General features: G+C 47.3%; 1 protein-coding gene and 1 long non-coding RNA gene across 3 annotated transcripts; one reads left to right on the top strand and one right to left on the bottom strand.

Annotated features, from left to right (window-relative positions):
• Positions 1-13614: 13614 nt before the first annotated feature.
• LOC134732067 (uncharacterized) lies at positions 13615-23606 on the bottom strand. The gene is made up of 3 exons (XR_010114993.1): positions 22356-23606; positions 21156-22191; positions 13615-14375 (listed from the first exon to the last, which is right to left on the bottom strand). It is a non-coding gene; the product is annotated as an uncharacterized lncRNA (long non-coding RNA).
• Positions 22433-54635, top strand: VPS37B (VPS37B subunit of ESCRT-I). 2 transcript variants are annotated; one of them, XM_055238029.2, is made up of 4 exons: positions 22433-22621; positions 48582-48753; positions 51387-51469; positions 52347-54635. In XM_055238029.2, the coding sequence occupies exons 1-4, from the start codon at positions 22511-22513 to the stop codon at positions 52836-52838; spliced, it is 858 nt and encodes a 285-aa protein (XP_055094004.1). In that variant the 5' UTR covers positions 22433-22510; the 3' UTR covers positions 52839-54635. The 2 variants fall into 2 exon arrangements, with proteins under 2 accessions (XP_055094004.1, XP_063470795.1); XM_063614725.1 differs by lacking the exon at positions 22433-22621 and adding an exon at positions 26847-26997.
• Positions 54636-56861: the final 2226 nt, after the last annotated feature.

The raw sequence follows: 56861 nt of genomic DNA, 5'->3' as shown, positions 1-56861 counted from the left end.
GCACTCCAGCCTGGATGACAGAGTGAGACCTCGTCTCTAAAAATAATAAAATAAAGCCAAAAAGTACAAACAATCCAATGTATGAATGGATAAACAAACTGCAAACCGTGGCATGCGCATACTGTGGGGTATGATTCAGCTGTAGAAAGGAATGAAGTACTGGTACATGCTATAACATAGATGGTCCTTGGAAGCATTATGCAAATGAAAGATGCCAGGCAGGGAAGGTCACCTATGGTATGATTCTTTTTATATGATATATTCAGAAGAAGCAAATCTATAGGGATAGAAAGCAGATTAGAGGTTACCAGGGCATGGGGAGGGAGGAATGGAGAGTGACTGCTTGCTGGATACAAGATGTTTTTTACGGGGTGATGAGAAAGTTTGGAGGCCAAGGTGGGCAGATCACGAGGTCAGGAGATCGAGACCATCCTGGCTAACACGGTGAAACCCTGTCTCTACTAAAAAAAAACAAAAAATTAGCCGGGCGTGGTGGTGGGCGCCTGTAGTCCCAGCTACTCAGGAGGCTGAGGCAGGAGAATGGCGTGAACCCGGGTGGAGCTTGCAGTGAGCCAAGATTGCGCCACTGCACTCCAGCCTGGGCGACAGAGTAAGACTCCATCTCAAAAAAAAAAAAAAATCTGACATAGCTGATTCCATCTTGCCTCTAACCTCCAAGCTGTCCTTGTTCATTCCTGAGCATAGGCCAAGCTAACTTTGGGAGGAATTTAGTTTATAGTTTAATCTTAAAACAAGGATGAAAATAGCCCTTCCCAAAACAATCCTTTCCTTGCTTGGAGATCAAAACTGCCCTTGTAAAACTAGCAAATTAGCCACAAGGGTAGAAATCACGACTCAGAGCCAGGCACCGTGGCTCATGCCTGTAATCCCAGCACTTTGGGAGGCTGAGGCAGGTGGATCACTTGAGGTTGGGAGTTTGAGACCAGCCTGGCCAATATGGTGAAACTGCGTCTCTACTAAAAATACAAAAATTAGCCAGGTGAGGTGGTGTGCACCTGTAATCCCAGTTACTCGGGAGGCTGAGACACAAGAATCACTTGAACCCAGGAGGTGGAAGTTGCAGTGAGCAGAGATCGCATCAGTGCACTCCGGCCTGGGCGATAGAGCAAGACCCTATATATATAAAAAAAGAAATTATGGTTCAGGAATTGTGTAGCCAGAAGTCACAAGATTCCTAACCTCCCGAGTTGCTCCTAGAGATGACATCACTATCATCAAGCCTAAGATTGTTGTTCGAGATGTTTCTTTTTAATCAATGTTGACCAGGTTGGCCTCGAACATGTAGCCTCGCCTCCCCGAGTGCCGGGGCAACCGGCCTGAGCCACAGCGGCTCCCTCGAGGTGTTTCTTAGACCCTACATTCTCATGGACCAATTGGCACCACCCAGACTGGTAAATTGGCTCAACTGGTCTTGTGATCCCACCCAGGAGCTGAGGATGACAAGAAGACAGCTTCAACCTCCTGTGATTTCATTCCTGACCCAACCAATCAGCATTCCCGTTTCCTTAGCCCTCTACCCACCATATTATACTTAAAAAACCTAGTCTCCAAATTTTGGGGGAGACCGATTTGAATAGTAAACTCCCATCTTCCACTTGATTGGCAGTGTGTTTAGTAAACATTTTCTCTACGGCAATACCACTGTCTTGGTAAATCAGCTCTGTCTGAGCAAGGGGCAAGAAAACCCCGTCGCGTAATTGCAATCCCACATTACATTACATTTATTTATTTATTTTTGAGACAGGGTCCCATTCTGTCACCCAGGCTGAAGTGCGGTGGCACCATCTCAGCTCACTGCAACCTCCACCTCCCAGGTTCAAGCGATTCTCCTGCTTCAGCCTTCCGAGTAGCCAAGATTACAGGTGCACGCCACCATGCCTGGCTAATTTTTGTATTTTTGGTAGAGATAGGGTTTCACTGTGTTGGCCAGGCTGGTCTTGAACTCCTGGCCTCAGGTGATCTGCCCGCCTCGGCCTCCCAGAGTGCTGGGCTGACAGGCACCCGGCCCCACATTACATTTAGTGGTCATGTCTCCTTAGTTTCCTCCTGGCTGTGACAGTTTCTCTGACAGTTTTTGTTTTGATGACCTTGACTGTTTTGAGCAGCACTGGTCAGGGATTTTGTAGGTTGTCCTCTGCTGGGATTTGTTTGATATTTTTCTCATGATTAGACATGGTGATGGGTTTTGGGGAGGATGCCATTTTCATCAAATCCTATCAAACGCACACACAATTATTATGACCTGTCACTGTTGATGTTGACCTTGATCACCGCTGAGGTCATTCATGTTGATCAGGTTTCTCTACTGTGAAGTCACTCTTCCCCCTTTCCAGACTGTGTCCCTTGCATTTTTTTTTTTTTTTTTTTTTTTTTTTTTTTTTTTTTTTTTTTTTTTGAGGCAGAGTCTCATTCTGTTGCCAAGGCTGAAGTGCAATGGCTGATGCTGGCTCGCTGCAACCTCTGCCTCCTGGGTTCAAACCATTCTCCTGCCTCAGCCTTCCAAGTAGCTGGGACTACAGGCATGCACCACCAGACCTAGCTATTTTTGTATTTTTAGTAGAGACAGGTTTTCACCACGTTGGCCAGGCTGGTCTCAAACTCCTGACTTCAGGTGATCCGCCCGGCTTGGCCTCCCAAAGTGCTGGGATTACAGGCATGAGCCACTGCGCCTGGCCCCGACTGTGTCCTTTGGAAGAAAGTAGCTATGTACCATCCATACCTGAAGCATGAGGAGTCATGGAGACCTTTAAAATGATAGATCAGTTCCTCTCACTTCTCTGATTCAAACCCTCTGACAACTTTTCCCTGCCCTAAGAGTAAAGCTGACCTCCCAGGTCCTGGTGGCCTGGCCCTACTCCCACCCCTAGCCTGGTCTCCTGCCACTTCCTCCTCATCACCCACCACACTCCAGCCACAATGGCTTGCTTGCCTGCCTGCCCTCCCTCCCTCTTGTTTTCTTTTCTTTTACTTTCTTTTCCCTCCCCCCTCCCTCTCTCTCTCTCTCTCTCTTTTTGACGGAGTTTCGCTCTTGTCGCCCAGGCACGATCTTGGCTCACTGCAACCTCCACCTCCTGGGTTCAAGTGATTCTCCTGCCTCAGCTTCCCGAGTAGCTGGGATTATAGGCATGTGCCACCACACCCAGCCAATTTTTGTATTTTCGGTAGAGACGGAGTTTTACCATGTTGGCCAGGCTGGTCTCAAACTCCTGACCTCAGGCAATCTGCCCGCCTCAGCCTCCCAAAGCTGAGATTACAGGCATGAGCCACTGCGCCTGGCCACACTGACCTTCTTTCCTTATGTCAAACATGCCAACCTTGTCCCCACCTCTGGGCCTGTGCATAGCTCTTCCCTCTGCCTGGAACCCCCTTCCCTAATATTCTCATGGCCAGCTCCCTGTCATCATCCAGGTCTCTCTCTACCCAAATGTCTCCGCTCCTGGGGGAAATCCTGAACCCCTTAGGAGTGTTCACCATTTTGGTTTTTTTTGAGACAGAGTCTTGCTCTGTCCCCTAGTCTGGACTGCAGTGGTCCATCTCGGCTCACTGCAACTTCTGCCTCCCGGCTTCAAGGGATTCTCCTGCCTCAGCCTCTGGCGTAGCTGGGACTACAGACACCCACCACCATGCCTGGATAATTTTTATATTTTCAGTAGAGATGGGGTTTTACCATGTTGGCCAGGCTGATCTCAAACTACTGGGCTCACATGATCCTCCTGCCTCGGCCTCCCAAAGTGCTGTGATTACAGGCATGAGCCACCATGCCCAGTCCACTCTTGTCTTCTAAACTCCACCTTTGTGACTGCTCCTTGGTAATTTGGCATCAACCATGGTAGGAGTTTTTACACCACGGGAAGTGGTGAGTACTACAAATTAATACTCTTTCCCAGGTACTCTTTTGTACTTTTTAATTTATTTTAATTTTTTAAATCTTATAATAGAGACAGGGTCTTGCTATGTTGGGCAGGCTGGTCTCAAACTTCTGACCTCAAGTGATCCACCCGCCTCACCCTCCCAAAGTGCTGGGATTACAGGCATGAGCCACCACACCCGGCCCAGATTCTTTTTCTTCCCCCAGGAAAAAAAAGGCCTTCTTCGGCCAGGCACGGTGGCTCATGCCTGTTATCCCAGCACTTTGGGAGGCTGAGGCGGGCGGATTACCTGAGGTCAGGAGTTTGAGACCAGCCTGGCCAACATGGTGAAACCCCGTCTCTACTAAAAATACAAAAACTAGCTGTGCGTGGTGGCACACACCTGTAATCCCAGCTACTCGGGAGGCGGAGGCAGGAGAATTGCTTGAACCTGGGAGTCGGAGGTTGCAGAGAGCCGAGATCATGCCACTGCACTCCAGCCTGGCTGACAGAGCAAGATTCTGTCTCAAAAAAAAAAAAAAAAAAAAAAAAAAAAGGCCTTCTTCTGATTACTTCATTTTCTGAATCCCCCTGGAATAAGCCATTCTCATTCACGGTGTTGGCGAACTTCCTATGACCCCTCTCAAGTTGGTTGCTGGACTAGGTGCTTTTTGAGCCTTGGTTCTGCCTCTGCTTTACATAGAACATACACAAGTCACTCAGCCTTGTTATGTACAAAATATCTATATCATGAATATACTGAGAGAAATAAAGGTGAAAGCATTCATGAAAATAAATACCTGGGAAGTACCTTTTCCCAAGTATTTCCAGGTAGCTATTTGCTAAACATTTATTTGGATAACCACTGAGGGATATTGCTGACCCCAAACTCAGGGGACAGTAAAGAAGTTTTCCTTGAGGCTGGGCGTGGTGGCTCATGCCTGTAATCCCAGCACTTTGGGAGGCCGAGGTGGGTGGATCACCTGAGGTTGAGAGTTTGAGAACAGCCTGACCAACATGGAGAAACCCCATCTCTACCAAAAATACAAAATTAGCTGGGCGTGGTGCCACATGCCTGTAATCCCAGCTATTTGGGAGGCTGAGGCAGGCGAATCGCTTGAACCCAAGAGGCGGAGGTTGCGGTGAGCCGAGATCGCGCCATTGCACTCCAGCCTGGGCAACAAGAGCGAAACTCCATCTCAAAAAAAAAAAGTTTTCCTTGACGCTGCACAAACCAGAAAAAGGAAAAGGAAGAGGGAGAATAAATAATTCCTGAAAGATTGTTGCCACCGGCCTGCCTGCCCATGGATACAAATCAGCTGGAGGCACAGGGAACTGAAGCTGGGAACTCGATCTGAGGTCACCCTGACTGGCGGTGCCCAGGAGTGCGGCAGAAGCAGGTGCATGTCTTCTCCAGAGGAGAGCTCCTTCCTTCTAGGCCTCAGAGAATTCCCCACAAATAACTTTTCCAGGGCAATAACCAACACACATGGCCCATAGGGAAACAAGGCCATGTGAACAGGAACCAGAAGAAACAGGCAGCAGAAGCAGACTCACACAGACCTCAGACGCTGAAATTATCCAACACAGATTCTAAAACAGTTATGCTCAATGGTTTAAAAAAGTAATCATCAGGGCTGGTGCAGAGGTTCATGCCTGTAATCCCAATCCTTTAGGAGGCCAAGGCAGAAGGATTGCTTGAGGCCCAGGAGTTCAAGAACAGCCGGGGGGTGGCCGGGCGCGGTGGCTCACACCTGTAATCCCAGCACTTTGGGAGGCCGAGGTGGGCAGATCACGAGGTCAGGGGATCGAGACCATCCTGGCTAACACAGTGAAACCCCGTCTCTACCAAAAATACAAAAAATTAGCCGGGCGAGGTGGCAGGCACCTGTAGTCCCAGCTACTCGGGAGGCTGAGGCAGGAGAATGGCGTGAACCCCGGGGGGCGGAGCCTGCAGTGAGCCGAGATTGCGCCACTGCACTCCAGCCTGGGCGACAGCGAGACTCTGTCTCAAAAAAAAAAAAAAAAAAAAGAACAACTGGGGCAACATGGCAAGACTCTTATACTACAAAAGATTTTTTTAAAAAATTAACTGGGCATGGTGGCATGTACCTGCAGTCCCAGTTAGGAGGCTGTGGCAGGAGGATCCCTTGAGCCCAAGATTTCCAGGGTAAGTGGCTATGATTGTACCACTGTCCTGTAGCCTGGTGACAGAGAGGCCCTGTCTCTAGAAAACAACAACAACAAAATCATCAACCTTGAAAGCATTTACAGGGAATATAAGGCTATAAAAAATAACATAACAGATTTCTTTTTTTTTTCTTTTTCTCTCTTTTTTTTTTTTTTTTTTTGAGAGGGAGTCTCATTCTGTTCCCCAGGCTGGAGTGCAGTGGCTCGATCTCAGCTCACTGCAACCTCCGCCTCCTGGGTTCAAGTGATTCTCCTGCCTCAGCCTCCCGAGTAGCTGGGATTACGGGCATGCACCACCATGGCTGGTTAATTTTTTTTGTATTTTAGTAGAGACAGGGTTTCACCATGTTGGCCAGGCTTGTCTCGAACTCCTGGGCTCAAGCGATCAGCCCTCCTTGGCCTCCGAAAGTGCTGGGATTACAGGTGTGAGCCACTGTGCCCAGACATAACATATTTCAAAAAGAACAAAGTAGAACTTTTAGAAACTTAAAAAATAAATAAAGAATGAACTCAATTATTGTATGTGACAGAAGATTGTTCATGGTGGAAGAATTAGTGAGATATCAGAAGTTATGGCTGGGCAGTGGCTCACGCCTGTAATCCCACCACTTTGGGAGGCTAAGGAGGGCTGATCACTTGAGCCCAGGAGTTCGAGACAAGCCTGGCCAACATGGTGAAACCCCATCTCTACTAACTAAAATACAACAACAAGAAAAAAAATTAGCCAGGCGTGGTGGTGTATGCCTGTGGCTCCAGCTACTCGGAAGCTGAAGCAGGAGAATCGCTTGAACCTAGGAGGTAAAGGTTGCAGTGAGCCAAGATGGCGCCACTGCACTCCAGCCTGGGTGACAGAACGAGACCCTGTCTCAGAAAAAAAACAGAAGTTATCCAGAATGTAACATAGTGAGACAAAAAGAAAATACCAAAGGGAGAAGAGGAGAGTTGGAAGGTTCTTTGAGAAATGTTGTCATACATTTGTTTGGAGTTGCAGACAGAGAGAAGAGAGCGTGGCATGAGAACTCTCTGATCGCTAACGGCTGAGAATGGTCCAGAACCGACGAAAGACAACCTGCAGGTTTGAGGAGGCCAATATTTGCTGAATGAATGAATGAATGAATAAGTGGGGGCAGATGCCTGGATCAGCATGCCTGCCACCTCCCTTCCCCTCACATGGGGGCTGCCATGGCCCGAGAGCCCCTTCCTCGCCCTCCCAGGCTCTACACAGTGGAAGCCCATCCATGCCATTGAAAGCCCGTCTGCCTGCTGCCAGCCCTTCCTGCCAGATGTCCTTCACCCACTGTTCAGCCTTTGTTGTCTTGCCCCCGCCTCCCTAGTTATCTGCGTGGTTTAAAATAGACAGGCCAGGGGAGGAATGTTGCCCAGCTACTCAGTGGCAACAAGCTTGCGACCTCAGACAGCTTCCAAAACGTGCCCCTCAGGGAAGAGGAATATGTCAACCTGGTTAGCGGTCTTCTCTCCTGGAACAAAAGGAAACATTTCAAATTCAGAAAAACAATCCAAACACCCTTCCAACTGAGAGGGTAGGAGGGAAGAGGGTTAGAAAGGGTGCCTGGTCGTCTGGGAAGTGAGGAGCGCCTCTGCCCGGCCACCCATCGTCTGGGAAGTGAGGAGCGCGTCTGCCCGGCCGCCCCGTCTGGGAAGTGAGGGGTGCCTCTGCCCGGCCGCCCCGTCTGGGAAGAAGTGAGGAGCACCTCTGCCCGGCCGCCCCGTCTGGGAAGAAGTGAGGAGCGTCTCTGCCCGGCCGCCCCGTCTGGGAAGTGAGGAGCGCCTCTGCCCGACCGCCCCGTCTGGGAGGTCTACCACGGAGGCCAGAAGCAATGTGGGGGCTGGACGTGGTGGCTCACGCCTGTGGTCCAGGCACTCTGGGGGGCCGAGGCGGGTTGATCACTTCAGGCTAGGAGTTCGAGACCAGTCTGGCCAACATGGCGAAACATATGAAAAATACAACAGACAAACCAACCAACCAACCCAGCGACAACAAAACAGGTCTACCCTGGAGTCATACTCTAATTTTTTCTATTTTCCTCCCTTTCTGATCCTTTATCCCACTCTTTTTCTTCCTCTTCCTTCTCCTTCTTCTTTGTCAAATAGAGGATTGAGTTATTATCATTGATCCATATAAAGTCCCTCTCTCATTTATTTTCTTTAATTCCCACTCCCCATTTCTATTCCCCGTCTTCCCATGTGCAACCTTCCTAATATGTTTGATACACATCTTTTTGTTTGTATTTTTAGAAAATGTTTATTGTTTTGTGTGCAAAAAAAATTAATAATAAAAGAAAGGGTGCCTGGTGTTTTCATTTCATCTGTTGAGCCCCAACCAGGCTTCAGGGCAACCACACACCACTAACCAGCTGCCAAGGCCTGGCTTATCAAGGTGGCATGATCTGCCATATGCATGTTTTTCTGTCAATATAAAGCCTTGTTTTTGTAGTGGAGTGGAGATAGGAATTAGTCCCATTTTTCAGATGGGAAAATTGAGGTCCCAGAAGCAAAGCACTATCATTTGCTCCTCCTCTTAATGACCACAACCCAAGTTATTTGGACTAGGTCGTTTTCTTCTTGTTTTTTTGAGATAGGGTCTTGCTCTGTCACCCAGGTTGTAGTGCAGTGGTGCAATCTTGTCTCACTGCAAACTCCGCTTCCCAGGCTCAAGTGATCCTCCCATCTCAGCCTCCTGAGTAGCTGGGATTACAGGCGCAAGCCACCATGCCTGGCTAATTTTTTTTGTATTTGTTGTAGAGACGGAGTCTCATCACATTGCCCAGGCTGAAACAATTGGATTTTATTCTTGTAATAAAATCCAATTGTGTCACTATAATGAAAACTGTATATGATCTGGTTTTATTACCTGAAATTATCTTGGTTATATAACTTATTTACTTAATCAGCATCTATTTGCTCTTCAGAGGAATATAAACTTCATGGGTGCAAAGGTGTTGCCTGTTTGGTTCACTGCTGTATTCTCAGCGTTTACAGCTCAAAGCCATCTGCCTACCTTGGCCTCCCAAAGTGCTGGGATTACAGGTGTGAGCCATCACGCCCAGCCCTAGGTAGTTTCTTCTTGTCAAAACTGCATATCAGGCCAGGCGCAGTGACTCACACCTGTAATCTCAGCACTTTGGGAGACCAAGGTGAGGCAGGAGGATCACTTGAGTTTATAGTGAGCTATGACGATGCCACCGCTCTCCAGCCTGGGCAACAGAGCCAGACCCTGTTTCTAAAAAAAGAAAGAAACTGTACATCATCACCTACCACCACGTATCAAGTTCCTTTTGTAAGCCTGGGCAACATAACAAGACCCCATTTCTACAAAAAATTTTTAAATATTAGCCAGGTGTGGTGGCACGTTCCTGTGGTTTCAGCTAATTGGGAGGCTGAGGTGGGAGAGTTGCTTCAGCCCAGGAAGTTGAGGCTGTAGTGAGCTGTGATCTCACCACTGCACTCCAGCCTGTGCGACAGTGTGAGACCCTGTCTCAGGAAAAAAAAAAAAGTTCCTATTTACACAAATTGTGCTCTCAGATTCTGTAGAGAAGACTGGTATTCCTGACCCTCAAGTTTACAGCTAATTGGCAGAGACAGGTCAAATGCAGGTGGCAAAGGTTTCAGGCAGCTTATAAAAAAGAATACAAATGATAGCAAATGATGGTCCAATGGTGGGGGAGTGGCACCGTTATCACAAGCAACGCTGGCCTTCCACGACCCCTTCCCCACGAACAGCCAAAGCGGCCTTTAAAAAAAAAAAAAAAAGGCTTTATTGAGATATAGAGGGACCTGAAATTGTGAATTGTCATTTCTCTGCTTAAAACTCTTCACTGGGCCGGGCAGTGGCTCACGCCTGTAATCCCAGCACTTTGGGAGGCTGAGGCGGGCGGATCATGAGGTCAAGAGATTGAAACCATCCTGGCCAAAATGGTGAAACCCTGTCTCTATTAAAAAAAAAAAAAAAAAAAAAATACAGGCCGGGCACAGGGGCTCATGCCTATAATCCCAGCACTTTGGGAGGCCAAGGCAGGCGGATCACGAGGTCAGGATTTCGAGACCAGCCTGGCCAACATGGTGAAACCCTGTCTCTACTAAAAATACAAAAAATTAGCTGGGCATGGTGGCTCATGCCTCTAATCCCAGCTACTCGGGAGGCTGAGGCAGGAGACTCAGTTGAACCCGGGAGGTGGAGGTTGCAGTGAGTGGAGATTGCGCCACTGCACTCCAGCCTGGGTGACAGTGTGAGACTCCGTCTCAAAACAAACAAACAAACAAAAAAACACAAAAATTAGCCGGGCGTGGTGGCACCTGCCTGTAGTCCCAGCTCCTCAGGAGGCTGGGGCAGGAGAATCACTTGAACCTGGGAGGCAGAGACTGCAGTGAGCCAACATCCCGCCATTGCACTCCAGCCTGGACACAGAGCCAGACTCTGTCTCAAAAAAAAAAAAAAAAAAAAATACAAAACCAAAAAAAACCTCTCCATTGGCCGGGTGCCATGACTCATGCCTGTAATCCCAGCACTTGGGAGTCCAAGTCAAGCAGATGACGTGAGGTCAGCCTGGCCAACATGGCGAAACCCCGTCTCTACTAAAAATACAAAAATTAGCCAGGCATGGTGTTGGGCACCTGTAATCCCAGCTACTCAAGAGACTGAGGCAGGAGAATCACTTGAACCCAGGAGGTGGAGGATGCAGTGAGCCGAGGTTGCGCCATTGCACTCCAGCCTGGGCCACAGAGTGAGACTCCGTCCCAAAAAACCAAAACAAACAAAACCCCTCTCCATTGTTTCCTACTGTTCTCATAATAAAATCCAATTGTGTCACTATAATAAAAAAGGCTGTATATGATCTGGTTGTATTATTACCTGAAATTATCCTAGTTATATAACTAGTTTATGTGATTGGCATCTGTTTTCTCTTTATTGGAATGTAAACTTCATGGGGGTAAAGGTGTTGCTTGTTTGGTTCACTGCTGTATTCTCGGTGTTTAGAACAGTGACTAGGTTATAGTAGATGCTCAATAAATTTATGAAAAGATGAATAAATGAAAGCATGCAGGTGAGATTTTTTGAAAGAGGGAGGCTTAAACGATGATATGGAGCTGACATAGTATTTCTTAGAGTACGTATTCTTTTTTTTTTTTTTTTTTTTTAGGACAGAGTCTTGCTCTGTTGCCCAGGCTGGAGTGCTATGGCTCAATCTCGGCTCCCTGCAAGCTCTGCCTCCCGGGTTCACGCCGTTCTCCTGCCCCAGCTTCCCGAGTAGCTGGGACTACAGGTGCCTGCCATCACGCCAGGCTAATTTTTGTATTTTTGGTAGAGACGGGGTTTCACCGTGTTAGCTAGGATGGTCTCGATCTCCTGACCTCATGATCCGCCTGCCTCGGCCTCCCAAGTGCTGGGATTACAGGCGTGAGCCACCGCACCCGGTCCCAAGTATGTATTCTTTAATGGTGAAAAATGCTGTATCACTTTATGTGATCCTTGAAACACTGTAGACATACATATTATTAATCCCCATTTTATAGATAAGGAAATTGAGGCAGGCACGTTAGAGGATTTGCACAAGTCCTTGTGGGCACTTTATTTTATTTATTTATTTATTTTTTTGAGACAGAGTCTAGCTCTGTCACTCAAGCTGGAATGCGGTGGCATGAACTTGGCTCACTGCAACCTCTGCCTCTCCGGTTCAAGCGATTCTCCTGCCTCAGCTTCTCGAGTAACTGGGATTACAGGTGTCTGCCACCATGCCCAGCTAATTTTTGTATATATGTATTTTATATTATACTTTAAGTTCTGGGGTACATGTGCAGAACGTGCAGGTTTGTTACATAGGTATACACGTGCCATGGTGGTTTGCTGCACCCATCAACCCATCATCTACATTAGATATTTCTCCTAACGCTATCCCTCCCTTAGCCCCCAACCCCCTGACAGGCCCCGGTGTGTGATATGCCCCTCTTGGTGTCCATGTGTTCTCATTGTTCAACTCCCACTTATGAGTGAGAACATGCGGTGTTTGGTTTTCTGTTCTTGTGTCAGTTTGCTGAGAATGATGGTTTCCAGCTTCATCCATGTCCCTGTAAAGGACATGAACTCATCCTTTTTTATGGCTGCATAGTATTCCATGGCATAATTTTTGTAGTTTTAGTATAGACGAGGTTTCACTGTGTTGGCCAGGCTGGTCTTGAACTCCTGACCTTGTGATCTGCCCGCCTCAGCCTCCCAAACCTAAGCCACCATGCCGAGTCCCTCATGGGCACTTTAAAAATACAGCAGAGGCTGGGCATGGTTGCTCATGCCTGTAATCCCAGCACTTTGGGAGGCCAAGGTGGGTGGATCACCTGAGGTCAGGAGTTTGAGACAAGCCTGGCCAACATGGTGAAACTCTGTCTCTACTAAAAATACAAAATTAGGCCTGGCGCAGTGGCTCACACCTGTAATCCTAGCACTTTGGGAGGCCAAGGAGGGCAGACTGCTGGAGTTCAAGAGTTCAAGAGCAGCCTGGGCAACACGGTGAAAACCTTGTCTCTGCTAAAATACAAAAGAAATTAGCCGGGCATGGCAGAGTGTGCCTGTAGTCCCAGTTACTCGGGAGGATGAGGCAGGAGAATTGCTTGAACCCAGGAGGCGGAGGTTGCAGTAAGCCGAGATTGCACCACTGCATTCCAGCCTGGGCGACAGAGCAAGACTCTGTCTCTAGTTAAAAAAAAAAAAAAAAAAATAGCTGGGTGTGGTGGCACATGCCTGTAATCCCAGCTACTTGGGAGGTGGAGGCAGAAGAATCGCTTGAACCTGGGAGGTGGAAGTTGCAGTGAGCCGAGATCGAGTCACACTACACTCTAGCCTGGGCAACGAGAGCGAAACTCCATCTCAAAAAAAACAAAAAAACAAAAACAAAACAAAAAACCAAACACACACACACACAAAAACAGCAAGGGCCAGATGCGGTGGCTCACACCTGTAATCCCAGCACCTTGGGAGGCTGAGGAGAACAGATCACTTGAGGTCAGGAGTTCGAGAATAGCCTGGCCAACATGGCGAAACCTGTCTCTACTAAAAATACAAAAATTAGCTGGGTGTGGTGGTGCATACCTGTAATCCCAGCTACTCAGGAGGCTGAGGCAGGAGAATTGCTTGAACCCAGAAGGTGGAGGTTGCAGTGAGCCAAGATCTGCCACTGCACCCCAGCCTGGGTGACAGAGCAAGACTGTGTCTCAAAAATAAATAAATAAATAATAATGGTTAGAATGATAAACTTTATGTATATTGTACCACAATAAGAAGTAATTTTTTAAAAGTGGTAGCTGAACTAGTTTTATGTGTATTAATAGAGATGGATTTCAAAACAGAGACAGAAGCATGTTACAGAATAGGATGCCATATTTTTTAACAAAAATACTACCCAAAACAACACCAAATAAATCTGTTGTGCATTCATATGTATATATGTTAAAGAATAAAAATGGTCTGGAAAAATTCACACCAAGGAGTGTTAACAGTGGTCGCCGCTGGGGAGAAAGGATGAATAGTTAGGTGGCCAAGGAGAACTTAGTTTCTTTGTCCTAATTTATTTATTTGTAAAGGAGGATGGCGTGGAAGACTAAATAATAATTCCCCAATTACACCCGCATCCTCATGCCCTGCCAGCGTTGTTTTGTGTGGTACAAAGTCTTTGCAGGTCTGATTAAGCGAAGGGCCTTGCGGTGGGGAGTGGCGCCTGGGCTATCCAGGTGAGTCTAGTGTCATCACAAAAGCCTTCCTAAGAGGGAGGCAGGAGCATCAGGGTCAGAGGAGGCGATCTGAAAACAGGCAGAGATTGACCGAGGCCCCTAGAAGCTGGGAGAAAAGCAAGGAAGCTGATTCTCCCCTCTGAGTTTCCAGAAAGAACCAGGGCTGCCAACACCTTGCCTTTAGGACGTCGTGATTTTGGACATCTGACCTGCAGAACTGTAAGAGAAGAAATGAGTGTTGCTTAAGCCACTAAGTTAGTTGTCGTTTGTCACAGCATAGGAAATGAATACAGGATTCATAGCTTCCCTGTACAGTTAAACATTATGCAGTTATATAAATAGAAAGGCTCGGGAGGAGGGAGTAGATTTTGAGTGCATCAGACAGGGCACCCCCTCTTGAAAGAAGAGCGTAAACTAGGTGGGTTTCTGTAGCACTGACGTTGAGGGCAACAGGTCCAGGAGGTGAAGAGGTCGGAGTGACTGAGGTGGGAGCTGACGTAAGATCATTAGCATATGCAGAATCACCTCGAGAAGGACCACAAGGTAAGAGCAGAATAAACTGGTATCTTCACACATTTTCTGCAAAAGACGAGACATGCAAAATTTCACAGTGATTAGAATGTTCCAGATTTAGTGCCTGGATTAACACCTTCTGCCGAGAAGAATCTTCACTTGAAAAAAAAAGAAGAAAACACCCTGCATGGAATTCAAAGGAAAAAAAAAAAAAAACACCAACATTATTTTCAGCACTACTAGGGGAAAGGCAAATTCAGGCAACACCTGTTGAACAGGTTTCAAGAGGTTTTGGAACCAGCTATGGGTCAGCTAATGTCGCTAAGGAGTTATATTGATTTGTCCTTAGCTATATGATTGCAGAGTGACACGTTCCATATAAGTAGAGTGTGATCTCTCTTGCTTTAAAAAAAAAAGTGGTGGGAGGGTGGATATGAATATAGTTGCTTGAATAAGCATTGAAAAAACTTCTGGAAGGAAACAAGTTGTTAATGGTTTTTGTTTGACCCCCTTATCTACTGTTTGAATTTTATTTTATGCCATTTTATTATTACTTTTGAGACAGGGTCTTGCTCTGTCTCCCAGGCTGGAGAGCAGCGGCACGATTATAGCTCACTGCAGCCTCCAAATCCTGGGCTCAAGCAATCCTCCTGACTCAGCCTCCTAAGTAGCTGGGACTACAAGCATGTGCCACCATGCCCAGGTAATTTTTTTTTTTTTTTTTTGAGACAGAGTCTCACTTTGTTGCCCAGGCTGGAGTACAGTGGCACGATCACTGCTCACTGCAGCCTCGACTTCCTGGGCTCAGGTGATCCTCCCATCTAGTCTTCCAAGTGCTGGAATTACAGGCATGCACCACTACGCCCGGCTAATTTTTGTGTTTTTAGTAGAGACAGGGTTTTTCCATGTTGCCCAGGCTGATCTTGAACTCCTGGGCTCGAGATCCTCCCACCTTGGCCTCCCAAAGTGCCAAGATCATGCCACTGCAGCCAAGATCTACCTCCCGGGTTCAAGAGATTCTTGTGCCTCAGCCTTCCGAGTAGCTGGGATCACAGGTGCACACCACCATGCCTAGCTAATTTTTATATTTTTAGTAGAGATGGGGTTTCACTATGTTGGCCTGGCTGCTATTTTTTTTTCTTTTTGAAAGACGGGGTCTTGCTATGTTGCCCAGGCTGGTCTGGAACTCCTGACCTCAAGGATCCTCCTGCCTCAGCCTCCCAAAGTGTTGGGATTATAGGCGTGAGCCACTGTGCCCAGCCAAGGATCTTTTTAATTTTTTTAAATTAAAAAGAAGTCTTGGCATGGTGGCTCACGCCTGTAATCCCAGCACTTTGGGAGGCTGAGGCAGGAGGATCCTTGAGGTCAGGAGTTCCAGACCAGCCTGGGCAACACAGCAAGACCCCGTCTTTCAAAAAGAAAAAAAAAATAGCAGGGCATAGGGGTGTGTGCCTATGGTCCCAGCTACTCAAGAGGCTGAGGTGGGAGGATCACTCGAGCCCAGGAGCTTGAGGCTTGAGCAGTGAGCCAAGATAGTGCTGCTGCACTCCAGCTTGGGCAACAGAGAAAGACTCTGTCAAAAAACAACAACAAAAAAAGTGATTCAATTTCTAGGAAATTATCCTACATATAGGCTTAAGATGTACACAAAGATTATGTACACAATAGTGTTTTTCACAGCTTATTGTATAGACAAAGAAATCTAAATGCCACAGTAAGTCAGGTATGGTGGCACATACCTGTAGTCTCAACTACTCAGGAGGCTGAGTAGGGAGGATTGCTTCAGGCCAGGAGTTTGAGGCTGCATTGAGCTATGATCTCATCACTGCAGTCCAGCCTGGGCTATAACATGAGACCCTGTCTCATAACTAAATGCATCCATGCATGCCACAGTGTCTACTCTGGAATACTATACAGTAGTTAAAAAGAATGTAGTATAGCTGAAAGTACAGTACCGAAATGCCATTTGTAGAGTAGTAAGATCTTCTATTAAATGAAAAGTTAACTTATGTACATGTTTATCTTTTTTGAGATGGAGTCTTGCTTTGTCACCCAGGCTGGAGTGCAATGGTGCAATCTCGACTCACTGCAACCTCCGCCTCTCTGGTTCAAGTGATTCTCCTGTCTCAGCCTCCCAAGTAGCTGGGATTACAGGTGCCCGCCACCACGCCCAGCTAATTTTTTGTATTTTTAGTAGAGACGGGATTTCGCCATGTTAGCCAGGCTGGTCTCGATCTCCTGACCTCGTGATCCACCCGCCTCAGCCTCCCAAAGTGCTGGGATTACAGGCGTGAGCCACCGTGCCCAGTCCATACATGTTTATCTTTTAAAAAATTCTAGAACCAGAAACAAAACTGATCATTGGGGCTACCTCTGGGATATGGGTTCAATAGGGTTTGTTGTTAACATTTCAGTTTACACACTTCTCACAGTTTAGACAGTTTTTACAGTAAACGTTATTTTTAAGTATTTGGATGTTAATTTGTATATTTTATTATAAATATTTCAAATTTATCAAAAGGAATAGATAATAATATAATAAGCCCATGACTCAGTTAAGAAACTCAAGGTGCAAATTACTTTTGTAACTAAAGAAGCAAGCAAACAAAAACCTATAAAGGTTTCCTTAAAAAAAAAAAAAAAAAAAAGCCACCTTGAGAGGGTTTCAGTTTCTAGTTTCTCTCTAGAGAATTTGCAAACCCAATGCCTGGAAATCCTGTCTCTGTACTTTTACCTCTGTGTAAACCACCTCAAGTGTTATAACCACTTCTATGTAAGGTTTTTCAACGTTGTCAGGGTTCGAAGTGAATGTTAGAGCTGAGTTAATTTCTTGGTGGATGAACCTAATCTTGAAACTGTCAGGCTTATCACAGTGCATATAAGCAGGGAACAGTCTGTTGCCTCTGTGGTTTATCTGCAGTGTCAAGACAAATCAGGCAAAAAAATGCCGCAGGGCCACTTTCTGAAGGCTATTTTAGTGAGGAAAGCAAGGTTCTGGGACTTGAAAACAGTTGGGGTCCTCTCTAGGGGTGACCAGAGAAATCATTCATAAGGGAAGCAAAAATTAAGTGGTCTTGCAATGGTTCTCCCTGGCTGGGTTGATCAACACAAGACGTAAAAATAGCTTTATTGACTCTTTTTAAATATGAAATAATGATGCAAAACAGAAGCATTTTTGTTGAGAGATAAAAAAAAGAGCAAGATTAAGACCCCCATCTTCCTCTAAGTAAATAGTAAGAAAAGTGAATTTTCAGTAACACTCCAGCAGGGAGTTTAGTGAAAATCAGGCTGTGAAAATCTGCCCTGCTCTGTTTCATGGCATATCACCTAATACATTTTTATTTATTGTGGGTTGGTGCAGCACAAAAGTTTGGGTTTTCGGGATTTTATTATTTTTGTTGGTGACCATTTTGGTTTTGCCAGTGACATTTAATAAACTCTTTTCTGTTTTTCTTGAGGTTGTGAGCAGCTACATTTACATTAGTTATATTAGTTTTCTTCTTTTAGTCAAAAAAAAAATACAAAAATCCTTGGCTGGGTGTGGTGGCTCACTCCTGTAATCTCAGCACTTTGGGAGGCCGAGGTGGGTGGATCACCTGAGATCAAGAGTTCGAGACCAGCCTGGCCAACATGTTGAAACTCCGTCCCTACTAAAAATATAAAAATTAGCTGGGCGTGGTGGCATGTGCCTGTAATCCCAGCTACTCAGGAGGCTGAGGCATGAGAATCACTTGATCCTGGGAGGCGGAGGTTGCAGTGAGCTGAGATCGTGCCACTGCACTCTAGCCTGGGCGGCAAAGCGAAACTCTGTCTCAAAAAAACAAAAACAAAAACAAAAAAAAACTTCAATCCACAAGCATTGTTGTAACCTTAAAAAAAAAAATTACTAACTTCTCCACTAACAACTTAAATACTTTGTTACTCTCGAGTCTTTGTCCTATAGAAATATAGCTTGTTCATTATAATCAGTCTGTATACACATTATACATGTGATACACACACATACACACAGAGAATGAGAGAGAGAGAGAGAGAAAGAGAGAGAAAGAGACAGGGTCTTAATCTCTTGGCCAGGCTGGAGTGCAGTGGTGCGACCACAGCTCATTGCCACCTCAACCTCCTGGACCTCACCAATCCTCCCACCTCAGCCTCCCAAGTAGCTGGGACCACAGGCATGCATCACCATACCGGGCTATTTTATTTTATTTTATTTTATATTTGTAGAGACAGAGTCTCCCTCGCATGCCCACGATGGCCTTGAACTCCTGTACTCAAGGGATCATCCCACCCCAGGCTTCTAAAGTGCTGGGATTATAGGTGTGAGCCACCATGCCCAGCCTACATTTATATTTTGCCTTTGTACCTTAACTGATGTTGGTTTTTCCACGTAGCTTCATAGTCTTTGCGTATCTTATTTTAATGGCTGAAAATATACCATTGATCAGATTTACTACAATTTACTTAACCATTCCCATACTGTTGGACATTTAAGTTCTCATAATAATGGTCATTTATTCACCCTCCCCTCCTGTGACCATTCTATAGACCTCCATCTTCCAGGTTGAAGTGACTCTCCTGCCTCAGCCTCCCAAGTAGCTGGGACTACAGGCATATGCCACCACACCTGGCTAATTCTTGTATTTTCGGTAGAGATGGGGTTTCATTACATTGGCCAGGCTGGTCTCGAACTCCTGACCTCAAGCGATCCACCCGCCTTGGCCTACCAAAGTGCTGGGATTACAGGTGTAAGACACCGGGCCTGGCCTCCTACCTTTATAACACACCAAAATAACATCAACCCTAAATATAATTTTAAAAATACTATTCTATATTTGTATATCTTCTCTTGCTCTCCAAAGCAGAGACTGTAAAAGGATTTCTTTTTTCTGGATGACTAGTATGTAGGTCATTTTGGACACGTAGGTATCAGTACATGACAGTGACATGGTGGTGACATCAGGCTGTGAGTCCCCAGAGAAGCATGGCTATTCCACCTGACACCTGGGGGAATAATTCCTCTAGTGCACACACATAGTTTTGTAGCTATGTGTGCTATGCTATGGACACCTTCTTATTAATACATTTTCTCCCAGCGTCTCAAACTGGAAATCATTTCTGGATAAATCTACCAATGGGAGAGAAAGAATTCTAACCCCAAGGCTAGAAGATTTTTAGGTTCAACTACGCAAAGGTTGTGTGTGTGTGTGTGTGTGTGTGTGTGTGTGTTTTAAGTATGCTTGCCAAACAATTCCCAATATTGTGTAACAGGAGATTCATTGCTCAGATGGCAACAATGCTCCCATTGAGAGTGAAGCTCTGGCACATGCATACATTGCCCTTGATTCACCAGAGCAAAATCTTAGTTAACCCACAAGCATTACAAGCAGACGTAGGTGCATAAAGAAACCCAAATATCAGCCAACCGATAAAAGGAAAAAGACATGCAAATCCATCCATGCATTAAATTGACAGGTTTGACACTGATGCGAGGAAGCTTTGACATTTTCTTTTCTTCTCTCAACCCCCTTTAAGAGTGACAAGAAGTTTTTAGAGTAGCAGAAAACAAGATGATTTTGTGGTTTGCTCTAACAAAGGAAGTGGTGTATGACTCCAATAGGTTGGTGGCAGATAGCAGGTATGAGAAGAGTTATAAAAGGACTGGGCAAGGGTGGCAAGTGAGCCTTGTTTAAACTTAGTACCTTTAGAGGTCACTGTATATGGGTATGCCATTCTGAAGCCAGTTTCGTTCCTGGGGTATGTTCTTGGTTAAATCACATCATCCCTCTAGATTCTGGAGAGCTCTGACCCCTACCTTATTCTCATCTTCTGTGGGGACTATGAGAAATTCCTGGACATCTTAAGCCTCATAGAGAGGATTTCCTGGAAATAGAGCTACTATTCTCAATTTGACAGGTCTATTCTTCTCCTGGAGGGAAATGGAAAAAAGAAACGCCAGCTTCCTACATCTCCTTCCCGCTTGTGTCCTTTCCTCCTTAGAGCCATCTTTCTTCACCAAGTATAACAAGTTAGAAGGAAGAAAACTACTGAGTGTCCTTTTGAGCTCAATAAAACCTTTAGTTTGGCCGGGTACAGTGGCTCATGCCTGTAATCCCAGCACTTTGGGAGGCCGAGGTGGGCGGATCACGAGGTCAGAAGATTGAGACCATCCGGGCTAACACTGTGAAACACCGTCACTACTGAAAATACAAAAAACTAGCCGGGCGGGGTGGCGAGTGCCTGTAGTCCCAGCTACTTGGGAGGCTGAGGCAGGAGAACAGCGTGAACCTGGAAGGCAGAGCTTGCAGTGAGCTGAGATTACGCCACTGCACTCCAGCCTGGGCGACAGGGCGAGACTCTATCTCAAAAACAACAACAACAACAACAAACAAACAAAAAACCTTTAGCTTACGGATCATAAGAAACATTTCTTTTGGCTGGGCGCGGTGGCTCAGGTCTGTAATCCCAGCACTTTGGGAGGCTGAGGTGGGCAGATCACTTGAGGTCAGGAGTTCGAGACCAACCTGGCCAACATGGTGAAACCCCATTTCGACTAAAAACACAAAAATTAGCTGAGCGTGGTGGCGCATGCCTGTAGTCCCAGCTACTTGGAAGGCTGAGGCAGGAGAATTGCTTCAACCCAGGAGGCAGAGATTGAGGTGAGCTGAGATCGCACCACTGCACTCCAGCCTGGACGACAGAGCAAGACTCTGTCTCAAAAAATAAAAAAAGCAGTAGTTCCTCTAACTTTCATCATTTTTCTGCAAACACAAGCCCTTAGTACAACGGGCTGGAAGGAGAGAAGAGGTTGGCAGAGCCCAGCCTAACGTATGGATGGAGAACACAGACCTTATGTTTTACCCATGGAGTTGCAGAAGCATCAGCTTCATACACAAAGCCCCTAAGTCTGCCGATAAGCATTTGCTGAATGCCTCGACTGTGTTCAGAGCTGAGTTATGCGACGAGGTCAGTGTGTTATGATGCCAGCGTGGTGGACGCCAGACTGGGAGCCAGGAGACCTGCCAATTACTTGATTTTCAGAAACAAAGCAAAAGCCCAAAAAACTTCCCCCTCCCAGGGCTTCAGTTTCCTTATGTGTAAAATTAGGGGGCTGTCATTAACCTCAGCCTTAGGTTTCTTCTAACTAGAACTATGACAGATTCCAAAGTAGGATAATGAGTTCCCAGGCTCCTGGATCTTAAGAGGCTTCCCGGTAGCTGGGAGAATGAGAGCGACTGCACCCTAAATCGTGTTGTTTCTGAAGGAGCACAGGTTGGCCCATCTGGATGTCTGGGCACCTTCCTCTGAGGTGATGCAAAGGGGCCACTCAGTGGGTCCTTGCTCAAAATGCTCCAGCCTTACTGGCCTTCTTCCCATTCCTGAATGCACCAAGTTAGTCCTGTCTCAGGGCCTTTGCACGTGCTGGTTTTGCTGCCTTGAACTTCCTACAGAAATGGTGGCTGGTTCCTCCCTTTTCATCCTTCACATTTCCTTAGACGCCACTTCTCTGAAAGTGCCATCTCTTACTACCCTAAAGGTCTTTTTATTCTCTTATTTCAGTGTCCATTCCCTTGTGATCTCCTAATTATTTTACTTATTTCTTGTTTTGTTTGCGTCCTCTTTCATTCTGTTAGCTCCATGTAAGCAGGGGTCCGTTTTGCTTTATTCAGAACTGTATACTCAATGCCCAGTACAGAGTAGGTCTCAAAATATATTTGTTAAATGAATGACGTGGCAGCTCCACAATTCCAAGGAACCAGTGACACCTAATGTTGTTTCCCCATGAAGTCTCCGTCTTTTGGGTTCCGTGCATCGGGCTGGGCTCACAGGCTGCAGTAACTTCCTTCCCACTGCCTGTTTTCCTTGGATCGCGGTCTCTCTCTTCCTGGAGGAAAAAGACTGTTATGACCTCATGGCGCGCTCTCCCAAGCCGCAGTGACGTCATTAATGCGCTCACGCGTCACAGCCCAATCATAGTGCCCTTCCCCTCCCTTTAGAAGTCCCGACTGTCCCTGATACATTCCACTTCACGCGAGCCGCGACACTTACGTCACGTCCGTCCGCCCGCCCGCACGGTGATGACGTCACGACCCAGGGCTGGCGTCACGTGCCCCCCCGCGGGGGGCGGCCCTTGAGGGCGGCGCTTCCGGTCGGCGGAGCCTGGTGGCCGCAGCGGCGGTGGCGACGACGGCCGAGACGTGGGGATGGCGGGCGCCGGGAGCGAAGCCCGGTTCGCCGGGCTGTCGCTGGTGCAGCTCAACGAGCTGCTGGAGGACGAGGGCCAGCTGACGGAGATGGTGCAGAAGATGGAGGAGGTGAGCCGAGCTGGGGCTTAAGGCGGCGGCTGTGGGGCCTCGGCGACCGCGGCGCCTCTGGTCGTGTTGAGGGAACTGGGCTAGAAATGGGGGCGCTTGGGGCGGGGTTCGGGAGCCAGGGAACCGCGACTGGTGCTTAGGCAGGAATCGGGGGCCTGAGAGAGGGTTTGAGGGACTGAGGGGACCGAGACTAGGGCGGAGACGGGAAAAAGGGTCCTGAGACGGGAAAAAGGGTCCTGAGGCGGGAAAAAGGGTCCTGAGACGGGAAAAAGGGTCCTGAGACGGGAAAAAGGGTCCTGAGACGGGAAAAAGGGTCCTGAGACGGGAAAAAGGGTCCTGAGACGGGAAAAAGGGTCCTGAGACGGGAAAAAGGGTCCTGAGACGGGGCTTGGGGAGCCGATTGGGGGTCCTGAGACAAGGTTTTGCGGGGCTGAGGACTTAAGGCTGGGTCTGAAGTGGAGATTAGGGAGCCTGGAATGGGAATTTGGGGATTAGAGTGCTATCGTTGGGTCCAGGCGGAAGAGGACGGAACTAGGGGGATCTGAGATTGGTTTGTCCGGAGGAGAGGGGAGAGTAATAAGGGCTGAATCGGAGGCGAGGATTAGGGGTGACTGAGGGGGGCCAAGAGCTAGATCTGGTAGGGGTTGGGGGGTTTCCTTTAAGAGGAAAGGTTGGGGGCATCCAGGGGGACTGAGGCAGCTATAGGGGATCAGAGTAGGTTTTGGGGGACTGAGTGGAGTATCCAAATAGGACTCTTAGGAGAGGATTGAGGGTTCCAAGATGGATTCGGGAGGCTGAGGGTCTGTAGCTGAGTCTATGAGGTGGTTCTGAGGCTCTTTAAGGGTTGGGTGAGGGTCTCCAGGGTTTGGAGGCAGGAGTCCATGGTCATACCATAGCCAGGGTAAGGTTTGAAGGTTCCATGTATCTAAGGGGTCCCAAGAGTGCCCCTGGAGTCTGACTTCTTTTGAAGTGGCCCAAGCAGAGTTACGGGAGTTCGTGGATAGGCCTAAGGGTGGCGACAGGATACGTCTTTCTGTAAGAGTTGCCCCCTCCACCGAGGAAGGGAAGGTGGGAAATTTCGTGTGGCTGGCTTTGTACCACTGTATCTCACGTGTCTGGGACCAAGGAAGGTTCCTGGAGCTGTTTCAGGAAGAAGATAAAATGGGGGTTTGGGGCTGGCTGCCAACCCTCACCTCTGAGAGTCAAGCCTTGCCCAGCCCCCGAAAGGCATGTGCCAGCTCCTGTTTCTGGTTATCTTCCTTCATACCTTGAGGTGTGGTTTGCTCTCGGGTAACTGACTTCATCCTTGCAGATTTGCAGTGCGTGCTCCCTTTCTCTCAACCCATTTGGACTCATTCTCGGAAAGTCTGATCTTATGGGTCTGGTTCTCCTCCAGGCAGGTGGGCCCAGGCTAATCCCAGCTCTTCCTGGCCCACCTACCACTCCTTTATGTCTCTGAAGTCTGAGCCTTCCCACGCCTACAGTGCTGAGCCTCTCACCCAGGAGCCCATGTGGGGGCTTTTGGCTTTCTTTCCGAAGAGGGATTGTTTAGCACCAAGCCAGCCCCCTTAAAAGAGAGCTTGTATGGAGGTTGCACATTCAAAATCCCTGGAAAACCCTCAACAGATCATTGTCCGGAGCTACAGAGAGGCCACTGTAGTAAGATGCTATCAGTCTTTCCGTTAATACACCCCTTGTATTCATGGGCTTTGTAACTTGGCACATAATAACGTTGCTCCAAGATACAGTTTACCCCGTTTATGGTCTCCATGTGGCACCTTCCATTTTGGAGAATAAGAAGTGACAAAATCCATCTTTTTTAGCTGAATGAGTTTCATGTCTCCAAAGAAAAAGTCTTTGCTTAGTTTCTCTGCTTTTCAGTTGCTGGGAGACCTTTTGTTGATTGTCAGCAGGGTTTTTCTGGTTTAATAATAAAATGATAGGTATATTTTTCTAATGTGTAACACTGCCTACAAGTTATTTTGGTATATGTGACTATTCTGTTGCAGTAAGAACTGAGTACTGTAGCTTTGTTGGTGGAACATTAATAGAAATAAACTGCCTTTAGTGGAGGGAAGATTGTGGAACGAATCAAGTTCATTCTGTTCACTTGGAGGCTGTTAGGGACAACCTCACCTGTTTCCTCTACCTCGGAACCTGAAGATTATTTTTTAAAGAGAAAGGTAAATTCGTCTGGCAGGAATTTTTTTTGTTTTTTGTTTTTTGTTTTTTTGAGTGAAAGTGACCATACCTGAATACCCAAGAGAAGTATTGAGGCCTGAGCGACTCCACTTGATAAGTCTGCATAGTTCACATTAAATTACTCAGCAGTAGTTTGCTTTTCTGGGTGTAGTCCTTTTAAAACAAGGAAACAACTTGAAAACCAAAATACCTTAGCTCACCTAGCGAGGATCACTGTCAATCCTGTTGTCCTGGTCCTGTGTGGTGCCTTTCTCGGAATGGGTGTAATGTGAACCGAAATTTTTGTTCATGGTAGTTTCACTCACCTGGTAATGCTATGCATTGGCTTATGTTGGGGGTGATTGTGAGACACAATAGAAGAAAATATTTTATGAACTGTCCACTGTTGACCAAATGGAACATTTGTGATGGCGTGTTAAAGAACATTCTGGCTTTGGAATCACACACTCCAGACTGGACTTGGCCGCTTCCCAGCTGTGTGATTGCAGGCAAGTCACTTCACCTGCCTGAGTATCTGTTGGAAAAGGATAATATGACAGTAATACCTATTTCATAAAGTTAATGTGAGGATCAGGTGAGATGATGCCTGTTAGTACTTAACACAGCCCATCAGTAGGGCTCAATAAAAAGTAATTGCAATAATTAATCACTTGTATTAATAGTTCTCTTTTTGAAAGATGACTGACAATCATTAATACCAGATCATCCTGAAAGTTACTAGGATCCCATTTCAAGAATGTTGAGTAAATTATGATTTGCAATTAGCCTAAAAAACATTTACCTTTTCCTTTTTTTTTTTTTTTTTGAGAAAGGAGCTTGCTCTGTTGCCCAGCTGGAGTGCAGTAGTACAATCTCGGCTCACTGCAACCTCGGCCTCCTGGGTTCAAGTGGTTCTCGTGCCTTAGCCTCCTGCGTAGCAGGGCTCACAGGTGTGCGCCATCACACCCAGCTAATTTTTGTATTTTTAGTAGAGATGGGGTTTCAGCATGTTGACCAGGCTGGTTTTGAACTCCTGACCTCAGGCGATCCGCCTGCCTCAGCCTCCCATAGTGCTAGAATTAAAGGCGTGAGCCACCGCACCCCGCTGCCACCAGCTAATTTTTTATTTTTGTTTTTTTGTGGAGATGGGGTCTTGCTATGTTGCCTCTTGAATTCCTGGCCCTAAACCATATTCCTGCCTTGATTTCCCAAAGTGCTGGGATTACAGGCGTGGGCCACCACGCCCAGCCAAACATTTATCTTTCTGTGGTCAAAATGATTATGTATTTGAGTAGGTATAGGGTGAAATGGTAAATATAACAGGCCTTTCACAGCATAGAATCTCTTAACCTGAACCGAAGGATTTCTTTTTTTTTTTTTTTTAATTGGCAGAAGGAAGTGTTTTAAATTGTAGAGTAAGGCTTCTTTAAGCCTGAGGGGATATTTTGTGGAGGCTGGAAAAAGTGGCTAGGTTTTGAAGGCATTCACTGTTAGGTTTAACTGCAGCTGTTCATTATGCTTCACTTACATTGTTTTAATTGTGGCGTGTGAGTTTCAGTGCAGTTTAAGTAGTGAACATGATTTCGGAGCTAGCTAAACAGTCCTCATTTTCTGGGCCTGTGTGTCAGTTTCTCTCTTCCTGTTCCTCCTGTTCATTATGCAATTCCCTAAATGTAGTATATCCTTCATGATCTTATGCTCTTGTCTGTGCTGTTGGCTAATGTTTCATATGCATGTATTTTATTTTTAAAGTTATTTTTACATGGCAGTGGAATGTGCCTTCCTCTGTCCACATTAACCCCATTGGACTTGCAGGGCACTCCCTTAAAAGGAACTGTGGCTTAGGGGATTAGGCAACTAAACCGGACCTCTTGAGTTACTTCTTCACTGTGCTTTCTGAGGAAATGCTGATTGGTTACTGCTAAAGATTCCACTAACGATTCAAATTGGAGATCTTTGTTCCCATGGCATGAAAATGCCCATGCCCGCATGCAAAAATGCTGAGGGTCTGAAAGACAGATTGTTTTGTGGAAAGTAAAGAGCTCTGGTCTGGAAGAAGCTGTTTCCCTAAGGCGTGTTCGGGTGTGATTTGTGTGTGGGGCTGAAAGCTACTGCATGAATCATAATGGCTCATTGAAATGTATTGACCTTGCTTTAAATCCAGGGACTGGCTCCCGAACATGCTCTGAATGCTGGTGAGACTGTTTTAGAAGCTAAGATTTGCACTCTTGAGTATAATATTACTGGAGTTTGTTTTTATCCGTGTTGTATAATCATTATGTACGCGTAAAGGCTTCAACTTTTACGTTTAAATCTTTTCCATGGACCTTTTACATGAGTAAAAAATTACTGTGCCTAGGAATATGTACGGAAATTCAGTTGTATGTCATTTTATCGTTAAGTGAGGCATCAAGATTTTATGGAAAGCACGGAACTGAGTTGTGTGACTTTAAGTGACTTAAACTCTGTGCTTCAGTTTCCTCAACTGTAAAGAAAGGATAATATGCCTATCTTTTAGGGTACTTGTAAGGCTAAATGTCACAACAGAAGTGGTACAGAGGATGCATTCAGTAGAGGCCAGCTCCCTTTTTTTTTTTTTATTATACTTTAGGTTTTAGGGTACATGTGCACAATGTGCAGGTTTGTTACATATGTATCCATGTGCCATGTTGATTTCCTGCACCCATTAACTCTCATTTAGCATTAGGTATATCTCCTAATGCTGTCCCTCCCCCCTCCCCCAACCCCACAACAGTCCCCAGAGTGTGATGTTCCCCTTCCTGTGTCCATGAGTTCTCATTGTTCAATTCCCACCTATGAGTGAGAACATGCGGTGTTTGGTTTTTTGTCCTTGCTATAGTTTACTGAGAATGATGTTTTCCAGTTTCATCCATGTCCCTACAAAGGATATGAACTCATCCTTTTTTATGGCTGCATAGTATTCCATGGTGTATATGTGCCACATTTTCTTAATCCATCTATCGTTGTTGGACATTTGGGTTGGTTCCAACTCTTTGCTATTGTGAATAGTGCCGCAATAAACATACGTGTGCATGTGTCTTTATGGCAGCATGATTTATAGTCCTTTGGGTATATACCCAGTAATGGGATGGCTGGGTCAAATGGTATTTCTAGTTCTAGATCCCTGAGGAATCGCCACACTGACTTCCACAATGGTTGAACTAGTTTACGGTCCCACCAACAGTGTGAAAGTGTTCCTATTTCTCCACATCCTCTCCAGCACCTGTTGTTAGCTCCCTTTTTTTAAGATGCAATTTTCAGAATATGTAGACTGGCTTAGGTGAAATTTGATCAATTTATTTAGTTGCTCTTCTGCGTTTACTGAAAGTGCAGTGGGGGTGGCATCGCACAGTGGTCGGAGTCAGAACTGGCTTTTGATACCAGTGGTTGACCTTTGACAAGTATTTAGTCTTTTTAATTGTTGTTACCTCACTGGAAATTAAGGAGAAAATAACAATAACCTTTTTCATAGCATTGTTGGGTAGATTAAATGAAATAAGATTCCTAATATGATACTTAGCACAGAGTGAACACTTGGTAGTTACTGTTAGCTAAAAGGCGTAGTTTCCTTGATGCCCAAATGGAAGATTCCATTTCAGTTCCACAGCTCTTGGACACTTCCCTGTGCAGGGTATTGTAAAGGATGGATACACAAGTAGGACATAATCCCTAGATTATAATTTGGGAATAAACTAAATACAGAAATGCCTACAATACAAGAGGGAATAGGGAGTTTGTTAGGGAAGATGAAGGGCTCTAGAGGTGGATGGTGGTGATGGTGGCATAATAATATGAATGTACTCAGTGCCACTGAACTGTCAACTGTTCTCTTAAAAATGGTTACGATGGAAAATTTTATGTATATTATATCACAGTTTTTTGAAAAAAAATAAGAAAAAGGCCAGGCTGGGTGCAGTGGCTCACACCTGTAATCTTAGCACTTTGGGAGGCCGAGGTGGGAAGATTACTTAAGCCCCGTAGTTTGAGACCAGTCTGTGCAATATAGCGAAACTCCATCTCTACAAAAAATAAAAAAATTAGCCGGACATAGTGGCACACACCTGTAGTCCCAGATATTCAGGAGGCTGAGGTGGGAGGATTGCCTGAGCCTGGGAGGTTGAGGCTGTGGTGAGCCATGATCATGTCACTGCACTTCAGCCTGGGTGACAGAGTGAGGCTGTCTCAAAAAAAAAAAAAAAGCCAGATGTGAATTCTAAATGACATTGAAGTTCAGATGAAAAAGCTCTCTGGCTATGTTAGGTTTCTGTTGCAAGAGACAGTTTTTTTTTGTTGTTTTTTAACTTACGTCCCCACAAAACAAAAGAGACAGACTTTGATAGGTAGGTAAACGTTAAGAAAATAAATTATTAAATAGAATAATATCTACCAGAGGGCACAGAGAATAAGGAACTTTGTGTACCTGCCACCCAGCCGAGGAAGTAAACACTGCCAACCGGCAGAACCCCCCACCTCGTGCTCTGCCCTCGGTGTGCTCTTCCCCATGCCCACTGTTGTGAATTATTTATTTCTCTAAGTAGGCTTTTGATGGACAAAAATGGGGGCTCAGGAGGAAGTGACACAGGCACAGAGGCAGGAAAGCAGGGATGGGTTGTCCGACGAGCGAGTTCTCGTCTACTTTGGCCAGATGGTATGTACTTGTGTGTAGAGAAATGACAAGAAATAGGGCTGGTGAGGGGGAGTGCCAGGGTGTGCGCCCCGTGGTGGTTAATTTAGGAGGAAACAAGGAGCTTCGTGACCATTTTGGAGCAGAGAAGCAGTCGGATGAAACTGCTCTTTATTTTTTTTTGAGACCAAGTTTTGCTCTTATCTCCCAGGCTGGAGTGCAATGGTGCAATCTCGGCTCACTGCAACCTCTGCCTCCCAGGTTCAAGCGATTCTCCTGCCTCAGCCTCCCAAGTAGCTGGGACTACAGGCACGCGCCACCATGCCCGGCTAATTTTGTATTTTTAGTAGAGATGGGGTTTCTCCATGTTGGTCGGGCTGGTCTAGAACTCCTGACCTCAGGTGATCCGCCTGCCTTGGCCTCCCAAAGTGCTGGGATTACAGGCGTGAGCCACCGAGCCCGGCCTGAAACTGCTCTTTAGGAAGGTTAATCTGGCAGCAGAGCGTGGGCTGGCTTGGCGTGGCAGGACCAGGTTGGCGGCGGAAGTGGAGGTTAGGAAGAAATTAGGATTTGAGCTAGGGCTCTGGGAGAGGTATTCGGACCAGCTGGCCAGACTCCCTTTCTCACGTCCCCTCTCCTGCTGACCTGAAGTGCTTTCCCTACCTCTGTCACAGGCACGTGGTCCCTTAGCTTCTTTGTATACCTCTCCTGTGGCACTTGACACATATTTTGTAAGTCACTTCCCTGTGTTCCCCACTGGCTTGGGGGCTGCATTTTGTCATGTTTGTCTTTTTGTCCTTGGCACCCAGCACAATGCCTGGCACCCAGGATGTGCCCGGTTAGTGCTGCTGAGTGAGTGGTGATAACCGGGGCTTCAAGTGGAAGTGAGTAGGAGATGGGGCTCTGGTGAGTGGGGAGGGGAGGGGCAGTGGGGGTGCAGGAGGGAGGGAGTCATTGAGGCTGGATTAGGCTGAGCATGAGGGATGGGCAGGGCTCTGTCCCGCAGGCAGTTGGAGTGTGGTTCTGGAGCTCAGGGGGAATGCTCTGCTTGGAGATAGAAATTCAAGCCACTCTCCTCCAAGTGCTTGTGGAAATCAAGGAGAATATAAAAGTTTGAAAGGCCACTAGGAGCTATTAGTGGGTTGGGAGAAGGAAAGAGGTGGCATCGAAGGGAGGGGAGAAACGAGAGAAACAAGTTGGATGACCTAACATCCTGTTAGAGACTGGCTGGAGGAGGAACCCAGAAGTAGACTGCACTGTTTGACCCTCACCGGTCAGTCGGTCGTATGCAGAGTGGTTGTGCTCTTGAGCTGAGGAATGCCAGCCTTGTTGCCTGTTTGGCTTTGATTACAGTATTTGTAGCAGAATGTTGCTATGGGGATTCATGCCAGGTACGCAGTGGGAGGTGATCTAGAAGACCGTGTGTCAGCCACTCGTAGGTAATCACTGGCGCTCAGAACATGCTGAGACAAGAGTTCTCGTTGGTTTATTTCCTTCCCCAGCTATGTGAGTTTTCAAATTTCATCATTGGAAATGATGTCTTACCCAATGATACAAAAGCAGAGGAAATGTCTTTGTAGAATTTCTTCCAAGGGCAGAATGAAAGTAGAGAGGTGACTTAGCTTAGCTTTGTTGTCTCTAGAGTACATTACAGTGTGTCAAGGGAAAGCTTTTCAAAGTATTTGTCATGGGATTGTGAGGAATGTAGTCCATTACTTTGTCAAAGAGTTTATGTGAAAAGTAGATATTTGAATAATTTGTTATAATTTCAAGCAACGTTACAGCTAATGTTTCTTTTAAATCAAACCTTTTATCTCCAAGGTTAACTAATGGCACCTCGAGGTTATATTTATATCTGCAGCCCAGTGTCTAGGATAGTAGAGGAACATAGTGCTAATTCATGTTTGTCATCAGAGCTGGGTGTGGTGGCTGACACCTGTAAATCCAGCTACTCCGAAGGCTGAGGTGGGAGATCTCTTGAGCCCCATGAGTTTGAGACCAGCCTGGGCGACATAGTGAGACCCTGTCTAAAAAAAAAAAAAAAAAAAAGTGGGCTAACATGTTTGCCATCAGACAGCAGTTTTCATTAATGTGAACATGACTGAGGTCAAGTGTATTCATGGGTCAAGTGTATTCATGTACCCAGCCTTTGCAGAGCACCTGTGGTGTGCCACTTGGGGGATGTGAAACCAGTAAACCACATAGTTTTCATCATTTAGGATCATGCAGGTGTACAGGGTACACGTGAAACAGTAGTGAGGCCCACATGCTGGTGGGGGGAGATCCAGTAAGCCTTTGGAAGGTGGGGGGTCAGCAGGGAGTGTTTCCTGGAGAAGATGAATGACTCATAAGTTGTGATTCAGAGAATGAGTTAAGAGTTAGCCAGGTAATGAGGGAGAAGGGCTCCCAGGCATATGGGAGGAACAAAGGCACTTAGGGAAGAAGCCGGGACAGAGTGTGTGTGCGCACAGGAATATTATAAGTATTGCTGGAGGGACCAGGGCAGAGTGTAGTGGGGGCTGAGGCCCAAAAGGCAGTCAGGAACCAGATGGCCTCATATGCCCTGTTAAGGAGCTTGGGCTTGATCCTCTAGGCAGGGAGCCGTTGGAGGATTTAAGCCAGGGAGTGCTGTGGTTGGTCACACTCGCCATTTATGTAGATGATTTTGGCAGCCAGGGGAAGGATGGATTTGAGGGGGATGAGATTAGAAAGCTGGGATATGAGTTAGGAGGCTGAAAGATGGTTGATAAAAATGATCTTTGGGCAGCCGAGATAACTGACTTCAAGGACATACTGGACTCGTAGCAGAGCCTGTTGAGTCTTGCTTTGCACACAGTTCAAATAATAATTCACTTAGTCATATGGTTTATCTGCCAGTGGCAAATGTTAAGACTGTGGGGAAAAACTAGAAGAACCAATAACATCATCAAGAAGTAAGTGACAGAGGAGGCAAAAGTCATAAAAGCTGTACAAAAATTGGAAATTGACCGTTGAAGCATCATGGTTAAGACAGGATTTGGGTTGCTAGGAAACTTTGGGGCAAGTATTTAACCTTCCTATGTGTCAGTTTCCTCCTCTTTAAAATGGGAGTTAGTAATACCATCCTTATTGAGTTATTCTGAGGATTAAATAAGATGATGTGTATAAACTGTTTTACACCATGCCTGGCAAGAAAAAGAACCCAGTAAGTGGAAGCTGTTACTGTGAATACATTTTGTGGCCGTTTGATTAGGGTAGTGTTTTCCTTAGATCTCTAATATTGTGGATGTTAATTGTATTATAATTACATTAAAAAGAGTTCCATGGTAAATAAATTTGGGAATTAAAGAGAGATTTTTTGTTTTTTTGAGACAGGGTCTCACTCTGTCGCCCAGGCTAGAGCGTGGTGGCATGACCATAGTTCACTGCAGCCTCCATCTAACAAGCCTCCTGAGTAGCTGGGATTACAGGCGCTTGCCACTACACCTGGCTGACTTTTTTGATTTCTAGCGTAGATGAGGTCTTGCTATGGTTGCGTAGGCTGGTCTCAAACTCCTGAGCTCAGGCAATCCTTCTGTCTTGGCCTCTCAAGTGTTGGGATTGTAGGCGTGAGCCACCACACCGGCCAAGAGAGGTTTTGTTTCTTCTGCTAGAGTGTGTGGTGAAGCTCCAGAGGGGCAACCTACACAGTATTTCCCATTCACACTTGATTGCAGCGCTCTTAGAAAAGCTCACAGGACTGGGTCCTTGGGGGCACACTTTGGCAAATGCTTATTTAGGGGAGAAACATACCCGTCTGCTTCCATAGCCCAAGGGTATTGCTCTATCAGAGACAGCACCAGTTACTTGATATTCATAACGACAATTCGAGATCATCAAAGAAAGCTACCTTAGTTTCATGTACTCTGTTTAAAAAGGCAGGGAAGTATAATAGTATGTTTTATTTCTGATCCCAACTAATCAAACTTTTAAAAATAATGTTTTACATGTTTATGATAGAAAATTTGGAAAACACAGCCATAAAGAAGAAAAGTGTAATCACATCATATCACTACCCAGAAATAAACACTGTTAACAAAGCATTTAAGTTTTTTTCCTTTGTTGTTCCCTTTTGGGATGATTTTTTAGAGTTTTTGTAGAGTTTTTGTTTGATTTTAACCTAAAGTTATACTCTGGGTATTTTCTTATTTTTTAAATCAGAATATTCTTACATGACATGATTTTTAACAGCTACGTGATCTTTCATGTGGACATGTCATTTATATAACCATTCCTTTATTGGATATTTAGGCACTTTTTTGCTGTCATAAATTATAATGCAATTAACATCTTTGAAATCTGTTTAAAAATCCATTAAAGTGATCAACATTTAACTTGTTTTTTTTTAGTAAGTCTTAAGTGTCTAGGCAGTTTTTAGGTAAAATATCTGATCCCCTACATGAAATATGATTATATAGTTTTTTAATTATGAAATTTCAGTGGAGTAATCTCAACAGATTCTCTTTTGGCTAATCCCTTTCCCTACCCACAGACTGAAAAAAAAATTCCATTATTAGAATAGCATTTTCTCATTTAAATGGAATAGAAGATGAGTAATTGGAGTCATGTGAGAGTTAAATTTTATTTGTTGAACCAAATTCTGGGTCAGGTGTTGGAAAGTTCATGTCATGATGTATTTTAAATGTAAAAACAAAATTGTCAAAAGATACAGTCTTTTTTTTTTTTTTTTTTTTTTGAGACGGAGTCTTGCTCTGTTGCCCAGGCTGGAGTGCAGTGGCGCAGTCTCGGCTCATTGCAAGCTCCGCCTCCCAGGTTCACGCCATTCTCCTGCCTCAGCCTCCCAAGTAGCTGGGACTACAAGGCACCCGCCACCACGCCCAGCTAATTTTTTGTATTTTTAGTAGAGACAGAGTTTCACCATGTTAGCCAGGATGGTCTCAATCTCCTGACCTCGTGATCCGCCTGCCTCGGCCTCCCTAAGTGCTGGGATTACAGGCGTGAGCCACCGCGCCTGGCTGACAAAAGATACAGTCTTAATAAACATAAATCCAGGGTCCACCTGGGTAGGCACTTTCTTATTTGCACCTGTGTAAAGACTAGTCTGAAGAATTCTTAGGCATGAATTTCCAGAAATTGTGGTAAAAAGGAAATAGAGATGAGGGGGAAAAAACAAACACACCAACCCGAAGCTCTTCCTAAATAAATGAATGCTTTGGTTGTTGGTCCTGGCCAGAAACTATTAATAAGAAAATCAGAATTTAAGAATTCTTCTGTAAGCTGCTTTTTTTTGGAGATGGGAGGGGAGTAGAGGCTATTAACTGACACCCCTCATGGTCATGTGGTCATGACTAGGTATCTGGACATTTCTGCTCCCACACTGGAATCTCATACTTACACAGGATCAAATGTGTTCACTCCCAGATCTGTTCATTCTGGTTTTATTATAGTAGTTCTGTGATTTCATTAAATCCTGGGGCAACTGATGAACCATGAGTGCAAAGAGAAAGTTATTTCTACAAAAACTGTCAACTGAGTGCTTTGGAAAGTGTTGATATAAATTGATTCTCTCGAAAGAAAACTTGGTGGTGAATTAGGTTGGGACTAGATCGGGGGAAAGTGGAAGAAGTCCCAAAGGATTCTGCCCTCTGATTGCTTATCCAGTGTCCAGTTCTCACCCCACATGAAAAGACGTGGTCTATTTGAAAAAGAACTTTTGGAACTTGAACTAGTGGACCCCCTTCTCTTAAGAAAAGACCTTTACCTTAAATGGAACATTGACAACAGATCTTTAAAATGTTTAGTGTGTGCTTTAACCAAACTGCTCAGTTACAGGGACCTAACTGGTTCTGATGATGTGGAGTGGAGGGCTCAGCTGTGCATTTCGTGGCCTTTACTGCTGAGATTCTAATTCGGAAGGCCTAGGATAGGGCCAGAGGACAAAGGCAGTTAACTTTGTGATCCATGTGGGTGTCCCATGTTGTCTTCTGATCCTTACTCCTGCCCTCCTCCATCCAAGGTCTCCAGTTATTCTAAAGCTAGTTAGGACATTTTATAACATGTGCCAGTTATCAGAACCATTGACACCTGTTACTATATTTCTTTATTACTGACACCATTATCCACATAATAAGTCCAAAAAGATGGGAGAGCTTGTTTTTCCTCTGAGTATTGGAAAATACGTCTTCTGGCCAGGTGCGGTGGCTCACGCCTGTAATCCCCAGCACTTTGGGAGGCCAAGGTGGGCGGATCACGAGGTCAAGAGATCGAGACCATCCTGGCCAACATGGTGAAACCCCATCTCTACTAAAAATACAAAAATTAGCTGGATGTGGTGGCACACGCCTGTAGTCTCAGCTACTTGGGAGGCTGAGGCTGGTTGAACCTGGGAGGCGGAGGTTGCAGTGAGCTGAGATGGTGCCACTGCACCAGCCTGGTGACAGAGTAAGACTCTGTCTCAAAAAAAAAAAAAAAAAAAAATGTCTTCTAGGAAAAACCAAACCCACCCCTGGTAAGTTGTGCCTGCCAGCCCTAGAAACTGTCAAGTGTGTCACTTCCCATCTTACCTAGGAATAGTCCATTTATTTTCGAGCCTAGCTTTTTGTGTTTCTGTTGTTAGCTGCACTCACACATACCAATTTTTAGATTCACATCAGCTACATATGGAGGGGATCGTTTGAGTCTAGATCCCACTGTCTGTTCCTTTTCAAGGGAAGCAAGTTTTCTCTCAAGAAGGATTTTGATGTCTCCGATAAAAATAGCTATCTTTATTAATCTAATAGTTGGAAGTTAGAGGTTCTGTGTGTGGAGTGGGTTGTTTGTGGAACATTCGATAAGCAGCTGTTAAGTTTCCTTCCTGAGTGGGCTGTAGCCTTGGAGATGGTTTCACACAGCCCCCAGGATTGTCGTATTTTAGGACTGTTTCATAATGTTCTCCGATTCTTTAAGTATATTTCTGTATTTGCAGATCTTTTAATTTTGTCAACATGTTAAATAGTCCAACTCCGCAACTGTTAAGTTTTTTTCAGTAAAACTGAAGATTTGAATTAAGCCACATTAATGTGTTTACAGCACATCTGTGGGACATCGTAGGTTTGGATTACAGGCTTCACTTGAAGACCTGAATTCAGGTGGAGACTGGTGAAATTATTTTGTCATTGGGAATATCTTTTTACTAAATGAAGGTGAATTTGGGCTTTTAAATAACCTAGCCTTTAATGTAAAGCTCAAACTCAAATTGCATGTTACCTTGGTGAAATTTACCTTGAAATTAGTTGGTGCGATAAATCAAGTATCGTAAAATAAAAAGAGATTCAGTTAACCTAGCTGAATTACGGCAGCCTTTCTTTATCAAATCTAACCCATAAGCCTGCTGCATTTAAGGTCTTAATGCAATTTGAGAATATTTCTAGTAGTAGAATAGTACAAAAGCTAAGATTTATTTTATTCCTTTTCTTTGTGTTATAGATAACTTTGAATTTAATTTAATCTGGAGAGGAAAAGATCAAAATCAAATTTCCCACCAAAAGGAACTAGTATTCCTTTGAGAAGGGCCAGCTCAGCTTGGGGGCAGCAAATGTACAGGATGGGTCTTAGACGTATTTTACTGGAGAGCAGGGCAGCAGTGGTGTCCCAGAACAGCCTTTTATTGGAGATAAAAATTTCATTACTTCATAATGATACTCTCAAAAAGCTTATTGGTCATTTTTGGAGTTTGCTCAGGTATGAACTCAGTCTTCCAAAAGTTGGTTTAAAAAGAAAAAAAAAAAAAGAACCAAGCATTTATCCAGCTTTTCCTATATAAACTGTATTTCACATAGTCAAATAGATGAGGCAAAAAGCTTTTTATAGAAGAAATTGAGCCAACACATGCAGAGGATGATATTAAAGGATTATTGTTAATTTTGCTAAATGTGATTATGGCATTGTAGCTAGGGTTAAAAAGTTCTTACCTGTTAGAAATATAAAATTTTTAAGCGTGAATGATGATGATGCTCGAAGTTTGCTTTAAACTACTTTAAAAAAGCGGGAGTATAGATGAAGTAAGATTGGCAAATGTTGCTAATTGTCGAACCTAGGAGACGGTTATACATAGTTTCATCATACTCATCTCTCTACCTTTACTTTTTGAAAGATCTTCGATAAAAGGTTTTTTAAAAAAGATATAAATAGGAATGAACCTTAGATGATTGTTGTTATAACGTGAAAATAGAGAAATAGTAAACTAGTAAATTTCCATTTGATCCTCTTCTGGAGTGTAGTGGTGTGATTACAGCTCACTGCGGTCTTGCCTTCCCTGGCTCAAGCAATCCTCCTTCCTCAGCCTCCCCAGTATTTGGGACCACAGGTGCGTGCTGTCACGCCTGGCTCATTTTTTATTTTTTGTAGAGATGGGGTCTTACTTTATTGCCCAGGCTGTTCTCCAGCCAACTCCTGGGCTTAAACAACCCGCCTGCCTGGGCCTCCCAGAGTGCTGGGTTTACAGCCATAAGCCACCATACCTGGCATAATTTATTTTTAGAGATAGGGTCTCACTATGTTGCCTAGACTGGCCTTGAACTCCTAGGCTCAAGTGATCCTCCTGCTTCAGCCTCTCAAGTAACTGGGGCTACAGGCGTGAGCCACTGCACAGTAGTAAGATCGCAGCTCTGGAGGGAGTTACTAGCAGTTGTAACTTTGACAGCTCATTTAACCTTCCTAAGATTGTATTTCCTGTCTCTTGAGGAAAATGAGGACAAATTTGTCTCACTGTCACAGAGGATAGAATGGAGACAGTGGAACTAAGAGAAGGTGGCACATGCTAGCCATGCTCAACAAATGTCAGCAAATTTTGTTGAAATGTGGAAGATGCTGACAAGAGCAAAGTTTTCAGATCAGCACCAGTAACTTGTCTTACTTAAACCGTTAAAATCACATCTGTTTTGATTTTTCCCCTTTTTCTCTTTTGAGCCTTTTATTGGAAGAGCAGATGCAGTCTGTGTGGGTATGCACTGCTGCAGTACGAAGTGAATGGCACCCCCTGGAGTTGGGCAGTGCGCAATGCTCAATGCCTTACGTGGGAGGATGGGCTTGACTGAGACTCTGAGCCAGATTCCCAGTGATGATGGTGTCTCCCCCGAGCCTGGCACACAGCGGTGCTTCCCAAGTATTTCTTGTATGAATGAACGAACAGGTGAACGGGCCAACCACTGTGCTGGAGCATGTCGTTGTGGCCCTGATGAGCTGTAGATATGGAAGCTTGGGATTGGGATTAGGGTTTTTCTATGTGTGTGTGTGTGTGTGTCATTTTTTTTTTTTTTCCTTTCTGTGGAGATCGGTGCCTCACTTCGTTGCCTAGGCTGGTCTTGATCTCCTGGGCTCAAGCAATCCTTCTGCCTCTACCTTCCTTACTGCTAGAATGACAGGTGTGAGCTACTGCACCCGTGTGTAAATTACACATGTGTAAATACAGTGGCTTCAAGGCTCTCATGACAGTAATGTTACTCTAACATTCTGATATGCTTTCTTAGTGTGAGAGGGCTGAATTTCAGTGAAGAGAAGCGTCGCACAAAGCCAGCTGTGTCTGCGTCTCCGTGTGTGTTGTGTGTCTCATGTTTCACCACAGTTAATGGGTAGCTTTGCTTTCCAGCCATCAGTGTCATCATCTTCATTTTTCCCCTTTCCATTTCACTGCCAGACTGTTATCACTGCTGGAGTAAAAGCTAGGAATGCAAGTAGTTTCCCAGTTTATAGCTGGTTGTATCAACCCATGACGTTACTGTTTACGAATTTGAACATTCAAAAAGGCTAATCTTCAAAAAAGCTTAGCAGGATTTTCACAATGACTGACACATAGTGGCCTGAGGCCCCAACTATGAAGATTCTTATGGTTGAAATTGAGCAAGTTTTTTTTGTAGTACATTGGCACGATCTCGGTTCACTGTAGCCTCTGCCTCCTGGGTTCAAGTGATTCTCCTGCCTGCCTCAGCCTCCCAAGTAGCTGAGGCTACAGGTGCACACCACCATGCCTGGCTAATTTTTGTAGTTTTAGCAGAAACGGGGTTTCACCATGTTGGCCAGGCTGGTCTCCAATGCCTGACCTCAAGTGATCCGCCCGCCTTGGTCTCTCAAAGTGCTGGGATTATAGGTGTTGAGCCACCGCGCCCAGCCAAGCAAGTATTTAGCTATGTGCCTGTGTTAGCCTGGGTACTATGCTAGGTTCTGGGCACAGGGGAATGATTAAGACACGGTTCTGCTCTTAAGGGGCTTTATGGTCACCATTAAAAGAGTGGATGTGAGCTCACGTGTCATTTTGTGTCATGGGGTAAACTGTTCTGTTTCAACCAGGCTTCTGGCAAGACATGGCACAGTCAGCATGAGGGATTGGCGAGGAGTTGAATAAAGGGATTCCCCACAAGGAGAGGGCAGCGTGGAGACCTCCCAAAGCCTGATGCAGGATTAGCAACAGCCATGCACTTCTCACTTCAGGCCTAAGGGAGGGGCAGGGGAGAGGGCTGCCTTGGAGGAAGGGAGGGTGGGAGGACCTGGCCCAGCTGCAGCCCCTCCTCAGCGAAGCAACCCGGGGAACACTCCCCATCCCCACTGTCCCTTTTCATCTTCCTCCTACCCTTGATCCTCATTGCTGAATCCAACCAGAACCTGAGGGTGAGTGTCCCGGTGAAGGGTTGGTATAGTTCAGCCAGGTGGCTGCTGGGGCACAGAGCAGGATAGACAGTGGTTTTCAAGAATAGGTGGAAGATTCCAGCACTGTACTAGTCCTGTGGCTGCTGTAACATGACCACAAACTGGGCAGCTTGCAACAACAGAAACTTAATTCTGTCACAGCTCTGGAGGCCAGAAGTCTGAAATCAGGGTACCCTGTTCCCTCTGGAGGCTCTAGGGGAGGACTCTTCTTTGCCACTTCCAGCTTCTCACGTGTGCTGGTGTCCTGGGCTTGTGACCACATCATGCTGCCCCCATCTTCACATGGCTTTCTCGTCTGCCTCTGTCTTCTCCATGTGTCTCTTAAAAGGGCTCTTGTCGGCTGGGCAGGGTGGCTCACGCCTGTAATTCCAACACTTTGGGAGGCCAAGGCGGGCAGATCACTTGAGGCCAGGAGTTCGAGACCAGCCTGGCCAACATGGTGAAACCCCATCTCTACTGAAAACACAAAAATTAGCTGGGCATGGTGGCGTGCACATGTAATCCCAGCTACTCGGGAGGCTGAGGCAGGAGAATTGCTTGAACCTGGGAGGCGGAGGTTGCAGTGAGCCAAGATTGCCCCACTGTACTCCAACCTGGGTGACAGAGCAAGACTGCCTCAAAAAAAAAAAAAAAAGTCTTGTCATTGGATTAGGGCCACTTAGATGATTAAAAATGATTGCCTCATTTCCAGATACTTCATTACATTTGCAAAGACCTTTTTTCCAATAAATATAGGTTCCAGAGATTAGGGTATAGACACATCTTTATGGGGGAGGGGGACACACCAGCATACCACAAGCATCCTGTCACTCCCAGGAGACTTACAACACTTTCGTGACACAGCAGTGGAGTGGACAGGTTTTTTGTTTTGTTTTGTTTTTTGGGTTTTTTTTTTTTTTTGAGACAGAGTCTCCCTCTGTCACCAGGCTGGAATGCAGTGGCACAATCTTGGCACACTGCAACCTCCGCCTCCTGGGTTCAAGCGATTCTCTTGCCTCAGCCTCCTGAGTAGCTGGGACTACAGGCGGGCACCACCCTGCCTGGCTAATTTTTGTATTTTTAGTAGAGATGGGGCTTCACCATGTTGGCCAGGATGGTCTTGATCTCTTGACCTCGTGACCCACTCGCCTCGGCCTCCCAAAGTGCTGGGATTACAGGTGTGAGCCACCGCGCCCAGTCTAGCAGTGGACAGATTTTATGATTCTGTTTGTCATATTTAGTAGCTGCACTCTCCTAAGGACAGGAACCTCACGTTCCTGTTCACTTTTCTGTCTCCATTGCCTGTACTTCCCAGAGCCAGCCCGTGATGATGCCTGAAAAAAAATTTTTTGATGTATGAATAGATGAACAAACAAGCACAGAAGAATACAGTGTGAATACAGTGAAGCCAGAGGTGTACTCTGTGAATACATGAGACACCCTTGTGTGGAATGGTTTCAGTAGATGGATTGTACGAAGTGTGAATTGTATCTCAATCAAGCGGGGCCTCAGGGAATGCCCACCACTAAGGGTCTAGCTCTGTGTGGCGTTGGTGGGGCTGGGGGGAAGTTTAGAAAAGGCTCTGCCATTGCTAAGACCTTGGTTAGGGTAGAGTTTGCAGCAGAGATTTGGATAGGAGGGCGTTCTAGGCTGAATAGCCAGTGTGAACACAGTCTTGGCGGGAAGAGCATTTTATATTCCTGGACCTAATGCTTGTTTAACAAGATGCTTGCTTGTGGCTGGGCGCAGTGGCTCAAGCCTGTAATCCCAGCACTTTGGGAGGCTGAGGTGAGAGGATCGCTTGACCTCAGGAGGTCAAAGTTGCAGTGAGCCATGATTGCACCACTGCATTTCAGTCTGGGTGATAGAACAAGACCCTGTCTCAAAAAATAAAAAATTACAGTAAAGATTGCTTGTTAAATAAAATGTGATTTATTTACTTTGCATAAATACTATGCCTTCTGAGAATGCTGTAGGTGCGGGCATACTTTGTTTTTATCCTAACACAGCCCAAATTCCAAGTACACACTGGATTTTGAGCATTTAAAGGACTTCCGATGCTATTAAGGATTCCCATTTGTTCGTTTAAGTTTGCTAGCCGAATTCAGTCATGTCACTTACTTAGTTGTTGTAAGTATTATATTACAGTATGAAGGGGGAAAAAAGAACTGCTATGAGTATCTTTCCATGAAGAAGATTTAGCTTGGAAATGTGGGCAGATTTGTCTGCCTTTGTGTTTAGGAAGGCACAATTATAATTACAGATGGAGGAGCTAGACACTGGCCAGCTGGAATCAGAATTTCACATTGTAGAAGTGTCTGGTCTGGAAAGCATCCACGGGAAACCTACACCCTTGACCCAGCATTGGCCACAGAGCTGCAGGCGGTCTCCCGCCCCTGCCTCTGCCCCTGTGTGCCTCTCCTTTGTAGCAGCCATGGCATATGCAGAGGGGACTGTAGATCTCTTTTCTTTCTTGCTGACTTAATTTTCTACTACACTCCCCCAACCCAAATAAAGAAATAATGACATGTGCATTTGAGATAGTGTGTGGTGTTTTTTTTGTTTTTTTTTTTTCTCTTTCTGAGATGGAGTCTTACTCTGTTGCCCAGGCTGAAGTGCAGTGGTGCGATCTCAGCTCACTGCAGCCTCTGCCTCCCAGGTTCAAGCAACTCTCGTGCCTCAGCCTCCCCAGTAGCTGGGATTATAGGCACCCACCACCACAGCTGGCTAATTTTTTTGTATTTTTAGTAGAGATGGCTACTGGTCATTTTGGCTAGGCCGGTCTCAAACTCCTGACCTCAAGTGATCCACCCGCCTTGGCCTCCCAAAGTGCTGGGATTACAGGTATGAGCCACCGTGCCCAGCCAGACTGTGTTCTGGGAGAGTTACATATATTAATGTAAGCATCCCAGGAGATAAAAAGAGACCTCCACATTTCTGCCTGAATAAGTATATATAAGAAACTTTTTTAACTTAAAACCCTTTTTCTACAAAGTTATGCATGCTTGCTCTAATGAATCAAACACTGTGATAGTTAAAAGTAGAAAGTGGGAAGTAAAAAAATCACACCACTCGGGCTGCTGCTGTTACCCTGGGGTGAGCATGCTTCCGGAGAGTTCTCTGTGCTTATGCACGGATGGATGGGCAGAAATAAGTTTAGACAAGCCAGGTCCTACTACACATGCTGTAATCAGGCATCTCATTTTTCTTCACTTATGAGAAGTAGTGGAAACTGAAGTGAAACTGAGTAAATTTATAAGAATGTTTCTTTACCACAGAGAGATTATTTCCTGAAAAGACTTTTCTATGGTTAACAAAAAGGATCATGAGAATGATCAAGAGGTTGGCGTCACTGTTTTCAATTTCAGGTGCCTACCATGAAACAAAGACAGTGGCAACTTAAGATTTTTTTTTTTTAGTTTGATGGTTCCTAAAATACCTCTCTAAGCATTCTCAGATTTACTGTACAGATTTGGTCACAGACACTGAGGCTGGAATCAGTCCGAGAGGGGTAGAGAGCCGGGTGTATGTGGCCGGAGTGGCAGCCATCTGGGCCTTGCTGAGTGGTGTGTGCTGTGCCCGTGGAGGCCTCCCGGGCCTGTCCTGGCCAGTTTGCCTTTGCTTTGCAAATGAACAAAGCTGTCGTTTCTCCTCCCCCTTTTTTTTTTTTCCAACTGTAACAATGAAAAGATTGAGGAAAGAGTTTCTGCATCGATTGTAGCATCCAAGGTGTGTTCTGGGGCAGGTTTTGAGTGTTAAAAAGTTTTATCCAATGCTTAAGAAAAGACATCCACCTTCAGCACATGCATCCTGGCCATTGTCCCCACTGCCATTATCCTGCAGGGTGCTGTGGGTATGCTCTGGGTGGCCACTTAGAATTTACTGTATTTGTCTGGGTGTGGTGGCTCATGCTAGTAATCCTAGAACTTTGGGAGGCCGAGGCAGGGAGATTACTCAAGGTCAGGAGTTCAAGACCAGCCTGGCCAATGTGGCAAAACCTCGTCTCTACTAAAAATACAAAAAAAAAAAAAAAAAAAATTAGGTATGGTACACACCTGTAATCCCAGCTACTCGAGAGGCTGAGGCACGGGAATCGCTTGAACCTGGCAGGCGGAGGCTGCAGTGAGCTGAGATGACGCCACTGCATTCCAGTCTGGGTGACAGAGCGAGACTCTGTCTCAATTTTTTAAAAAATTTATCGTATTTATATAAAAACATCTGAATACCCAAAGGATATTAAAAAAAATCACTGCCAGTTTAACAGTCCTCAGTTGGAGGTTTGTTTGTTTGTTTTTGAGACGGAGTTTCACTCTTGTTGCCCAGGCTGGAGTGCAATGGCACGATCTTGGCTCACCGCAACCTCTGCCTCCCAAGTTCAAGTGATTCTCCTGCCTCAGCCTCCGAGTAGCTGGGATTACAGGCATGTGCCACCATGCCCGGCTAATTTTGTATTTTTCGTAGAGAAGGGGGTCTCTCTCCATGTTGGTCAGTCTGGTCTTAAACTCCTAACCTCAGGTGATCCGCCTGCCTCAGCCTCCCAAAGTGCTGGGATTACAGGTGTGAGCCACTGCACTCGGCCTCAGTTGGAGTTTTATTTGGCCTCTTTTGATGCCTGGTGGCTTGTGTGTGTCCTATACAAAACAAATTGCCTTTTTTCCCCAGATCCCAGAAATGTGGACACGTGAGTTGTCTTTTTATTATAGTCCACGCTTTCCTTGTGTTCTTCTCCTCTAGGACTTTCTAATATGTAGGACAAGTGATTTTGACTTGACTTAAACCCTACGGAAATAAGATTTTCTTTGTAGATGCATTTTTATGGTGAAACTGAAGCAAAAGTTTTCAGCTTAGCGGTATGTATCAACAGGGAGCTTTGAAGACAGTATCCATGCCTGGGCCCCCTCCTGAAGAGCTTGACAGGTAGGGGTTGGTCGGGACATTGAGATTTTTAACAGCAGCCTCCCTACTCCCCAGTAAACAGGGATCGTAAGGCACAGCCGAGGCAGACTGCTGTGGGGTAGTCTAGGCCGCCTGCTGGAATGTCGGTCGGTGCTGCATCGAGTGCTAGTGCTGTCTTTCAAGTGGTTGCGTGGGAGACCTGCACTTGCTGTGTGCTACCTTGACTGAGGACTTTTGAGGAAATTCTGTTTGACAATTACTTTGAGGTCCAGCGTGACACCCTCCCTCAGACTCAGTCTCTAGTGACTTTCTGATGGGAGCGCCTCTGCTTCATCAAGGATTGGAGGCACTTAGCGCTCAACAAACTTAGCTCGCTTTTTTTCCTCCACAGTTTGTTACCTCCCTTATTTGCCAGGCTTGGCTTTGAGTGAATTTTGGCTTTTTGGGGGTTGAGGGGGGCTCTCTGATTCATTCAGCAGATCTTCACTGAGTGGCAGATGTGTGCAAAGTGCTTGGGATGCCAAAGACAAGTGTGTCGTCTGTATTTAGTGTTGGGACAGACAGTGATGGAGACAACAGATTTAATCTTCACTGATGACAGTGACGATGCCACGAAAGACGTGGGCGCTGCTGGTGTAGGCAGGATGATTAGGGACCTCCTTTCTCAGAACTGACCGGGAAGGGATGGTGGGGACCAGGCCATTTGGGGCCTCACAGATCAGGGTTGATGAGTTTGGCTCCATTTATGCTGACTCAGTTTATTTGAGGGTGGGAGCACTCCTGTTTCTCAGAATTCCCTGTGCCTAACCCCAGGCGTGGCAGATAATACTCGCTCAGTAAATGTTTATTGAACAAATAATTGATTGAGAATGATGGAACACACAGAACTGTGGGGCTGGGAGCAGGAGCGCGAGGCTTGTCTCTGAATGCAGCCTGGACGGCGTGCCCTTCTCCTCATCCGCCAGGTGAGACCAGCAGGAGAAAGCCATCTCAGCAGTGGTTGGTGGTGGTATTTATGGTTAAATTTTATTTTGAGATGCTCATAGTTTCACATGCAGTCGTAAGAATACAGAGAGATCCTGTGTCCCCTTCTCCCAGCCGCCCCCTGGGTAACATCTGGTGAAATTCAACACACTCTCAGCACCAGGATCGGGGCACTGATACTGCCAGGACACAGAACATCAGGACGGCTCCGTCCCTGGGCAAATCCGTCATGTTGGCCTTTTATAGTCCCACACACGCCGCTAATCTGTTCTCTATTTTTGTGATTTTGTATTTCTTTTTTTTTTTTTTTTTTTTTTTTTTGAGACAGAGTCTTTCTCTGTCCCCCAGGCTGGAGTGCAGTGGCGCGATCTCGGCTCACCGCAAGCTCCGCCTCCCGGGTTCACGCCATTCTTTGCCTCAGCCTCCCGAGTAGCTGCGACTACAGGCACCCGCCAACATGCCCGGCTAATTTTTTGTATTTTTAGTAGAGATGGGGTTTCACCGTGTTAGCCAGGATGGTCTCGATCTCCTGACCTCGTGATCCGCCCGCCTCGGCCTCCCAAAGTGCTGGGATTACAGGCTTGAGCCACCGCGCCCGGCCGTGATTTTGTATTTCAAGGGTGTTGTTGTGCATGGGGTCGTGGAGTGAGTGGCCCTTTGGGGTTGGCTGTTTTCACTCAGTGTGATTCCCTAGAGCCTTCTCAGTCCTGCCAGGCAAGTTTCTTCCTTTTGCTGCTGAGTGGTATTTTGCGGCCTGGCTGTCCTGCAGCTTGTTTAACCATTCACCTGTTAAAAGACACCTGGGCTGCATCTAGATTTTAGTTGTTACAAATAAATGTTGCCCTCAACAGTCCTGGGCAGGTTTTTGTTGAATGTAACTTTTCATTTCTCTGATATAAATGCCCAAGAGTACAATTTCTGGGTCATAGGGTAGTTACATATTCAGCTTTATTAAAAAGTGCCTGTTTTCCAGAGTGGCCATACAGTGGTTTTTGTTTGTTCTTTTAAATGGCTTAACAATGGAAGGAAAGCCACTTCTGCAGGGCCTGGCATAGAAAGCCCATGGAGAGCTACCCTGTGGGTGGGGAAGGGGGTGATGGGAGCCCCACTGCTCACCAGAAACCCGAGTGAAACTGCGTCTTTCCAGTCCCAAGATTCTTCTTTTTTGCTAAAGGCATCAGAAGAGATGAAAGCATTTCTACCACCCACATTTCGGGGACACTCCTAGCTTTTACTTTAGAGTTGGGAGAGAGGTTTGGTTTTCATTGTCATTTAAATCCTGTCGGGTTTTCAGCAGAGCCTGATCTTTAGGGCCCTGGGTACAGCTGTTGGTCTGGAGATGCAGATCACTCTCTGCTGAAAAGAGCCCTCCTGCTGGGGTTAGGGATCTCCTGATTGAGGCATGGATCCAAGGGCTTCTTTCTTTGTTCTCTGATTCCCTGAGCCTCTTCCTTGTGTGTGTGGTGTGTGTGCACTTGTGTGAGCGCACCAGGAACTATGACAGCAATCAACGGGTATGACTGGGGGTGGGGAGCAGAGGCAGCATGGCCAGGAATCTATACTCGAGCTACCAAGAGGAAGGAAGTCGCAGCAAAAATAGCCTGGGTGGGGTGATAGAAAATATTAAAGGGAAAACGAGATGACTGGGATGGGGTTGAAAAGCTGCTTAAAGAGAAACAGGGACACACACTGGGTAAGGAATCGCGTGCTCTTGAAACTGACGGTGTGGAAGGAAAGTGAGGTGGCGGCGGCTGGGCTGTGGTAGAGGAAGCCGATCACCAGTGAGTGAAAAGGGAACTAGGGTACCCACACGTTTGTGTTTTTTATTTAAACTTTGGCTAAGTTTTGCTAGGAGCATTTTGCCTTTTTTTCTCAGACCTTCTACTCCTGTCTTTCTCCCCTAAGTTCTGGGCATGTGGCTTCTTCTCTACCTACCAGGGTAGCCTGTCATTGCTTTAAAGGACAAAATGAAATCCCCGATGGGCAAAATATGTCCCCCCCTTCCCCCACTTTTGGTCGGCTTTGCTCACCCACCAACAGCTAGGAGCTGGAAGGCTCAGAAAAGCTGGGGTGGGCATGGGAGACACAGACGAACCCCGGTGGCTGGAAACACTGTTCCTTCCCGTGGTCTCTTCAGCTTGCTGGTTGGACCTCTTAGCCTGCTTATGAAGCCTGAGTTGACATCATGCCGACTGGTCTCCTGCTGATAAGTGATTCCTTAACTTCCTCTGGAGCAGCAGAAACTTGTTTTGAAAAAAATCAGATTCTAAATCTTTACAGCTGTTTACTTCTGCAAGCACAATGGCCTTAGTAAGGAATTCAAGTCACAGCGCAGCCGTGGCAGGGAAGGCTCTGCATGGAGTCACAGGACAAAGCCTGTCCTGGAAACGTGCTGGAAGGAAGTTGGCCTCATTCTTTACGATGGGCAGTAGCTCCAAATGAGAAACCAGGGGGCTTGGCTCTGGGTCGGTAGCATCTGCCTGGCATGCGGTGCCAGCTGTGGAGACCAGTGAGGCGGCAGCAGCCGCAGTGGGCTCCTGGGGTGTGCATGGGGACCTCCAGGGGTTTAGGAGCTGATATACTTTTGATTCTCATCATCTTGTGTGTTCCTTGCAGACGCAGAATGTTCAGCTTAACAAAGAAATGACACTTGCCAGCAACCGGAGCCTGGCAGAAGGAAACCTTTTGTACCAGCCCCAGCTGGACACGTTGAAAGCACGCTTGACCCAGAAATACCAAGAACTCCAGGTTCTCTTTGAAGCCTATCAGATAAAGAAGACCAAATTAGGTAACTTTTTAAGGGTGATGATTCGAGAATAAAGAGAGAAGGACACATTTTCAAGCTATTACCCTACTAGGAAAGAAATACTATGGAAAAATTTCAGGTTAAGATAGCGACTCTACTGCAATGAAGAAATAGCTTATGTATATTATTTATTTACTTTTAGAGACAGGGTCTTGCTCTGTCTCTCAGACTGGAGTGCAGTGGCACAACCATGGCTCAGCGCGACCTCCTGGGCTCAGGTGATCCTCCTGCCTCAGCCTCCTGAGTAGCTGGGACCACAGGTGTGAACTACCCCAAGCAGGCTAGTTTTTCATTTTTTTGTAGAGAGGTCGTCTTGCTATGTTGCCCAGGCTGGTCTTGAACTCAAGCCATCCTCCTGCCTTTGCCTCACAAAGTGCTGCTATTACAGACGTGAGCCACTGTATTGGACTAGTTTACATATGGAATATGGAGGCCCCCAGACCTGTGGCCTCTCTGCACTTGCGGTTTGAGAGGGCAGGGTGTGTAGCAGGACTGCCCCCTCCTCCCAGTGGCCCTGACTGGTGGCGGTGACTGCTGAGGTCAGCCCAGGTCCACACGCACCTTCAGGGTCTGCAGCGTGGAGCAGGTGGCAGAAACGTGGGTACCTCGGGGCAGTTACCGGAAAGGGGGCTGGAGATTAGGAGGAAGCCAGCCAGTTTAGCAGTCACCAGTTTAGAAGAGGAGACTTAACCAATTTTTAAATTCAAGACCCCACCTTCTCTAAACAGCATAGAAAAAGCTTTCTGAATTATGATATTCAACAGATGTCTTACGCTGTTTGCCCATTTGTCTTATGCTGTTTGTTAATGGTAAAAAAAAAAAAAAAATACTCATCACTGGAACACTTTATTTTAATGGCATACTTTAATTTGCAGCCATTAGGAGGAGACATCAGAATTAAAGATTGTTGAGCATCCTGAGTGCTTTTGATAGTTATCAAAGGGACATTTAGATAAAGTCGGAGCTGGGTGTGGTGGCACATGCCTATGGTCCTAGCTACTTGGGAGGCTAAGGAAGGAGGGTTGCTTGAGCCTTGGGGATTGAAGCTGCAGTGAGCCATGATTGCAGCCCTGTACTCCAGCCTGGGCGACAGAGCGAGACTATGTCTCCACAAAAGAAGTGAAATAAGCCAGGGCTGGCGGTGCTCGCCTGTAGTCCCACCCACTCTGAAGGCTGAGGCCACAGTGAACTGTGATTGCATTACTGTACTCCAGCCTGGGTGTGACAGAGACCCCATCCCTTAAAAGAATTTGGGTTAAAAATCACCTTCTGCAGTGGGGTTTACAGTGATGTCTGTCACTACTTGCTATCATCTTGTCATTTTCTCCATTAACTTCAGTAAAAATTTACGATCACACACCCAAACCAGAATGACAAAAAGTAAAAAGACCGGCAGTACCAAGTGCTGGTGAGGTGCCACACATCTGTTGCTGGTAGGAGTGTCCGTGGGTCATTTGGGGCTTGCAGGCTGCACCGCCATAGCTGGCTCCTTTTCTCATTTCCCCTGGGGAAGGTTGTTGGGTACTAAAATTAAGAGTGTGTATGCGCAGCCGGGCGCAGTGGCTCACGCTTGTAATCCCAGCACTTTGTGAGGCCGAGGAGGGCGGATCACGAGGTCAGGAGATCGAGACCACGGTGAAACCCCGTTTCTACTAAAAATACAAAAAAATTAGCCGGGCGTGGTGGCGGGCGCCTGTAGTCCCAGCTACTCGGAGAGGCTGAGGCAGGAGAATGGCGTGAACCCGGGAGGCGGAGCTTGCAGTGAGCCGAGATCGCGCCATTGCACTCCAGCCTGGGTGACAGAGCGAGACTCTGTCTCAAAAAAAAAAGAGTGTATGCGCTGCAGTGCGCTGCAGCTCCGCAGCTCTGCTCCTGGGTGTATACCCAACAGAAGCAGACATTAATGTCTCTCAGAAGATAGGTACAAGCATGTTGTATCTTTATTACCTTACAATAAAATTTGGAAACAATAAAAATGTCCGTCTACAGAGTGATGGGCACATGAAGTCTATTTACACAATGGCACACTACACAGCATTGAAAAGAAACGAACTGATTCACAGACCTGAGCAGGGTCTCAGAGATGCGGTGCTGAGTGGAACAAGCCAGCAGAGTATGTCCTATACTCTGATTCCAGGATGTGGTGTCAAGACCAGGCAGAGCTCCTCTGTGGTGGTGGAGGCCGGCGTAGGGATTATCTGGCGTGTGCAGTGGGTGTGAGGGCGCCCGGTGGAAACGTTCTGTGTCTGGATCTGGGTGGGGGTGGTTGGGGATTAAACACGTGGAAATTTGAGTTACACACTTAAGATGTGTATGCTCGATGTAAGTTACCACTCAAAACATAAAGGAAATACAAAGTGGCATGATGAGAATGTCACTGCCCCATATTTGAAAACAGCTGGCTCTAGAAGCAGCTGGTGACACAGGTTGCTCTGACATGGGATGTTGGCCCCTGGGCACTGGCTTAGTACACTTGTTCCCCTGTAGGTTTTCAAGCCTTTCACATTCAGCTTCCTGGAAAGGAAGGTGCAACCCTGCTGTGGTCTGTGTAGACGGCATCATGAAGGGCTTTACCTGGACGCCTCTCACTCTTATGCGTCTTGCTTCTTTTCCAGACAGACAGTCCTGCAGCGCTTCCTTGGAGACCCTGTTAGCACTTCTGCAGGCAGAAGGGGCCAAGATTGAGGAAGACACTGAGGTAAAGCCAACCAGCCTTGGTGGAATCCTTGGGGCACTTTGGGCAGTCACTGGGCCCACTGCCTCCAGGGACCGTGAGCGCCACACTGCCACGGCCAGGAGGTGGTGCCTCCCAGGTGTGCGGGCTGTGTGCCAGCAGGCAGCCTGGCCTGTGTGCTGGGGAAAGTGCCAGGCAGGGGTCCAGGGAGCAGCAGGGCGAGTGAGGGCAGGTCCGAGGGAGGGTCAAGAGAGGGCATGCGTGCCACCCTGTGAACGCCAGCCCCGGGGCCAGTGGCGAATTATCACGTGCCGTGGTTCAAGGGCCAGCTGGGGGCCGCAGAGCTTCTGGGACACGTCCAGCTGCTCATTAGAGCCTTGAGCCTCGCCAGGCGATAAGGAAATGAGTCAAGGTCGAATGTTGCGCACTTGTCGCAGGCTGGGGCCGGCAGGGTCTTGCCAAGATAGGGCTGGGTTCGATGAACTCTGAAGCCTTGGGGGGCCTGGTGGGCACAAGTGTTTCTGTCTTGCTTACCCACCCAGGGCGAGTCTGTCAGTCAGGGTGCAGCCGGGTGGAAGCAAGGAGGTGTTGGACTCCAGCGGGCTCGAGAGAGGCCTGGGACCCAGGAGTCGGAGCCCTCACCCAAAGGCCAGCTCCTCTGCCTGTCACGCTGGTGGTGGGGTGCGCAGCAGGGTTGTCGTCCTCTCCACCTAGTGGCAGCTCATGCTGAAGCCTGAGCCCATGACCTGTGAGATCTGGAGCAGGAGCGAGGCCCTCTGGGTGGTTACAGGGAGGGGCAGTGTTGGAAGCAGCTGGGCGTTGCCTCTCCTTGTGCCTAGACCATGAAGGGAGCATCCTCCCCATCTGGCTGCCCCTGTAACCAGGTTTCTGCCTCTTTCAGAACATGGCAGAGAAGTTTCTGGATGGAGAACTTCCTCTGGATTCCTTCATTGATGTTTATCAGAGCAAACGGAAACTGGCCCACATGCGACGGGTGAAAATCGAGAAGCTCCAGGAGATGGTGCTTAAGGGGCAGAGACTCCCGCAGGCCCTGGCCCCGCTGCCCCCCAGGCTGCCCGAACTGGCACCTACCGCCCCCCTTCCCTACCCTGCCCCAGAGGCCAGTGGGCCCACCGCCGTTGCACCTCGGCGCATCCCCCCACCACCACCCCCGGTGCCTGCAGGACGCTTAGCCACCCCGTTTACTGCGGCCATGAGCTCGGGACAGGCCGTGCCGTACCCAGGATTACAGTGCCCGCCCCTGCCCCCCCGCGTGGGCCTCCCCACTCAGCAAGGATTCTCTTCGCAGTTCATGTCCCCGTATCCGCCACCTCTCCCCCAGAGACCCCCGCCCCGGCTCCCTCCGCACCAGCCGGGTTTCATCCTCCAGTGAGCGCCGGTGCGGTCCTTCCCGGGAGACCTCCGCCTGGCATGTTGTGCTCTGCTCACGGGAAGGAGGCTGGAGGTCCGCTCTGTGCCAAGGGCTCTGGGGCCCTGGGCCAGCGTGTCCGTCTGATTTTAGGACTGTAGGTCAGTGGTGAGTAGTAGGAGCCCAGGCTTTGGGCAACAAGGCAGTTGTGTGTGCCGGGTTGCAGCCTGACACCTGTGCGTTGCATCGGTTTGCATTCTCCCTGTGATTTCTAAGTATCTTAGCGTTGATGAACTCATGTTTGGGAAGAAACAGGCCTCTTCCCCCAATCCCATTTAGAATCGTGGTCCTTCCATTGCAGTTTTATTTAATGAGCATGGTTCATGATACTTATTTTATTTTCGAAAGACAGTCCTATGTGTCTCACCCACCGGCCACTGCAGCCCTGGTGAGGGCAGGTGGGCGCCGGCCGGCCGGCTGGCCTGGAAGTGCGCCGTGGCCGGGCCATCACCTGCGGCTGCGTTGTTGCTCACTGAATCTGTTGGGGAGAGGTCACCATGGTCACCGCCTGACCTGGCTGCTGCTCTTGCTTCAGAGCCACAAGCAAAGTTTGCACTGGGCCCACTGCCGAGTCCAGAGGCCAGAGAACGGCCACCGGTGTGGGAGGGGAGCGCACGAGTGGGACTTTGCACGGCAAATTGTGTCCCAGCTCCTCCTCTCCCTCCTGCCTCGAGCCGGCCCTGAAGGTTTCTATGAAGAAATAATCCCCCAATATTTTTACTACGTGTGTGATTTTCCTGTTTTATATTGAAAAAACTTTTTTGACACTCCCAAGACCATTCAGGGAAATTTTATAAAAAATGCAGATACTGTCTTGAGCAGATTGAAATGCCGATGAAGTGGATGCAATTTCCTTTTGTGCAAGCAGTGCACGGTGCCCCCCTCGGGTGTCCGTGCTGTGCCTTAGCTTCCCCAGGTGCCAGGACTCACACCTGCTAGGGGCTGGGCAAGGCCCCGGCTCTGCTTTCTCTGAAGGGCTTGTCCAAGTTCATTGTTCTGTTACAGGTGGTCAAGACGTCCGGCCGCCTTGACCCAGGCTACCCTTAGCCAATGTCCTCTGCCCCTGGCTGGCTGGTGGCTGGACTTCAGGGTGGGCAGCGTTAGGGGCTTGGCGAAAGCCCGCCCCATGGGATTGAGGGACGGGGCTGCACTCCGACCGTCTGCACCTGCTCTTCCCCCCACCCCTGTGGGACCTCATCTTCACATGTGTGCTGAAGGCCCAGGGCCCAGCAGGGGGTGTCGCACCTGTTGACAGAAAAGGCCGAGGTGCTTACCGGTGGACCTTCTGGCCCGCCCCTCCCCTGTCACTTGTCAGGCATCCAGGGCCCTGACCTGTGCCTAGCCACCAGGGTGACAGAAGGCAGAACTGAAGCGGGGTCTGTCCCAGTGGGCCACAGGCCAGGCCAGGCCACTGCCTTTTGTCCTCAGTGACCGTACATTCCTGCTCTCGGACTTGAACTCTACTGTAACTGTTTTCTTAAAGGAAATGAAGCTGTACAGGACGATTCACTGCCATGCCAGTCAGGCGGGCTTGCCATGTTCTGTGAATCTCGAGTGAGCGGTGCCACCCGCCCCATACCTCCGCCACCAGCCACTGTCGGGGATGCCACAGCCTGGCCACGGTTGCAGCCAAACGTGAGCTTGGCATTGAAGTTGCAAAGGAGCCCCTGGCCAGGCTCGCCATCGCTGTTCAGGGCCACGTCCGGTGCTGTGGCTGTAAAGCTGTAGGACCCTTTTTAATAAATAGAGAATTATTAATAACAGGCATGTTACTTATTTACTTGGGGATGTGGATGTTCATGATGTCTGGTTCTGAAACATCAGTGATCAAAGTTCCAGCAGGGAAGCTGGCTGGGACGTGTTTTTGAAGCTGAAGACGAAATCTCTGCCTATCCAGGGCCTCTGGCACAGGCGGGGCCTCTTACCCTCTTGGTCACCAGAGTCTCATAAACAGCAGTCACGGACAGAGCATGTTCTGTGTCTAAGAGCGTGTTTTCAGGATCACAGCCACTGTGTCCAAGTAGGGGACTGAGGGTGACCTCAGGGCTCAGGCTGTGCCTGCTCTGTCCATGAGGTTGCCACCGTGTGCTATGTGAATGGTGGTACTTGTTAGGATTTTCTGTGTTGGTTTTTAGTGGGAAAACCAGTGGCTCTGATGTTTTGCTTTGGGGACTTGCCAGCAGGTGTTTCAAGAAGGCAGTTGCCTCTGCCCACTTCAAAGCCCAGTGGGTGCTGCTTCCTTCTCCAGGCTAAGAGGAGGGGACCGTGCAAACCCTGCCTCCTTGCAGAGCTACGGAACTGCCCTGTGCCCGCCGCCCCGGCTGGGCCGTGCACCTGCAGCTATGTATGCCCGCCGCCCCGGCTGGGCCGTGCGCCTGCAGCTATGTATGCCCGCCGCCCCGGCTGGGCCGTGCGCCTGTAGCTATGTATGCCCGCCGCCCCGGCTGGGCCGTGCGCCTGCAGCTATGTATGCCCGCCGCCCCGGCTGGGCTGTGCGCCTGCAGCTATGTATGCCCGCCGCCCCGGCTGGGCTGTGCGCCTGCAGCTATGTATGCCCGCCGCCCCGGCTGGGCTGTGCGCCTGCAGCTATGTATGCCCGCCGCCCCGGCTGGGCTGTGCGCCTGCAGCTATGTATGCCCGCCGCCCCGGCTGGGCCGTGTGCCTGCGTCCTCACTACCCCAGCTGAGCTGTGTATCTGGGTCACAATGCCCCTGCGAGGGACTTGAGGAACTGAGATGAGAGCAAGCTCACCTGTTGCTGTTTCTTCTAATAGCTGCCATTCCTGGCACATCATTGTTCTATGAGAATGTGCAGGAGAAATTTCTGTGGTTTTTCTGTGAGGAAGAGGGAAGCATTTCCTGAGAAGCCAGTTAGCCTTAAAAAAAAAAAGTGTCTGATAGTTTCATTCTTCCCAGTGGCTGCCAGGAAGCTTATGGCCAAATCTGTTGTCCACTCCAGTGAGGATGCTGGACTTCACAGTCTTGTGACTCATGAACCTTGCTTTGTGGGAGCCTCTCCTCCCGCTGTGTGTCCCGTTCACAAGGAGGACCAGGGAGAGGCAATGACAGGTCCAAGAGGGTGGGGGAGCAGGACCAGACCCCCACGCTCCTGCTTTCTAGCCCCATACGAGGCAGCCTTTTCAATTAAAGGTTTCGGCCAGGCACAGTGGCCTGTAATCCCAGCACTTTGGGAGGCTGAGGCTGGGGGGCGGATCACTTGAGATCAGGAGTTTGAGACCAGCCTGGCCAACATGGCAAAGCCCCCATCTCTACTAAAAATACAAAAATTAGCCAGGCATGGTGGTGCATGCCTGTAATCCCAGCTGCTCGGAAGACTGAGGCAGAATTTCTTGAACTCGGGAGGAGGTTGTAGTGAGCCAAGGCATGCCACTGTATTGCCACCTAGGTGACAGCAAGACTCCATCTCAAAAAGTTTGGTCATTGAGGACTCAAGAATGATCAGTTAAGTGTTGTCAGTGCCTGTGGATTTTCACTGGTTTGTATCTGGTGGAGAACCAGTTCTGTTGCTGTTTTCTGAAGCCATCTTGCCGCGTAAACAAGAGCCAGGCATGGGGTCTGTCTTAGCCCTCGTGGTCAGTTTGCAAGGCCCTTTCACCCTAACCACCTGGCACAAGCACCCTGGCTACGCAGCCCCAGCTGAGGCCCCACTTCATCATCTTTCAGGAGACCTGGGCACAGGTGGGAGGCTTGTCTGAGGGCATACAGGAGCCAGCCAAGGGGCCTTTTCTCTCCCCTGACCCACCCTGTCCTTTCTCTCCATAAATGCCAGTGATCTTGGCAGGGGGTAGGACAGAGTGAGCTCACCCACCTCAGCCTTCCCTCTGGCATGTGCTCCTGGGTAAAGTGGGTGCTTGCGAGGCTGCCACATGCCCAGGGACTGAACACCCTTCCAGGTTTCCGGTAGGTGCAAAGGCTGTGTGTGGCCATGGCTCAAGCCCAGGCCAGCCGGGAGTCAGGGTCCCCACCT

Source organism: Symphalangus syndactylus, chromosome 13, assembly GCF_028878055.3.
Source record: "Symphalangus syndactylus isolate Jambi chromosome 13, NHGRI_mSymSyn1-v2.1_pri, whole genome shotgun sequence".
Taxonomy (NCBI): Eukaryota; Metazoa; Chordata; class Mammalia; order Primates; family Hylobatidae; genus Symphalangus; species Symphalangus syndactylus.
Note: the sequence above shows the minus strand (reverse complement) of the source record. Positions and strands in the feature narration are given on the sequence as shown.

Coding starts and splice junctions, on each gene's coding strand:
- VPS37B (XM_055238029.2), top strand. CDS start 22,511: ATGGCGGGCGCCGGGAGCGAAGCCCGGTTCGCCGGGCTGTCGCTGGTG. Junction 48,754..51,386: donor GATAAAGAAGACCAAATTAG/GTAACTTTTTAA, acceptor CTTCTTTTCCAG/ACAGACAGTCCTGCAGCGCT. Junction 51,470..52,346: donor AGATTGAGGAAGACACTGAG/GTAAAGCCAACC, acceptor TGCCTCTTTCAG/AACATGGCAGAGAAGTTTCT.